Source organism: Pteronotus mesoamericanus, unplaced genomic scaffold (assembly GCF_021234165.1).
Source record: "Pteronotus mesoamericanus isolate MK-2021 breed Mesoamerican mustached bat unplaced genomic scaffold, CSHL_Meso_final contig_230, whole genome shotgun sequence".
In the NCBI taxonomy this organism is placed as follows: Eukaryota; Metazoa; Chordata; class Mammalia; order Chiroptera; family Mormoopidae; genus Pteronotus; species Pteronotus mesoamericanus.
Window position 1 is genome coordinate 905,013 of NW_026555096.1, and position 72,089 is coordinate 977,101.

At 44.1% G+C, this 72,089-nt stretch overlaps 1 protein-coding gene across 1 annotated transcript; it reads left to right on the forward strand.

Moving 5' to 3' along the window:
• The first annotated feature begins 14,727 nt into the window (after positions 1-14,727).
• DRGX (dorsal root ganglia homeobox) lies at positions 14,728-46,008 on the forward strand. The gene is made up of 6 exons (XM_054572334.1): positions 14,728-14,761; positions 18,998-19,095; positions 20,038-20,139; positions 23,089-23,267; positions 23,350-23,462; positions 45,743-46,008. The coding sequence occupies exons 1-6, from the start codon at positions 14,728-14,730 to the stop codon at positions 46,006-46,008; spliced, it is 792 nt and encodes a 263-aa protein (XP_054428309.1).
• The last annotated feature ends 26,081 nt before the right edge of the window (positions 46,009-72,089 follow it).

Sequence of the window (72,089 nt, forward strand, 5' to 3'; positions counted from 1 at the left end):
TACTCCATCAGTTCTCTCCCCACTGCCTCTGTCTCCAGCCTCTGTTCAAGCATGTCTCTAGGCAGCTTTGGGTCCCCTTTGGCCAGGGATCCACTATTTCTGCCAGCCTCATTGCACTCAGCACCCATGCTTGTGAGTGCAAGTCCTGGGCAGAGTGTGCTGAAGGCAGGGTTACTGATTCCTTTAAGTGAGATGGTAGCTGCATAGCGAGAGGTGAGTTATCACCAGGGCTCCGCTGGCTACCCTCTCAGTTCTCTTCACAAGCTTTCCTCACCAATCTTTCCTCAGGCTCCAGCCCAGTCTGCTCCCACCTCTGCCCAGAGATCAAGGAAGGTGGCTGCCACTGCAAATTTTTGCGTTGGTCCTTTAAATGTCTCTTTGCATCCCCAGCCACCTATCTCTGGCAGTGAGCACCACTATGCTTTTCGCAGTTGTCTTTTGTCTGTGTGCTTTTTTTTGGGTTCAGGTGTTGTAGTCTAGGGGTCCCTGTTTATGATTCAGACCCTGTTTTTCTCAGGGGGAGCTAACTGACTGCTTCAATATCCCTCTGGTGCTGGTGCCCGTGGGCACCCAGCCCACCCTGTCGAGCCTCCATCGCACTTCTCACCCGGATGGGATGAGTGAGAGTTGAATCCACTGTCTGTCCGCAGCTCCAAGGCTCCTCTCTCTCTATCGTTCCGTTGTTTTCCAAGTGATTTCTCCAAAATTTAGTTGCAATTCCAGTTTGGTGCTAGGAGGAGGTCAGTGTAACTTCCACTCACTTCTCCACCATATCTGATATTTCTTCAGTAATTACTTTAAATGGAAATGGACTAAGCGCTCCATTCAAAAGACATAGGGTGGCTGAACTGGTTAAAAAAAATAAGACCCTCAGATATCTTGCCTCCATGAAACTGACTTCAGATCAAAAAGCACACACACACTGAAAGTAAAAGAATGGAGAAAGGTATTTCATGAAAATCGAACCAGCCAAACAAAAAAGCTGGAATAGCAATATTTATATCAGAGAAAATAGACTTTAAAACAAAGGCTATAAAAAGAGACAAAGAAGGACTTAGCAATTCCACATCTGGGCACTTAACTGAAGAAAATGAAAACTAATTTGAGAAGACATACCCCTGTGTTCATTGCAGCATTATTTGCAATAGCCATAATATAGAAACAACCTAGGTGTCCATTGATAGATGAATTGATAAAGAGGAAGTGAAAAAATATATATAAACACATACACTTTTTCATGGCTGATTAATATTCCATATATATATATATATATATATATAAATGAAATATTGTCATTTGTGACAATAGGGATACATGTAGAGGGTATTATGCTAAGTGAATGAGTCATAGAAAGACAAATATTCTATTATTTCACTTATAGTTGGAATTTAAAAAACTAAACAGGACTTCCATTCAAGATGGTGGCATAGGTAAAGATGCTCACCTGCTTGCACAACCACATCAAAATTACAGCTAAACTACAGAACAACTATTATTCAGAGCTGCCACAAATACAGCTGAATGGAAGCACTACAACTACAAAATTAAAGAAGAAATCACATCAAGACTGGTAAAAGGGGTTGAGACATGAATAGTCTGGTTTCACACCCATGTGTAGCAGATAAAAATCTGGAGAGATATCTCAGGAGTGAGAGGTCCCAGCCCCAAAACAGGACCCCCAGCCCAGTGTCCCAGTGCTAGGAACATAAGTCCTCATAACTCCTGGCTATAAAAATCAGCAGGGATTGAGGTTGTGGAAGACAAACTGCTAGAGTCCCAAGTAGTTCCTCTTAAAAGGTTCATGCACAGACTTATTTGGACTCACTCTTTCTGAGCTCCAGCATGGAGGCAGTAGATTGAAAGGCACCAGAGACATATGGAGAGGTACTGAAGTATCTGGCATCAGGGTAAGAGGTGGAGGGCAGTCCTCTCCCAGACAGAAGTGCTGGCAGGGGCTGTTGTTCCTTTTTGGAACACTGTCCCCCACCCAATAGAGTGGCCAGGTAAGCACCGTATCTGAGACTCCATCAACCAGGTTCACAATGTATGCCTCACCCTGTTGATTCTCTGAGGCTCTGCTCTACCCATCTTTCAGATCCACTCAAGCTGTTTCCTGTGACTTTTCCATAGGATTGGCTTGTCTTGGCTCATGATTCAGATTTTTCTAAATTTTCTCAGACAAACAGCATCAGGCCTCAGTGTGTCCTGTGCCCAGCCCTAAGTGACCCCAGGCCCAGCATTAGCAGCAGTTGGCCTTGGTTCACAGCTTGGACTTGCTTGGGCGTCTCCAAGCCCAGCACAAGTAGCAGCTGACTGCAGATCACCTTTTAGCTTATACCAGTGGCCCCAAATAGAGCACAGGCAGTGACTGACCTTGGCCTGCACCCACTGCAAGGCCCCAGAGCCTGCGCACCCAGTGGACAGCTACAGACCATGTGGGAGCACTACCACTCAACTACCTCCAGAAGTGACACTTCAGGGGGTGGACTCTGCAGAAACTAAACCCTTCTGAAATAAGACCTGCTCTGTGGAGTGGGCCCCCGCAGAGCTGAGCCTCCACAGTGGTGGGAGGTTGGTGGTCAGTGGTCACTGCCAGTCCTTGTAGCTGATTAGTCTGGGTAAATCCCTCTCATTTACCTACCAACAGCAATCAAGCCTCAACTACAAGAGGAGGGTATATACAGCCCACATAGTGGCCACACTTTGAGTACCCAGATTGGGTGATAAGGGAGGCTGTGCCACTGGATCTTACAGGACACCTACTACATTAGTCTACTCTTCTAAGCAAAGGCTTTGTAATACCTCTACCTAATACATAGAAACAAACACAAAGCCGCTGCCTAAATGAGGAGACAAAGAAACATGGCCCAAATGAAAGACCAGAATAAAACTCCAGGAAAAGGACTAAACAAAACGGAGACAAGCAGAGTTCATAACACTGGTTATAAGGATGCGCAGTGACTTTAGAGAGAACTTCAACAGCATAAAAAAGGTCATGGAAACCATAAAAAAGAACCTGTCAGAAATGAAGGATACAATAACTGAAATGAAGAACAATTTACAGGGATGTAAATGTGGAAGAAGCTGAGAATCCAATCAGTGATTAAGAATATAAGGAAGCAAAAAACACCCAATCAGAACAGCAAGAAGAAAAAAGAATCCAAAAAGATGAGGATACTGTAGGGAGCCTCTGGGACAACATCAAGTGTACCAACATTCACATCATGGGGGTGGCCAGAAGGAAAAGAGAGAGCACAAGAAATTGGAAAATTATTTGAAAAAAAGTAATGACAGAAAACTTCTCTAATTTGGTGAATAAAATAAATATGTAAGTCCAGGAAGCACAAAGAGTCCTAAACAAGATGAACCCAAAGAAGCCCACATAAAGAAGCATCACAGTTAAAATATCAAAGGTTAAAAATAAAGAAAGACTGGTAAAAACAGCAAGAGAAAAGAAGTTAGTTACTTTCAGGAGAGCTCCCATGGGACTGTCAGTTGATTTCTCAAAAGAAACTTTGCAGGCTGGAAAGGACTGGCACAAAATATTCAAAGTGATAAAAAGCAAGGATCTACAACTGAGATTACTCTACCCAGCAAAGATATCACGTAGAGTCTGAGGACAGATAAAGAGCTCTCCAGACAAGAAAAAGCAAAAGGAGTTCATGATCACCGGACCAGTATTATATGAAATGTTAAAGGGTCTTCTTTAAGAAGAAGAGGAAGATCAAAAATATGAACTATAAATGGCAATAAATACATATCTATCAACAATTAAATCTAAAAAACAAAATAAACAAAGAATCAGAACAGAAACAGTATCATAAATAAAGAGAATACTTTGATGATTGCCAGATGGGAGTGGGTTGGGAGGATGGGCAAATAAGATGAAGGGATTAAGAAGTACAAATTGGTTGTTGTAGAATAGCCACGGGGATGTAAAGTACAGTACAGGAAAAGGAATAGCCAAAGATTTTATATGCATGAGCCATGGATATGGACGATGATGGGGGGATTGCCTGAAGAAGTTGGGAGTCTAGGTGGAAGGGGGCAAAGGTAGAAAAACTGGGACAACTGTAATAGCATAAACAAGAAACTATAAATTAAAAGTTAAACAAATGAGCAAACAAAACAGACTCATAGAGAACAAAGTGAGAGTTGACAGATGGTTGGGCAGTGCGGGATGGGCAAAAAGTTGGAGGGTATTAAGAGGTACAAACTTATAGCTATAACATAAATACCTTAAGTTGCAGGGATGTAGAGTACAGCATAGGTGATAGTACAGTAATTGCGTATGGTGGCAGAGGGTTGCTGGACTTCTTGTGGTGATCATTTTTGTAAGGTATATAAATACTGAATCACTATGTTACACACCTGAAACTAATATAATATTGCTTGTCATCTAAACTTAAACAGTTTTACATTCCAGAATGAAAACTAAAAAAAAATCTATTCAGAGATTGTAAACCCAGATGCCCTCAGATGTTAGGCTGAAATCATCACTGTGTAAAAGGGCAAGATTTTATGAAGGAGCATGGTATGGACCTTGGCCAGTTGTGTTCTGTACAATTGTTTTCACATTTTAAACATTATCAAACAAAGCCAATATAAATTCTAGTCAAACAAAAACTTACCAAAATAGACAGGAGGCAAACTCTGCAGCCTCCACTCCTGCCTCCTACATTCAATTGCTGTTTCCTGGTTAAAGGGGTGAAGGTGATGAGAAGTCAAAGCCAATGAGAATGCTCTTGGGAGAGCTATTGCAGAGATGAAAGGAGATAAGCATGCCTCGGACAGAGAAGAGTTGAGCATAGGCATCATCAGATAGAGGCCGAACTGGATTGGGGGTGGGGACAGAGAAGACCAATGTCAGAGAGAGGTAGACATGGTAGACTGAGGACAGAATGAAAGGACTGTCACCTGCTTCCCTCATACCCTGTAGCTGTATGAAAGGGAAATCAGATATGTTAACTACCACCACATCTATGGGGCATTTTACTATTTCATAAAGGACTTCTGAGAGGGAATCATTTCTCTTTTGCAGTTGAGAAAAATTATGTTTGAAAAGTTCAGTAGCAACACAGATTTTGACCACAAAATAGCATATCCATTCTATTATTTTAGGCTGCAGATTGGGGAATGAGAAGCACTAGAATGATGTGACTAAAGCAGGGAAAAACAGGTTATGAGAAGTGTTCTCATACTGTTGTAGTCTCTACTATAAGATTGACAGAGTGTCTGCCTTGCTCTGCAAACCATGTGTCACTTATGATCATCCTGGAGCTGATTGCTTGCAACTATTCAAAAGCCCTCAGCAGCATTTAGTAAGTGGTACAGGGGAGGGATGACGATTGATTGGCCCTTGAGTCATGTGCTTATTTATGGCCTGACTTGTCCCAGAGAGCATCGAAGGACATAAGACCTGCACTGCTGAGAGAGGCATTGATTGCCAAATGCTCTGCTTATGTCTGTGTCCTCTAGTACTTGAGCCTATAGATCTTGTCTTATTCATATATACATTCAGTAGATTTTTACTGCATGCCTACTAGGTAAGAGGCATTGGGCTAAGGGTTTAGAATATCATGAAGAGCCTGAGCTGACCTGTGTTCTACCTTCACAGCTTTACAGCCTACTTGGGAAGATAAAATTAATAAAAAAATCACACAAAAATATATTAAAAAGTTTTAAACACAGTGAAAGAAAAGACACCTCTTTTCTCTTGTCCCCAGTATAAGGCTGGCACAAATGTGGTTCTCAGTGAGTATCTGTCAAAAGAATTAGAGAGTGAAGGAGAAGAGGAATGTGCAGGCCATAGAATGGACACCTGGGTGAGGGGAAGCAGTTCTGGGGACCTACACCTCACCCCCATCAAAGGTGAGTTCTTGTCCATCCCTGATTTAGCTTCCTGTCTGCAACAATTGGGGTTCACTCTCTCTGGCTTGGACTCTATGTGTCAAGCTTTTGGGGAACTCTCGGGCAGCCTTGGGCAGCCTCGGGCAGCCTCTCCAAGGCTATAGCCTCTTGCTGGAGGCCTTGTTTTAGCAAGCTCCACTGTAATGGTTATAAAAAGGTTTCCTGACACGTCAACTTCCTAGATCCCAGGGGTTTTGTACACAAGTGCATCCTTGAATGCTACAGGCACTGGTGCTCCTCAGCTGCTTGTGGAATGAATGAAGAATCAAGCGGCTGAACAGTTAAATGGTGAATACCTTCAGTGTGTGTCAGTGTGTTGCACTGAGACTTGCCCCTCACCAGGCTTTCCTGTGGGGGCTGTGGGTTTGTTGGAGATGAGGCTGAGTGGGGGGAATTGCCTGATGAGCCTTGTTCAGACATCAGTCAATTTCATTCAATAAATATTTATGTTGGGATTTAAGTGTGCTCTGAGAGCCTGTTGTTAGGTGAGGCTGAGGTCAGCAGGAGGGAAGAGACACAGTCAGCGCCCTACCTTTGGAGTGCGCTGAGAAGTCCTGCTATGTACACGTGGTCTGTCCAGGCTAAGCAAGACCATGGTGAATGAAGTCACAGAGAAAACCAGACAGTAAGAGACAGAGCTGTGGAGTGTGTGGGCATAGGGAGGAACTAATCATGGACAGGGGTGGGCTGTTCTGAAGGGAAGAGGGAGAGTCCTACAAATCCATGATTGTAAGGGTATTCCAAAGAAGTCACAGTTGTGAAGCACCTACTGTGTCTGTGTGCACATGCATTGCAGAGAGTGAGAGAGAGTGTGCGCATAAGCTACAGATGGTTGGGTCAGATACGGAAAGACAGACATTGTCAACCCCACTTTATAGACAAGGAAAGAGGGGTTTAAGAAGAAAGTATATTTGACCCCAAGTCCATCTGATTGAAAACCCATACCTGGCTAAGTAGCTCAGTTGATGAGAGCATCATCCTGACACACCAAGGTTTCGAGTTCCATATTCAGTCAGGGCACATACAAGAAGCAACCAATGGTTCTGGATGGGTGGCTAAGTTGGTTGGAGTGTTGCCTCATACACCAGAAGGCTGCAGGTTTGACTCCCTGTCAGGGCACATAGCTACACATACTTACGTCGTGATTTTGATCCCCAGTTGGTGTATGTACGGGAGGCAAGTGATCGATGTTTCTCTCTCACATCGATGTCTCTCTCTTTCTCCCTTCCTCTCCATCTAAAATCAATAAAAGCATATCCTCAGGTGAGGATTAAAGAAATAGAAGCAAACCATGAATGCACAAATAAGTGAGACAACAAATTGATGTTTCTCTTTCTCTCTCAAATTAATAATAAAATTTTTAAAATTATAAAAAGAAAACCCACTCCCCTTCTACTATAGGTGTTTACATTATTCAAGTCTTTTAGAAACTGAAAGGCCTTCATGTGTCTACTAATTATTCATGTAGCAAACTTATTTCATTTCTTTAATAGTCATATCAATTAAATCTTGCACATTTATTGAGCACTTAGCATGGGCAATCAACGGTGTATTTTGTTTCAGAAGAAACAGTAAAGAGGGAGCAGTGAAGTGTATGGAGTTTGGGGCTGGGTATTTGGGTTCTAGTCCTGCTTCTGCGGTTTACTAACTGCAAGTCATCTCCCTACTCCTACTCTTATCATTCTGCAACTCTGTCACTTTGTTCTTATGGAAAACTGTTTCAAACCAAAGAGCTAACCTTGAAAGTTATTTTTTTTTTCCAGAGGGTTATTAGAGAATTTAGATTTGGAGACTGAGGTTTTTCTTCTATTGTTGGCTGGATCCTACTTGAGATTTCCTTGAATTGATTTTGTTTTCTTATTAGCAGTTCATTATTACATCTTTAATAATAGACACCTAGGCTTACCAACCAAATGTTTATAAAATGATTTTTCTCCAAGTCAGTGGCTCTACTAGATCCATTAGAGTAGTACTGGATGTTGGGATCTTAGAAATTAAATCTTGCAGATGCACTTGTAGGATGTGTCCCAGACTGAGGTATGGTCCAGGCTCTCATGCGCTCAAGATTCTCGCTGCAACTAGAACTAGAAAGCAGGAGGCTGAAGGCTGATGCTGAGCCCTGTCAAGACTCTTGGACTCTGGTGTGATGAGTTGAACATGGGGGACAGATAAGAAATTGTCCATGAGCTCTGGGGAGAGAGGGTGCTTCTCCAGCTGAAGTTGCATGAGGGTAGATGAGTATGAGGGCCCCTCACCCAGCTGGAGGTGGGCTATATTCTGAGAACTGCCCTTCCAGAAAGCACTCTAGGTAGTGGAGAGAAAGCCCAGTAAATCCAGTGCCTTCTGGTGGGGTACCACAGAGTACCACTTTTCCTTCATTCTGCTATTCTTTCTACTTTTCTAGACAGAATCTCTAGGGCCTGGGTCCTGTGGGCTAGAGTTCAAGTTTCTGCCCTCTGCACCTTATAAAGAATAGGCCCTAGATAAGTGTTTGTTGAGATGGACTGAGCTTAGACTCTGAAACTTCAGAGGCTGTGGACTTAGTCTCTTGTAATACATCCCTTTCCCATCCTAATATTGGACAAGGAGTTATTATCAGTCTGGAAGTTATGATAGACTCACATAGAATTTATGTCAGTGATAGGAAAGTCAGATGCCTTCAGGAACCAGGTGAGTCACACAAATGTAAGAGGTGACCGAGGTGACCTAGGTGACAGTAGTGTGGAATATTGGGGCTTGCGGTGAAGCCCAGTTGACATATCCAGTCTATAGGCAATCAATTTGAACTTCTAAAAAATTTCTGTTTGTCAAATAGAATACCTCTGATCCTGCATAAGGGCCCTTGGTTTATATTTTCTGGCTAAATAAGTATGTGCTGAGTAAAACTGGAAAACCATACAATGAAGCATGAAGAAGGGGAAATGTAAGAAAATAAGCACGGCAGACCACCAACAGGTAGAAGGAGCTACAGAGGAGCTATCCCAGGGTGCTACTGCTTTGGCCCCAGCTGGGCTTGTCCTGGAGATAGCCAGAAGAGAAACAGCTACCATCTGTATGTACAAGACAGCTCTGGGCAGCATCTTTCCAGAAATGTCACCCCTAGTGGACCATGATAGTGGCAAGGCAATAATGATGGTTATAACAGAACAGTCATAGCTGGTGTTTATGGAGTGGGTGCTATGTGCTGGGCATTGTTTTCAGCACTGTCTGATATTTTTTCTTCTTCTTTTTTCTTTAGTAGACATGATTTTTTTTAGAGCAGTTTTTAGTGCACAGTAAAATTGCGCAGAAAGTACAGGGAGTTCCCATGTCCCCTTGCCTCACAAGAGCACAGCCTTCTCCACTATCAACATCCTCCACCAGAGTGGTACATTTATTGTAGTCAATGAACCCACATTGACACATCATAATCACCTACAGCCCACAGTTACATTAGGGTTCATTCTTGGTGTCATATAGTCTCTAGCTTTTAACAAAATTATAATGACATATACCTATCACTGTAGTATTTCACTGCCTTAAACATCCTCTCGTATTGTTATTAATCCCCCCACCAGTGCTTGATGTAGACATTTTTATCCTCTTTTCCAGAGGAAGTCATGGAGGTCCTGAAAGACTAAGTGATCTGCTCAAGCTCATTCATCTCATGAGGATGGGAGCCTGCTTGAATGGGGCTAGGTATGCACAGATTCTGCAGACAATGGACCTGTCTCAGGTGCAATGCTTTATTATTTCGTGAGGATTAGGCAGCCTTGAGCTGAACTGCATGATTCCTTTGGAACCAACATGAGAAAACACTTAGTCCTGTGGCCACTTCCTATGAAGTTATTGGAGGCTGACTTGCATTTAAGTAGCTGCTTCTACTTTTTTACATGACAGTAAAACTAATGAATGATATGGAATTTCCAAGATAATAAAATGTGTGTTTATCTCTTCTGCATACATATATTTGCTGTTCATAATCCCCTGTTCATCTGGAATTTCAATTAACTATTAGTTAATTGACATATTATATCATATTTAGCTAACCCCCATTTTCTTGGCAATTTCCAAAACTACAAAATGACAAAAGAATGCGGTGTCCATACTGAGCAGGCATATGCGGTGCCTTCTGCCTCAGGAGAGCTGTGTGGCCACCGGGGATTGCACCAGAGAGGCCTTTAAAAAATTTAATAACAAAACAACATTACAAACCACCGGAACCCCTTCAATACATATAATTAGGAAATCAGTGTTTTTTTTTTCTCCCTGAAAATTGAAGTGTTTTATCTGCTTTATTCCATTGTTATGATTTTAGACCATATTTGCTGAAATTGTTTCTGCTAAAGAAAGTTTTTAAAGGGAGGTTGGAAAAAACTCTTCTGAGAACAACTTAAGTGTCATATTCAACATATATATATTCATGCATTTGGGCTCAAAAGATGTTGACAGTGGTGCCTCCAAGTGTTTCTTCAGTTTTCCTCAAACAGAACAAATGGTAAAAAGTGAATACCATGTCTGGTGCTTGAGACATCAACCTGGAGTATCATATACCAACATTTTCTAAGGACTTAAGATTCTTTTCAGGAATCAATGTAAAATAATTCATAATTCAACTACAAGACAATGTAGGGCTTCCAGGTATAGATGTTCCAACTTTCAGCGTTTTATTGCTGCTCTCAGTGTTTTTGAAATGACAGTTTGCTCTTCATAGAACAAGTTTAAAATTAGAAAAATCAAACACCCATTAGAGAAAGCAGATTTACGCTCCTATTAATTGATATAGAGAAGTAAAACTCCTTTCATCCAGGCAGGAGCCCAGTGCATTCCCTGCAGACATTCTCGGGGGCTAAAACCTGGGTGAGGTGCAGCCCACTGGCCTCAGCCACATCTGTCCGTCTTCAAGAGTAGAAGCTTGAGTTTTCAGTGTAAGGATGTGCTTCTCTGGGGGAGCATCTTCGGCAACACCTGCACACAAATCTTAGGGTGTGTGTGTTACTCTTTTCCTGCTTTTATTTTTTAAAAAGCAAACAACCTTGAAAGTTGAACTCCCCACTCTGTTCTGGCTTCTCTCTGCTCTGCCGGACAGGAGGTAAAGTAGCATGCCTGTTTAGTACCCAGGAAATTATTCTTACGGGGAAGGGAGACTCTAAGTGTTTAAACACGGAGAGAAGCACTGAGGACCAGGCACAGAATTGTCTCCTTCCTGAAGCTGGAAGCAACCCAGGTGGGGGAGGAAAAGGCCCCTGGGGTAAGAATCTGTTGAAATATGACCCGTGATTTTTAACCTGAAGCATTTGAGTTCTAATAGAAGCCCCCTTTAATGTCTTCTGTAGCTTTGATTTTGGAACTCGTCACATTCCTCATTAAAGCAATCACTGTTAAAACATAAAGCAACACAGGATTTATTTCTTCATTAAACTGATGATCCGTATATGAAGCCAATTAACATTATGAGTCTGGTGAACATCAAGTGTAAAGAGGTTAGAGAAAATTAAAAGCAGTCACCTTGGTCTTTAGATAAAGAAAGTACACTTTAAGGTTGTAAATCATCAGAGTGTCCAAGCAGGACAGATGGATGAATTTGGTTAATTGGAAAATACATTTTACCGCACAAGAATTAAGGAAAAATAATCTTTTTGTTACTAACACCTTTTCCCTGGCCGAGGTTGTACTAGATAATCAGAGTGGGGAAAGGGGTTTCGCGTCATCAAAGTTTGCTGTAGCCTCTCGTTACTAACATTGTTTAGTTGTTTTTTATTCGCTATTTTGTCAACAGCAACCCGCCCAGCCTTGCTGCTCCGGCAGACGCAACGTGGGTTGAGCCCAGGCAGAGGGGCCCGAGCTGGCTCCGAGCCCCGCGAGAAGTGGGTGTTCTCCGGAGCCTGGCTGGTTGGCCAGGGAGGCGGCCAAGCTGGCCTCGGGACGCGAGAGGGCCAGGACCAGGCGGCGAAAGGCCGCGGGACGCTTCCCGGGTGGAGCCGCGGGGCAAGAGCCGCGCGCGGAAATGCGGAATCGAGATTTCTGTCCCTGCTGGGAGCGCTGAGCGGGCGTCCAAAGTAACTTTGGCAGGTTTGGACCAGAGACGATACCAGTCGGTCCCCGAAAATCCCGGGATCCAGGGGGACGGGATCGGCCGCCGCTCAGCTCAGAGCCCCAGAAGGACTCTCAGACCCGTCTCGTGTCCCTCCACAACTCGGGAAAAACCGGTGCCGCTGTCTAGGGTTTGGTCCCGGCCGGGGAGCGCAGAAAGAGTGCTATCGGCAGACCCTGGACGAAACTGTGAAGTCCTAGGACATCTCTGGACCTTGTTGCTTTGGCAGATACCGGGGATGAGGATCTGAGGCTGGGGTTTGAACCTCGTTTTCTGCGGCCAACGCGGAGCCTGGCGTCTGAAGCCGAGGGTCCCCGCACAGAAACCCAGGTGCGCCTGGAGCATCTTGACTAAGCCGGCCCGGTTGCCTTCCTCGCCTTGCTTCTCAGGGACGGGGCTGCCGGCGCGCACAGGGCACCCAGGCGGAGAGCTGCCGCCTAGGGCAGGCAGGAGGGAAGTTGAGGGGGCTTTTGGAAGCCTCGGGCTCTTACAAGGGGCATCAAAGAGCGGTGGTCCTCTGAGGGACACTGGGAGAGAGACAGTGCGCGCGAGCTGAGTCTATTAGCTGGGGGCAGAGAGAGGGTCGGCTCCAGTCTTCTCTAGGTGAGCTGAAAGCAGCTCTCAGCAGCCCCGCTGGCCTCGCCTGCTACCGCATTCGCCTTCCGATCTGCAGGCGTGCTACCCCTCGGCCCCGAGCCCGCCGCCTGGATCTGCGGAGTCGGTGGTCCTGACGGAGTTGGCGCCGCGGACCCTCTCCACTCTGAACCGAGTCGGAGTTTCCAGCGGTTTCTTCTGTGTGGTGGGGACTACTCCCCGCTCCAGGTCGGGCAATGCCCAGGAGGGGCCGTTGAGGTGCATCCCGACTTGCCTAGGCAGGTGCCCCGTTTTCCTCCAGGAGGTTTTCGCAGGGATGTCCACGGGTGGGTCAGAGCCCGGCACACGCGCTTCGCCCAGGCGGGTGTCCACGTGTGGGCCCGCCAGGCCTTTTGTTTCCAACGCGCTGTGTCCTTAAGGTCAAAGCTGTATCTCAGGCGGTGCACAGACCCTACCCACCGCTTTGCCACGGCTCCCGAACGCAGCATTAGAATGTTTATAAAATATTCAATTTATGCAGTCTGTCCAAGAAGCCATCGTCCCAAAATAAAATGAGCAGTCTAGACAGAACACAGACACCAGAACTTATCAACAGTTGTCTGACTTGCATCTTCTGATGCATCTTGAGTGGGTCATAATACCAACTTTATTTTCAGTGGTGCATAAATTAATTACACGCATTTAATAACCAAAATATCATTATATTCCCCCTTTAATATCATAAAGGCTTTCCGCCAGGGAAGCACTTAATAGTGCAGGGGGCCGTAACGGGCTATTATCCTGGTGTAATGCTATTACAGAACCAATTATGCGCCATTAGACTTGCTTTTTTTGCAGTTTATGTGATTTGATCCAATCCCGCGCCCCTGACTTGAAAATTTCAGCCCGGTACTTTAGAGTTTAATTTTCACCCAGGCAGAGGGAAGGGCGGTCTCTCTCTGCTGAGTGTCTGCCTCGGATGCATTTTAAAAGTAATTGCGAAGGGTCCCATCGCATATCATTTGCATCGAAAAGCAACCATAAATTCAGGGACCCCTTGCTGAGAACAAAATCAAACTTTCCTTTTGTACGGTCGCTTGGAAAGGGAAACCGTGTGCAAAGAGTCTCCCCAAAACCCATCCGGCTGCGAAAATTAGCAGCTCTTTGTCAATTCGCAGCCCGGGAGCCGCCAGGCCTCCGACGAGGGCGCGCCCAAATCTAAACTCCAAGAGAAAGAAGGTTTACTTTAGGGGACTCTAGCGGGGTGGAGTGGAGCGTTAAGAAAATAATGCCCTTTCGGGGGGTGGTGGGAGTGACGGTTGTTACTATTCCTCTTTTAAAAGAAAAGAGGAAAATGATTCCTGGTGTTTGCTGAGAAAGGACTTTTTTTTTTTTTCTTTTTACACCACGTGGGCCATTTGTAAGGCCCAATAGACCTATCCAAGTTACTCGCTGTAGACAGCGCTGGAAATAATCAGATTAAGGCCAATTATGCGTGAGTTTATAAAGGCGAGTGCTGAGCGGCGGCGCGCGCTGTAGACAGCAAGACATCTGGCCACTTCCCGAGTCACTTTTCTGGTCTTGTGGGAACCAGCCGTGCCGAGCCCCGCCCGCCTCCAGCCGAGCCCGGCGAGCGGACCGGAGGCAGTCACGTTCCGGCCTTCCTCGCCCGCCCTTGCGCCGAGGTACGCCCGGTTCCCGACCCTCTCACCGGGACCCGCGCGCTAGGCCTGTGGGCTCGGCTGTGCCTTCTTGGCCTGGACTGCCTCTCGCCCAGATGGCCTGACGCGTTCGCCGGACCAAGCTGCAGTGATCTGGGTGCAGCGCTTGAGCGGGGGACCCCTGAGAGCCGGGAACTGAGTGGTACTCAGGGCCAGGGTGGGAGAACAGCTGTCGGGGAGGTGGACCTGAACTGAAGAGGAAACCCGCGGGGACCCGATTTGAAACGGCGCTGCCACCTTCCCTCCAGTTCCCACAGTGGGCTGAGGGCGTTGGGAGGGGGTTTTCCCGGGGGAAGCTCCCGGTGCGCTCCGGGGCCGGACTAGATTCCAGGCAGAGGGAGACTTTGATGATCGATGTTTGCTTTTCATCCAGGCCGAAGCCAGGCGAGCCTGTAGGTCCCGCGGTCACCATCCCGAGTTCGGGCCGTCCAGAAGATCCGGCCGTCAGGGATGTTTTATTTCCACTGTCCGCCACAGCTTGAGGGTGAGTAAGCGCCGCTCCCGGGCACCTCCGAAAAGCCTGCTCCTGCCAGAACGGACCCAAGCGGCAGTGGGGCTGGCAGGTTGTTGGGTGCGGGGGTGCAGCCGCCGGACGGCGGGTAGGGGTGCCCCTGGCTCCCTCCCCGTACCCGGCTCCAGCCTCCTGCCCCTTCGCCACCTGCCTCCCACCTCTCTCCCTGTCTGAGCTGGGGCGGCTTCGGGCTTTGCCGCAGGGACCAGCGGGGTCCTCCCAGCACAGATGCTGGTGTCACGCCTCTAATCGCTCCCCCCTCCTCAGCCACCCAGGGGGCCGCATCAATCTTTCACGGTGTTTTGCAAACATCCCAAAAAGCCAAGGTGAACCAGGGAGTTGGCTCGAATTGTCCTGGGTCAGACCATGAGCCGGAACGACCCCATTGCCGGCTGCTCTCACACCCGCACAGGGCAATATTTCTGGCGGGCGGGGGTGGGGGAGAAGGCGACATCTGTTCCCAGTCACCGTAGCCCTCTGAGAGCCGAGAGCCGGGTGGCCCAGCCCTCCACTCCACGGGCCCAAGTGCCCTGACCTGGCGTCATCTCTGTGACTCCCTGGGTTTCTGACCTCAAATGCCAACTACTCCTCACTCCTAGGGGCAGCCCCACGGCCAGGATTTGGGGTCTTTGAGAGTCTCCAGGCTTTAGAAGAAATTCCACTTCAGGATCCCTGGTGTAGCCTCTGCACTGGATTGTTAGGTGGGCGTAGGTGAGAAGGGGACAGCTTGGATCTCTGGTGCCCTCAGGGTGGAGAGGGGAGCAGAAATTCTCAGGAATGGATCCTCCACACAAGGGGAGATTAGTATGCATCAGGCAAAGGCAAAGCAGCATATTCTGACCCTTTAACAGCACTCTCCTCAGAGCAGTAGTCTCAGACATGGGACAGAAGGATGTCTGTAACTGTGGGAGTAATACCAGAACTTGTCTTTGACAATCTACTCCTTTGATTTACTTGTGGGTGGAAGAATTTTAGAGGCAAGGAAATCCAGGGAGGCATGGGACAGGACAAAGGTGGTGAGACACTGAGGGACCTAGGACATCAGAAGATGCTTGGCCCCCTTGCCCTAGGTTACCTTGAGCAGTGGCTGAGCCTTAGCTGGCCAACCGCACAAGGATTTCAGAAGTGTATGTTCTTCCCAAGAAAGCTTTTAAGAGTTTAGTAGGATTTCCCAGAGAGGACTAATGAGGATCAGTGTTTAAGACCTACCAGCTTGGTCAGCATTTCTAAGAAGGGAAGGCCAGACACTTGCCTGCATTTCACCACCTTTTGCCTTCAAGGACCCATCGTGATTGGCTTTATGAAAGGTCGGAGAGGTACACCCCCTGACATTGTACCCCAGTCCTGAAGGGAGGCCCTCCGAATGTGTGGTGGATGCATCTTCCTTTCACTTCTGAACTTTGGGTTTGGACTGATTGATACCCAGTGGCCCACTCTTCTAGTCAAAGTTGAGAAGGCTGAGATCTGGGGTATTTGGCAGGTGGTGGGCTGTGTGGATGACTTAAGGGGAAAAACCTGTTGGTAGCACGGATTGCAGGAACCACTTAGGGGGAGTTCTAGCCCAGCCTGTTACAAGTTCTAGCCCCAACACACTGAGTTGCTTACTGCTGTCAACCCAGCTCAGTGGGCTTATCTCTACTTCCATACCTGAGGCACATCCTACCTGGAGGCTGACTGATTGCTATAATCAGAAGAAAAGGACATGGGCCTTTAAAAACCTTTGAAAAAAATCTTTTTGCAGATGTGTTTCTAAGCCAGTTTTGCAGAAAGAGGTGTTCAGTGTTGCTGGAGAGGAGGTGATCTGCTGCAGATGGAAAGGTTGAGAACAGGTTTTTAGAATGTAAACCTATCAGCTTTTTAATTGTTATTTTTTTATTAATCTAGAGAGGCATAAAGGAGAAAGCACAGTATGGTTCATAATCTCACTTCTCAGATAATTTTTCTGATATTAAATTAAGAAGATTCCATTTATCTGCTTAGGAAATTAAAGTAGAACAGAAACCTATACACTGAAAAGTGGAATTCTCCTCCCCTTTTTTTCTAAAGGCACTCCCTATTGTTGGTTTCTTGTGATTCCTTCAAGGAAAACAAGTTTTTGACCTCCTTTATATCATTTTCTAGGTATGTGATATACTTTATTTGTACAGAGATTATACTGCCATGTCATTCAGGACTTTGCATAATACACATTTTGGGATTTTTTTCCATGTTGATGTATACAGATCTACTGACTTCTTTTAAATAGCTGTGTAATATTCCATCAGTTGCTGTGCAGAAAGTGTCTACTGATGGGAACTTTGGTTGTTTCAGTTTTTTTTTTTATTATTATCATGTTGCCAAGAACATTCTTCTTTCTTTACTTTGTCACCCTTTTTAAGTGTATTCATAGATTAAATGCCTGTAGATGCACTTAAATTATTGATGAAAATTGTCATTTACCTTCTAATAAGGCTACACCAGTAGATGCTGCTACAAATAGATAAATGGCATGCATGTTTGATTACACTCTTATCTGTACTAGGAATCATGATGCCCCTGATGTTTTTGGGGTTATTTTTTTGCCAAAAAACATGGCATAAATAGTAATTATTTGTTCTGTTTTGTTTAATTATCAACAAGGTTTAACATTTTCATAGCATTATTGACCATTCTACTTATTTTTAAGTAAAAAGTTTCTTCTCATATTTTTGTCTTTTCTATTAGGTTGTCAATCTTTGTTCTTATTAATTTAATGAAACATCAGCCTTTTTTAGGATTCAATTTGACACACAGTGTTTCACTTAAGGAATTATGTGTATACAAGGAGGTGAACCAATGTGGAGCAGCAGATGTAAATTAGAAGAGTGAGGCTGATTGTGACTGGAGCTCCTCAGAGATTTCATCCCATTGTCACCAGTCAAGTTCTTTTTATCAAAAGGAAAAAGTTTGGTATTCTGCAAAATAATGGAAATAAGGCTGCTGTGAGGTGCTCTTTTAAGCTTCCAATGATCTGGAGAAAAATATTTGCATCTAGGGTTTTGAAGAAGAATGCAGTTTGGACAAGAAGACGGAGGCTTCTGCAGAGAGTGGGGTATTGTGGCAGAGGATGTCGCACTGGAGAGAAGAGTATATTAAGTAGGCGGGGCTCCCTTTAGTAGATGGAATTTTTAAAAGCCTAAAATATCTTGCTTCTTTGAGACTGAGGTCCTTCTGAGGGACGTGGTCTGGGCACTGTGCCTTGCCAGCTTCTAATGCTGAAGAGTCAGTGATTCTGAGACCACAGCCCATGGCAGGTAGTGTTCACTGGCTAATGAGAACTTTCTCATTTATTTTCCTAAGAAGCCATTTTGGACTGTCAAGTAAATGGTAAACATTTGGAAAATGATCTGAATGCACATTTGGGGCCAATGTCTGTTCTGGCTTTATAGGAGCTTTGGAGGCTACCAGAAGGACAGTGAAAAGGATGCCTTTCTTTTCAGGGAAGAAGAAGCAGTGCATCCTTTATGAGCCTGGCAAGAGGGTAGGGTGCCTTTTGAGAATGGCCGTGTGTAAATCTGCTCAGAATTCAGGACAGCCACTATTGGGGCAGATCTCTTGTTTATTGACATCTATATAACAGATCCACTATGATGCTGATGAGCTGTGACCAACAATAATTAATATTTATTTATAAATTTCTTACCTCCTTGCATCCTGAAGTTCTAGGAGGGAAGTGCTGTGAAAAGCTATTGGTGTTCTTTTTTCTTCTCTGATCCCAGATTTAACCCTTGTTGTTTATGGAAACACAGGCAAGTAGACTAAGAGGTGAGCAAAAGGAAAACAACAGCTTCTATGAAATGATCTGAGGTAGGGAATGAGGTACATCGGACAGAGTGCAGCTGGGAGCGGGAGGTCAGAGGAAGGCTTTATCTCAAGCCAGTGACCCTTCCTGCCTGAGTCCAGAATTTCTCAAGAAGAGAACTTGGCTGTCTTGGGAAGTTAGGTTGCCACTCACCCTATAAAACAGGCATAGTTGAGCCTGGAGTCATAAATTACTGGGAGAGAGAAAGAGCACAAGAGAGTGGGAAAGAAGGAGGTTAATAAGAAGAGCAGAGGAAGACTCTTTGGGATGGTCTGGGCTCTATCTGGAGGGGATGGGTTGCTGCCTCCAAATGAGCCTGTGTAGTGGGGGGATGGTGTGTGGTGACTGGGGGGCCATCTGCTCAGGCTGATCCTGTTTGCTCCCAGCAGGCACTGCACCTTTTGGCAACCACCCTACCGGAGATTTTGATGATGGGTTCCTGCGCAGAAAACAGCGCCGGAACAGGACAACATTCACACTTCAGCAGGTAATGATGGTGTTCTCCTTCTGAAAGTTAGCTGTTTCTTGCCTCCAAAAAAAAAAAAAAAGATAAAAAGGAAGAGAGTTTTAGCTGCTCTTCTTCATCTTTTAAAATAAGGCCAACTGATCATGTTAATTAGATCTTTCTTTTTTCTTAAACAACTTTTGTGTCAAGGAATCTGTTTGGGGAAAGGGCAGAAGACTTTGACCTTATGATCCTAGATAGTAAGTGAAGAGGCAATAACGATTGCTCTCATTTGCTTATGGTTGATAGTTTGGGGAAAATTTTAACGTCAGTGATATCATTTGAACCTGTAAATAACCCTTTGGGGAAGGCAAGTAGGACATTCTTATTCCTGATAGGTAGATGGGAAGACTGGGGCCCAAGAAACTGGCAGATTTGTAGAAGATATTGTTGCCCATAAATGGAAGGACTATGATTGGAAACCTGGTACTGTGTTTCCTGGACCTGGGCCCCTTCTCTAAGATCTGTTCAACTTCTGGAGCAAACTGGCACATTCAGGAAGGTGACTCCAACATCTTACACAGTTTCTGTGTAGCTGACACAGAGAGGGCAGCTGCAAATTACTTCTCTTATCCTGGCCCTATGGTGAATGCTTGTGGATCACTTTAATTCATAAGGCCACTCTTCCATTCTGATTCTTATGAATATATTTAAATGTAAATGTATGTAAATATTTGCACCTCTCTTTGTATTTCTACTTCTTGGGGGAACTTTGAGGATGTTAGCAAGACTTAGCTCCTAAGTTATCAGCGGTTGAAATTTTAATTCTGTGGGATCTTTTCAAACAGCTCTTTTCTCTCTCTCCTTTCCCTATTTGATCTGTGAAACAACTTCCTCACCACTCTTAGCAAATTTGAAATATATGTCTGCTTCTTCTCACCTAGCCACAACCTCTCACTAGTAAATACTTCTTCCTTTTACCAGCTGGAAGCTCTGGAGGCAGTTTTTGCCCAGACGCACTACCCTGATGTATTCACCAGAGAAGAGCTGGCTATGAAAATAAACCTCACAGAAGCCAGAGTGCAGGTGAGCCTTCTGTTCAATTATTTAACTCCCTAATATTAAAACTGGCAAACTTTTTTTTTGACATCATGACTGCAGAGTGCACATTTGGCCAAAGAAAGCAAATGAAGACTATCTGTCATTTTCATGATGCACTTTAATAACATCAACATAATGTGGAATATTAGATTAGGTTGATTAATCGGTCATTCATAATTAACTAGTGATAATGTTCTACACTAATTTGTCCGCGTCTCTAAGGTACTAAATTACATCAATGCACATCCATTTCCTTGCTTTGGAAAAAAAATAAAAAAGAGCTGAGATGCTATTCTCAAAGCAGCTCTGACCACTCTGGTCTAAGGCCGGTCAATTGCAGAGAACTGTATTTTCAGATGGGAACAGGGTTAGGATCCGCTTTCCAGAAATTGCATTATGTCTAACTTTCCCCAGCATGAGGACAATTTTAGAGAAGTGAATCTGAAGAACATGTGCAATTTAAAAATCTTTAAACAGCAGCAGCGACAGGGCTGCTGCAGAGATGAGCATGGCCTGCAGTGACTGTCTCTGAACAGCATTTCTTTTTAGAAGCTACAGGATGATTACTTTTAAGTGCACAAACCCATTGAGCCCAGCAGATGTGTCCGAGCACAGGAGGCACAGATCCGCAGCGCTGCCTCTCCAAGCAAGCTATTCTTTGAGCACAATTATATATTCATTTTATATATGGGGTTTCCTCCATGCTGTTTCTGTTCTTTTTTATGTAGGGGCTTGGGGTTAAGACTATGCAAAGATCTAATTGTAGGAAATATAATAGTTTGCTTTCAGTTCCCTTGGGTCATGTTAGTATCTCTTAAAAACCAATGGCTGAAGAGAGATAATGGAATTCTGAGCAGTAAATTGGGGGTTGTAAACAAATTATTTCCCCTATAATCAGATTATGTGATCCTGATTATTAAATCTGAACATGAATCATTGGTCATATGTGGGCAAATTAAACTGATTATTATTTGGAAATGAAAATCTCCTTTGGCCAGGATGCAGTCTCTCCTTTCTTTTTCTAATGCCAGCTTGCCAATAGCTGCCTAAAGACTGAACTGCAAATTGAGATAAATGACACAATTATTGAGCATTCAGAAGTGGAAGATCATAACTTCTCCCTGAAAGGTGCAAGGGTGAGATAGGGGTGGTGACAATTAAAGCTGGGAATTGTCGTTAGGGCTGTTGTTGGCTATTATGCAAACAGACAATGGCTGCGAAGCAATTTTTTTAGTGAGCCTGCGTGTGGGGACACTGGCTTCAGGCTTTGGTGGTGGCAAGAAGGGAGATGTGTTTACATTTACACTGCTTGCTCATTCAAATATGATTAATGTTCTATAAAGCAGGGTCTTAATCGAAGCTGATGTTGTCAAACAATAACTAAATAGGGAAATAAACGACTCCATCATGCTCTTTCCTCAGAAGCAGGCGAACTGTCAGTGCAAAGTCATTAAAATATGATAATGAAAAATAGCTCAATTAAATGTTGTCATAGCTGTGACCTTCATTCAATTAAGACGCAAGAAAGTGTCTGCATTTTGCTTTGCATTTAACTGCCCTAAATTTAGAATATAGATAAAATCATTATTCAATGGTTCCTGATATGTGCAATTAAAAGCCAACTAGATTAAAAAGAGAATGAAAGCCTGATAAAGGAGAATGAAAATTTGGAGGTGCAGTGGCCATCAGAGGGCTCAGCTTTGGGACCCAGGTGCCTTCCTGGGCCAGTCTGCTGGCAGGAGGAGAGCACGTCCCCAGAATAGGAGGGAGGTCTAACCAAGCATTGTTTTGTAAGCCAGGAATTACCTCCTAGGAGAAGGGGGAAGAGGTTTTGCTGGATGGAGTAAAGAGAAGCAGGATTTCACTGACCTCTGGAAAAACCTCGGGCCTGGGCTGCCCAAGTGCCATGAGGCTGTCCTACTGCACATGCAGTTTTGCTTTTTACAGCTTAGAGAATTCTACACCAGCCTCTAAGAAGGTACTTAGATCTAGCAGGTGAATCATAAGCTACCCCCTAACCTGAGGATGGCAGAAATGAAAACATTAGCTATTGTTTACCTAGTGAGGGATTACTATGTGCCAGGTTCTTCATGCATCTCTGCATTAATCTTCCTCATAATGCCGGGGGTGGCCAATATTATTACCCCCGAACAGTTTGAATCATGACTCCTAGCTAACCCACTGGGTTTCAAATTGTGGATCTGCCACTTACCACCAAATGACCTTGGGCAAGTTAATTGACATCCTCTGCTTAGTTTTTTCATCTGTAAAGTGGAGGAGATAGTAGGAGTGCCTACCTTATAGGACCGCAGTGGACGTTAAAAAAGATTCACAGGTGTTCAGAATTCTAAACCAGAAATGACTCTAGAGTCAGGGTTTCTAATGAGGGTATTGGGCTGCTGGTCATGTACTTATCATGATGTGCAAGAGATGATTTCAGGGTTAATCACAAGTATTAGGCCAGACATACTCAGGTGCTCAGGAAAAATATGACAAAAGGGTGAATGAGTATTTTGATGAGAAAACTCCAGGCAGTGTTTTATAAATGCGTTGATGATACCCCCTGCCCCACAGGAAATATTTTCACATCAAATAATTGTACTCACATACATTGAGAAATTACACAAAACAACACTATTACCTTTACTATGGAAATGCATTTGGGTACTTTCTGTGATTTAACACTCATTAAAAAATGCCTGTCATGCCTTCTACACTGATTTCCAGACCTGTTCATGGGTCTGCAGCTGCAGTTCAGAGCACCACTTTGGCTGATCTTTTGGTGAGGGGAGGCTGTACCTCTGCCCGCCCACTGCTGCAAGGTGAGCCAGGAGGGCACGGAATGGAGTCCAGGCGTTTGCACCTGCATTCTGGTTCTCTCCTCATGTCTGATTTTCTGCCTCTGTTGTGTGTGTTTTTCCACTGGGGATTCAGGTTTGGTTCCAGAACCGAAGAGCCAAATGGAGGAAAACAGAGAGAGGGGCCTCTGACCAGGAGCCAGGAGCCAAGGAGTCCATGGCAGAGGTGACGTCACCACCTGTGAGAAATGTCAATTCTCCACCCCCTGGGGACCAGGCTCGGAACAAGAAGGAGGCTCTGGAGGCTCAGCAGAGGTGATGCTGGCTGGATTCCTGGGCTTGAAAGGCTGGTGGGCATACAGGGTTGGAAACTCATGTGATTTTCTTTCTCTGCCAGCTTGGGGCGAACAGTGGCTCCCACTGGACCTTTCTTTCCCTCCTGCTTGCCAGGGACCCTCCTGAATACGGCCACATATGCCCAGGCCCTGTCACATGTTGCCTCCCTGAAAGGTGAGTTTGGCTTTGCTGGCTGGGGATCCTGGAGGTTGTCTGACCAACCTGCTTTCTCTATTAGGCTCATCCTTGCACCTTGGGCTGGTGCAACTCCTTTTCTCCTTCTGCTGGCCACAGCCAGGGTCAGTTTCCACACATGCCATCTTGTTGCTTTTCCACATGGCCTGAGAACTAAGGTAAATGCACCTGACAGAGGCTTGTCTGAGAGGTGGTCATTTCAAAGTGATTACTCTGTGTTCATAGATTGCTCCTGGTCATAGGTAACACTTTTAGGAGCTCACTTGCAGTTCACAGGTGAGGCCTGTGAGGGGCAATTATCCCATCTTCAAAAGCCCCTTTCCATTTGTAGAGCTTGCTGTCTGCCCACCCCAGGAACACCTGATGTCAGAGGCTGGCACTCTTAGGATTTGTGGTTTTCCAAGATTTGCTCTTCTTAGTGGTTATTGTTGTCTGGAGGGTGGAGACCATTGGGAACACTTTGTCAGGACTAGAGAAAGAAACACTTGTGGACTGTCTCTTGAGGATTTCTGTGCACCCCTGCTGGACGAATGGGCCCACCCAATGTCGTCTCTTAGTTCCTGGCCTCAAACCTACTCCTCCTGTGATGGGTCACACTGGTGGCCAGGAGCAGGGCTGGATCCCAGAAGGGGTCTGGGGGAGTCAGTGTTAGTGTTCCCTTGGGGCCTTGACTGTCACAAGGGGGTCTGGGAGGTAGGGGTGCAGGTGCCACTGTAGGCTTTTTCCTGATAATAAGTGGTGGCTCAGGCCCCCAGGGTGTCCCCTGCTTGTCCTGTGTCAGAGTCTAGGGGATGATTGAGGGCATTCATTCATGATGATGGCTGATGGAATCTCCACAGGAGTTTCATGAAGGGTGAGAAAGGCATTCTGGGCACAGGAACAGTACATGCAAATAATGCACGGCAGAGGTGGAGGGTTTGGGGATGGAAAACCAGGCTTTTCTAGAGACTGGTGGGTATTTTGAGTACCCACGGGAGAGTGTCCAGAGATAGGTGGAGGTACCTGGCAGGGGCCAGAGCTTGAAGGGCCTGAATGTCATGCTTCTGGATTTGGACTTTTTGATGTAAGACATGGAGCTCCAAAGCCCAGAGCCACTTCTAGGCGGTCCAGCTAGCTGGGTATAAGTGGATGAGGCTTGGCGTCATCCAACTCTGGGCCTTGCACCCTCCTAGCACTTCCTTCAGCTACAGTGACTGTGCACTCAGGAGGCCACATACAGCCCCCCTAGAGTGTCCTTAGGACATATCTGCAGGACATAATAGGCTTAAAGGGAACTACAGAGGTGGAGTCAGCCAACTGGAAGGGGTTTCTGGAAGGAGATTACCAGCAGGACTTGGGTATCAGCCAAGGAGCTGGTTGGTCTAGCCAGAGGAGCAGTCCTGTGTCTGCCTGTCAAATCCTCTCTGCTTTAGTGAGGGTTAATTCTGTTCCTGAGAGGAGCTGTCTTTTTTTTTTTTTTTTTTTTTTTTTTTTTTTTTACAAATGTTCTTTGCTTTCCTACTCCAGACTCATGAATTGGAGGTGATTCCCATATCTCTTTCCTGTGGCAGCCTGTGGGGATCTTTGGCTAACCAAACTGAGATCTTGGTGGAGGCTGTGGTGGCTGAACAGCAATCTAGAGAGCCACACTGTCAGGCAGGTAGGGCAGGATAGCACCTGAGGGAGGCTGAAGGCAGTATTGACAGGGAGACAGCAGGGACTTGTGCCTCCCACACCCTGACCCAGGACAAAGGCAGGGACTAGAGGGAGGGGCTGGTAAAACTGTCAGCCCTCCTTTTTTCCCTCATTCCCATACCCCGGCCCTTCCCTAAGCCTTTCTCACTGACTCCAGGGGTCCTGCACAGTGCCTGTCTCACTGGAAACACACTTTCCTTTGAGGTTACCCTTGCCACAGTAGTGGGGGCTTGGGGTGCGCAGGAACCTGCAGAGGTGACAGAAATCATGGTGTGCTTACCAAACGGGGGAGCATCTTTGTGTACTGTGGTGGCATTGCTTGGGCATCCTGCATGTCCCTGTGAGAAGTTCCTCCTAACTGTAGTCAGAGGGTCAAGCATATTGGGGCAGATGACACATGCAGATGTTTCCAGAGCCAGCAGACTATGGGTGCAGTGAGCATGCATACCCATTTCCTTTGTTTCCTCAATACAAATGAACTCTCTCACTCATGTTTCTTGAAAAATATGGCCATCTTGGTCTATTTGTCATTTTCCCTCTTTTGAGAAAGACTTGGGGAAAAGGCATACTGCTCTATTGTCAGAAACAATTTTTTGAGGAACATGGTAAAAAGCATCCTGGGATCAAGACTGGGCAGCATTTACCATTCAAGGGTCCACTGTTACTCAAGCCAGCTGACTGTGGCCAGTGGGAACAGGGACACTGCATTGCCAGAACTATTGAATTTTGATGAAACTGGAAATATGGATTTTCATTTGAAATGGTCCCATCTTTCAAATGTTGCCTCCAAGTCTGTGGGACCAAACTGGAGCATTCTTGATCTGAATGGCCTGTGACCTGCCATTCTGCAAGAGCGGGTTTTCTTCTGCCCGTTCCCATTTCTGCTTTCTGTGTCCTATTCCCTGTGTACATTCCCTGTGTTCCTCCTTGGGCCTCCCCTCAGAGTATTTCTACTGCAGTGGCTCATCCGGATCCTCTCACCACCATGGCCCATTCCTGGTTTGCCTCTTTGAGCAGCTGGTAAGTTAAGTCATGTTGGAAAGGGAGGAAAATGAGCAGTTACTGAAAACCTCCTCTGTGATCTGCCAGTGGTCTTGTGCTGTAGTTCTATTTTCTTCTAAAAGCAGAATTATACAGAAAGGGCTCCATGGTTACACAGTTGCTCTGAGATAATGGCTGGCATCAGGTGGAGTATCTCTGCATTCTATAAGTGCCTGACCCCATGTGGTGGCACTTTCAGAAGGGAGGTACTCTGAGCTGGAAGTTTCTGGGGCTGCCTGTGAGTTCACTGGTCAGCGCAGCCCCACTTCAGACCAGGTGAGTCCAGCAGTCTCTGGAGAGGTGCTTGGGGAACCCAGCCTCTGCCTTGGACCTGGGGTGAGAAATGTGTACCTGCAAGTCAGGTTATAAACACCCCTGGGTTTAATACTCAGTGGTTTTGTGGCACATTTGTAAAGTGGTCTGGGGCCAGGATGGCTTTCTGGCTTTTGCAGCCCACATCTTGTCACTTCCCCAAGCAACAGAAATTAAGTACATAGCCCAATTTGGGCCCAATGGAGGACCAACCTCAAGTTTCTAGGATCTGGCTCAGTGCCAGCGATCTCTGGACTATAATCCAGCCTCCATCACTTTAACTGCACCCTCAGAGGTGGCTGGAAAGCCAGATGCTGGCAGAGCTGGTGGCTGAACCAAGCTCTCTTTCTCTGCAGCCTGAACATCCTAGGGGCTGCTGGCCAACTAGGGGACTGCTGTAGCTGGCTGGGAGGAGGCTCATGCAGATGGTTCTAGAAGACACCCTTCTGGGCTTCTAAGCTCATCATTCCTTTCACAAATGAGAAATTGAGGCTCAGGGAGGCAAGGTCACTTGCTAACACATCACTTATTCAGCTAGGTTTCCCCTTTGGGGTCTAGGCTATTCTCCATAGGATCCTGATGTGCCCCTTCCTCCCAACACCATTTATTCATTCATTCTTCTGAATGAGCACTGCTGATAGGGGCCTTGGATCCCCACCCTGCTTCTTTCCAGCAAGTATGGACAGCTCTGAGTCCACAGCTATGAGATTCACCCAGGACTACCAGGACTAATGTGAGCTGAGCACCATAACTCTTTCCAACCTGGAGATTCCAATCCATTCTTCCAGGCCTGCGGCAACTTGCAAATACTCAGAAGAAATAAATCAAAGTGATTTTCAGCTCCCAGACCCAAACCAGAGCTTGGTGTCTCCTTCCTTAGGATTTGTAGTCCTAGAGGGACCACATAGCCCTGGACTGAAGACAGTGAGTGTTCAAGGTTCTGGTTCAAGGTTCTGGCTTCACAGGAGACCTCACTCTAAGTGCTGCTCCCCAGTCTTCATCCCAGACCTGAGGGCCCAAGCAGAGCCTGCCGGCTGCACCAGCACTTGGCCAGATTATGAGGACAATGCAGTGCTGCCAGGGTGGGATCAGTTCCCCCAGGGGCATTAGGACCACCCCAGTTAGTGGTCCCAGAACTCAAGGCTTGGGCACGTTATATACAGTTACAACTTGAAGGGCTCTGAGTTGGGGTTCTGGTCTTTTGGTTCTAGGCATTGCTGTGACAGATGTGAAGTCTTTGCCTGGGAAGTACTGAGAGAGTCTCCAGGAGTGTTTGTGGGCTAACTTGGGGTTCACTGAGTTACAGTTTTCTGAGTTTTTAAAGTAGTGATCCTTGAAGTCCTTAGGTCATTTAATGTAGTTTTATGGGAAGTCAAATGCACTTGCTAGAAATTATTTGGTTTTGAATGGGCTCTGAAAATGAGAGTGCTTTTGGAATAATGGCTGTCAGTGTCTGAGCAGGTAGCCCCGTGGGGAGGAAAAGAACAGGCAGTGGCAGATCAGAGGTGCTGATACATGCTCCAGAGGCCCCAACCACTGGACTCCAGAGCACAGAGTTGCTTGTGCAGTGATGCCAAGCTCTGCTTCCCAGGTGAGTGGGGTGAGCAAGCTGGGCCCTGTCAGTTCGTGACTGCGGCCCAGAATATGCCAGTGGATCTAGGCTCTGCTTTAGAATCTTTATATCATGGAAGAAAGTAACCCAGAAAATGTGAAGGGGAACAGCCACTTTGCTGAGTTTTAGCACACAGACTGAGAAGTCAGCAACAGGAAACTCCAGATTGTCTTTTCTTAGAAAATTAGATAGAATAACTTTGATTCCTTGAAGATATGTGTTGTAAGCAGGGCCCTGATGTTTGGAAGCATCTGGAGAGCTGGAGAAAACCAAGATCAAACTGGAAGTTACCCTGTATTTGGATAGTCTACCTAGCTCAGAACTGCCACAGCACATGCCACAGATTCAACTTTGTGGTTCTGCCTCTAACAAGGGAGTGATGACAGAGACATGGAGCTTTGCTCTTGGCCACAGCACTGTTATTCTGTGCTGGGGGATGCATTCTGCCTCTGGGGCCTCCAGCTTGGTCAGGGTCTGAAAGGAGCACTGAGTCTGTTTATGTAACAGTCTCAGTGTTGGGGTGTGCAGGCCGCCTGTGCTCCGAGGGAAGTGTCTGGAGAGGTCAGCAGGGCTGCTCAGGCATAGAGAAGGGGTGGAGGTGGGGGCAGCATCCTTCTAGGGTGACTGGTGAAGCAGAGTGTGCCCACTGGGAGCTGTGGCAGACCAGCCTCTAGGCTCTTGCTGCACAGTCCCCCAGATGGGCATCAGGCTGCCCCATTAGGAAGTGGGGCAGCTGGCTACCTCAGGCCAGGAATCTGCCTACTGGGAACAGAGCAAGGTAATTGAAAACGAGGCACTTGTGGGGGTTTCCTCCTTTAATTATCCTTTAATTATCAAGCAGCCGACTAGCACAGTAGCTTCAAACAAGAACTCTGGGTGGCCTGCCTATGAGAATCCTCATTCTTCATTCACTAGCCATGTACATCTTGAAAAATACTGGAATTTTCTCTCTCTGCTTCCTTTTCTATAAAGTGGAGCTCTGCTCATCCTAGGACTGGATTCATAGAAGTGAATGAAGAGCACATGAGTTAGAACACCTGAGGCCCTCTGTGTGTAGTACATGAGAGGTACTCAAGAAACACTATTATTTATATTAACCAGATTCCTCCATTCTCATTTCCAAATTACTGGGACCCATTCACTCGTAAAGGACTCAATGAAATGCCTGCTTTTCCCAGACTTCTCTCATTTCTCTAAACTTTATTGCAACTGACATTCTCTTGTTCCTTATAGCTCCCACTGTTCCAATTTTTGGCAGTGATGAGGATTCCTCCCTGTTCCCTGTGGGATTTCCTTGTCAGGCACCCAGTCCTTCCCTGGGACTTTGCAGGCTGCCATGTGCTTTACACTCTGGCCTGGTCAGAGAGGACTCGTCCTGGCCAGGCATGCAGTTAATATGTTCCACGATTGGCTGTGTCATGGAAACTCTCAAATAAAAAGTGAGCAGGATCCTACCCCATGCAGAGAGAGTTTCCATAACAATAGTGGGTGTCCAGACAAAGAGCAACACAAAGAATTTTCCTGCACTATCTTAATGGCCAACCTTGTGTTCACAATTCATTAATACAGAGGAGGATTAATGACCAAGGGAGGTGCTTGGGTTTGTTCAGGGGAAGTGTTGGCCACAGGATGGGCGGCGTGTTGGGGGCAGAAGAGCCACAGTCAGCAGAAGCCTGTTTCCTGGTGAACTTAGCCCGGCTGCCTCTAACCTGTGATTCTGAGAGTTGGGTGTGAGGTGGAGACTAAATATACATTCCAGGGGAGAGCTTTCACGGCTCAGTCCACACTCAAACCCCGAGTCACAGCTCTCCTCAGGAGCTGGGCAGAAATATCATGGCTGACTTTTCTTAAACAGAGCAGGCAGGAGGAAGAGTGGGGCAACCTGCTAGGCAAGGAGGGTCTGTGGGGACACTCAGTCCCTGGTGTGGCCCCCTTGGGTTAGGCCTGAGGTAAGAGAACAGGAGTAGAACCAAGGGAATGAGGTCCAACCCCTTCTTATCCTCCTCTCTCCATCTCCCTCCTGGGGAAGTGAGATGGCTCCAGCGGTCCCAAATGAGGCCTGGGCTGTGAGGAGCCTTGAGGTAGACAGGCTGCAACTGGTATTCTGGCCGTACCTGTCCTCCATGGCTGAGCTGGGTCAATCCAGGACTTGGAGGCTGTGAGGACTGAGGCACAGGGTGTGTGATGCATCGCCCTTGGTGCTGGCATGCAATGGTGCTCAGTGGAGGCTAGCAATTGGAGAGGCAGTCTTGGGCCTGCATTATGTGTGTGAGAACAGGGGAGGAGAAGGGCAGGGTGTGTACTTATGAGACAGGGTCTTGCCATGTCCTTCCTGAGGACAAGGCCCTGTAGGTAGCCAAGAACATGCCCTCCCTGTTTCACATTCCCCTTGGCCCTTGGGCTTCCAGGCCAGGGCACACTGTCCACATTCTGAGACTGCAAGGGCTTTATTGGCCAATAAAAATTTACCACCAAGGTGAAACTCGGAGACAGTGACAACCTCTTCCTCCTCTGAGCCCTCTGAAAGCATTACACATGCCCCTGTTCCTCTTTCATCACTTTTCGCTTAGTGTTATGATTTTTAAAAAAACACAATTTTTAAAAACAAAAATTGCTTTATTTTGAAATATAATAATCATTAGAAACACTTCATAGAACATACATTAATGATTAATGAATGAATGGATGATTTTAAGCACCTATATAACCACCCTCAGGGACTTTGCCTGTACCCCCCAAATCCCTAAATTCTTGTGCCCCTTTCTGCTCCCATCACTTTCCTCCCCCTAAATGAAATCCTGTGCTGACTTTTATGGAAATATAGGTATAACTTTGGCAAGCTCCAAAGCAGGCTTTCTGAAGCACCATTGTCTAATCTTGATCTTTTCAAACTTTATATATGTGTATATATAATATGTATATAATATACATATAATTGGAATCATACAGTATGTATTTTTCATGTCTGTCCTATTCGGCTCAGCATATGTTTGCAAGATTGATCTCTATAATGAGGTTTAGTTGTAGATTCTTTTTGATAGTTTACTTACAAGATCAGATCATTTCTAAATCAAGACAGTTTGTCTCTCTCTTTCCAATCCATTTTTTAAATTCTTGTCTGACTATGCCAACCAGAAGCTCCAGTACAGTATTGAATGGAAATGGTGGTAACTGTCTATTTGCTTTATTCTATTTTTAATAAAAGCTTCATTGATAATAATTCACATAACATACAATTCATCCATTAAAGTGTACAACTCAATGATTTTAGTATATTTAATGAGGTGTGCAATGAGCACTATGGTCAACTTGAGAACATTTTCATTACCCCATATTTATTAGCAGTCACTGTCCATTTCCCCCAACTCCTCTGACCCAGGCAACCACTAATCTTTATGTCTCTATAGATTGTGGACATTTTGCAGTTGCTATTGTGGATATTTCATATGAATGGAATCATACAATATGTGGTCTTTGTGACCAATCCTTGCTTTAGTCTTAGTCTCATGGGAAAATTATCAGGGTTTCACAATTGTATTTGCTGTCTTTTTTTAAAGACATCTAGTATCAACTAAAAAATTTTCTTCTTGCCCTAGTTTATTAAGAGCTGTTGTTTAATTATTATTTATTATTATTTTAAAAGATCATGAATATGAATGGATGTTGAATTTCATCATATACTTTTCTGCTGCTATTGAGATGATCACATGATTTTTCTTTCTCAATATATTAATACAGTAAATTACATTGATTAGTTTTTTAATGTAAAACCAACTGTGCATTCCTGGAATAAACCCAAATTATATGTGACAAGTTATCTTTTTTATAGATAGTTGAACTTGGCTTCCTAATTTCTTTTAGGGTTTTTGCATCTATGGTTATAAGGAGATTGGCTTGTGATTTTTTTTCTAAAAAATCTCCATTCCCGCTTCAGTATTATTTTAATTTATCCTAAAATTTAGTATAATAAGAGCAGTAGCAGAGCTGCCCAGCTGTTCTGTTATCTCTCCCGATACGAGGACTGGCTGGGCTCAGCCAGGCAGTGCTCCTGCTGCTTTTCCTGGGTCTCCTGAGGTTGCAGTCAGGTGGCAGCTGGGGCTGGTCCATGTAAGAAGGGATCGCCTCTGTGTCTGGTGCCTAGGCAGGGATGCTGGGAGGCTGGGAGCTCTCTCTCCTCATGCAAGCCTACAGGAAGGGGTTGGAGAGTGGCTGGGCTCCAAGGGTGTAAGAAGAGAGATGCCAGGCCTTCTTAAAGCTTACTCTCAGAACAAGTGCTGCTTCACTGCATTCTAGTGATTAAAGCTGGTCACAGAGTCAGCCCAGACTCAAGTGAATGGGATTGCACCTGGGTGTGAATACTGGGAGGGTGGTTCACTGAAGGCCCTCTTTGGCGCAGATACCAAGTGTATTCTGGCTTCATGACTTGAACTGGGGTACTTGTGTTTGAACCAACCCTGCTTCCCAGTCTTGACTATAAGCATGTTCAGGGAACTGGCAATATCTGAGCCACCTCGAGATCCTTCCAAGTCACTCACTTCTGCCTCTAACACAGAGTTTGGTGCAGAGTAAAAGGTAGTGGCATTTGGGTAAAGAAGGAAAGAAGGTCATGCTGGTCTAGGCTTGTAACACAAGAATCACTTGGGAGACTCCAGTCTATGGCCATGGCCCTGTACCACTGGCCACTTGCTGGACCCCAGAAACTACTGGGACCTCCTATTCTCCACAGCACCTACTGAGAACCTCACTTTGTCTGACTCTGAGCCAGAGGCTGTCTGGTGATAAATTAGACCCATCCCTCCCCTAAGGGGTTTTCAGGCTGGGGATGAGCTTAGAGAGACAAGTAGGACAAAAAAATTCCATCTCATGTGACATAGTCATCTGTTGTCTTAGAGACCAATAAGGTCACACAAAGTCTGGGGAATAAGAAAGGCTTCCTGGAGGAGATGCTTGAATTGGGCTTGGAAGAGGAGCAGGACTTGTCCAGTGGGCATGAACACTGGCCAATGCAGAGAGGACAGCATGAGCAAAAGGACTGAGACTGGCAGGGCTGGTATGCTAAAGAAAGGCTGGTGGAACTGTGGTCCTGGGAGAGGATGATGGCGTGGCCTCATGGTGAGCACAGGCTCTGAAGCCAAAGCAGCCATGGCCCATAAATGCCTTCCTCTTGTTATAGGTTCAATTTAAGGTGGACCCTAGTCTCCATATCTGTGAAATGAGGATCAGTATGACTATCCCCAATACTGCTTGTGGTTGATAGGATGTGTACCTGTGCCTGGCACAGATAGGCACCCTATCCAGTAGGTGCTGGAGATTGTTATTGGGATTATGATAATGATCATGTTTAGGTTTACAAGAGAAGTGGTTGGGTCAGCCCAAACCCCCCTTCATGCTGAGCTGATGTCAGGAAGAGGTGTAAGGAATCTCCTTGATGAGTATGTTACCACTATTTTTCCAGGACTCAGTGAGGAAAACTGATGCCCAGAGAAAGGACTAGGACTGCCTAAAATCACACAGTACGTCTGTCAGAGGTAGGACAAGTCAGGGATCCAGGTGTCATGCCCTTTAGCCCCCATACCCTGTATTGATTCTGTTCCTTTTACAGGTACCTGCTGTCATTCTCTGGCTTTAAAAACTGCAACTCACTTTCCAGAAGCCATTTCCTATGGGTGCTGATGGGTTTGCCCTTCCTGCTAATCAATGGGGCCCTGGAGTGCAGGGAGCTGAGCAGAGATTTCTGGCCTGGGCCCAGAGGTAGCAGGAGGATCTGCCTGCCCATCTGAGTTCTGGCTGCTGCTGGCAGAAATAGGCAGTGGTAACTGGTATCGGACTACCCAAGACTCATGTTCCTGCTGCTTCTCTGAATGCACCAGGTCCTTAGATCTGGGTGCTGTCATTATCGTTTGCCACTTCAGAGACATCCAGGCTGAAATGGGGGCCTGGTGCTGGCTCCTGGACAAAATCACAGCAAAAGGAATGGTAGGTGAACCCACTCCCTCCAAGAAACATTTGCCGAGTGAATAAGCAGATGTCGGGACAGTGGCTGTACAGTGATACCTGGAATAAAGACAAGGGTGGGATTTACTATCAATTCAACCAGAATAACCTGCCAGATTAACCTGAGGTGCTTGACATTAAGCAGATTGGTAACTTTGTCAGCACTGCAATTTTCCTTACTATTGAGGGGTATAGAGGAAGCTTGGAACCTGGAAATGGCAACTTGGAGGAACTAAAATATGTCAATTTGGTCAGGAAAGATAGCTCCTCCCTCCTTTTCTCCCTTCCCCAAATTTTCAAATATTTATACCAAATGGGACATTTTAGTTTTGGGATCAGGAGCTTGGGGCGAGGATAGGCAAAGAGCACTTATGGCCAGTTTGGGAGGCAAGCTGGGCACAAAAATAAACTAATGGTAAAAAGGAAATAAGAAACATGAAACAGGGACAGGAGAAAGTAATTCAGGAGTTCCATGGTAGATGTCTGGACATGAATTTGACCTTGTGAGTTTGATTATTGATGAGCACAATTAGCCGCAGCATCTAAAAATCTATGGTTAAATATTGTAGGCATTGTACCAACATTCCCATTCAAATGCTCCTTGTGAGTCATAAAACATATTTTATGATTCACAAAAATGTTTATTTGTTTTACTATAAAGCAAAAACAATGAGCTACAGAACTTGTGTTAAACATTTCATAAACCCACACACCCGTTTCCTTGTTCAATTCTGTACCTTTCATCTGAACATTCAACCAGAAATCAGTGTGCAAGAGGTCTACCTGTAACCAAAGTTGTAGCTCATTTGCCTCTAGGATGAAAATGTGCCATCACAGAGATGAGACAGAATTAACCTAATTTTTTTTCTGTCCGTCTCTATAGTAGATCAATTAAACTTCCAAGGAGATCAAATATTTCAGACTGTATTTATTACATTAAGTATTTATGTTCAGGCCAAGCCTTTCAAGCATGATGTCATATAGGAATGTAGGCTGATTAGATCAATTCAGCAGACTTTGCTGTAACTTAATGGAAATCTGATTGTGTGTTTTAATTTAGTGTCCAGGAGGTATTACGTTCTCCAAACAACACAATTTTCAGGCTGCATTTAGTGGCCAGATGGGTCTCTTGCAGATTTTGATGATGGTATGTTGGTGGGATAGACAGAGAAGTTGTGGCCTTTCAAAGGCACCCTATGCAAACAGACTCACTGACTTTGAACCCTGCAGAATGGAAAATGGACCAAATGTTCCTGATGGGTTTTCCATGAAGCACCCATTAATAACTCTAGTGTAGACTGATGCTATTAGCAGTCATGGAGTCTCAGTAGAGCGCTGAGAACATCTTTATTCTTTAGCGACTTCAGCGGTCCTCTCTTCTATTCCCACCATCCAAAAGAGAGGAGAAGGGTAATCACGAGCCACAAAAAGGACATGCCTTTAAAGCAATGTTCAGAGAGAGTGGAAAAGACAATGAAATACAAAGAAAAATATAAACATCATTCATAACTTAGTACTCAGAATCAACCACTGTGGATATTTGGTAATGGTACATTTGTTCCCATTTATAGGTATATATCTCTAATAAATTTATGTATTTCATGACTTACTTGTAAATTTTAAAATTTTAAATTAAAAAGTTTAAATTTGTAAATATTTTCTATTTCTAAATAAATTTATAGATGTACATATACACCTATGATCCCATATGGCTACAGTACATGGCTATACATATACATATACACATATATACTATGTGTGTATACATATTATGTATACATGGATATATATGTACATACACATATATACTTATACCAAAGGGCATCATATTTACTTACTGTTACTTACCATGCTTTTTAAACTTAATATTTTATTATTATAATTTTCATGGCACTAAATATTGTCCTATAATATAATTTTATCATAGCCTCAATGTGTTCTTTTTGGGTGACTATAACTTGGCTATTGGGTTAAAGGACATGCTTGAGACAAACTAGAAAACAATGGAGCTGCCAGTGGCAGACATCTTGGTGTGTAAGAATGGGAAAAGAGTCAGAATTTTTTGTTGCTATGTGTCATTGTGGGATGAATTTCTTTGTAGCTAATTTAATTTTTAGCCCATTCATGATTATAGCTTTTTGATTGTTTAAAAAAAGAAAACAACCTCCTACAACCCCAAATCGAGAAACCTAGTAATTAAAACATGAGGTTTTTTAAAGTTTGTTTGGCTTATCCCTGAAAATTCCATTGACAGAATAAATTATTCTACTTTTTTGGCAGACAGGAAAGTCTTCACCAAGGAACCAGTACAACCATGGAAACATGGGGACTGTGTGTAATGCAGGGGGGAGGAGCAAAACTGGTGAGGACACATACAGCACAGTCACTGTCTGTGGCAGATCTCACTGCTTATCCTGGGTGGCTCCTTGGGGTAGTTTCAGAATAAGTTGAGTTCTTCAGCTGATCATCGAAACAAGTTGGTAATTGGAAGAAGCTATAAATTGTGACTTAGAACTGCCCTTTAATTTGTATGGGGTTAATGGAAGTAATAATTGTTTGAGGACTTAGTATCTGGCGCTTTAGAGAATTTCTCCCGAAGGCACCTCTCTTAGGTGAGAAAACCAAACTTGGAAAGGTGATTAGAAGCCCCATGACTATAGTGGTAGAGCCAGCAGCCAAAGTTCAAAACCTACTTCCTTCCACCTCAGTAGGCTGCACCAGATTTCAGACCCCAGAGATATCACTCTCATTTTATAGGATTTTGATAATAACAACATGGTTTTGAGGGGTCAAGATTTTCTAAAGTGTCTTTGTCACTTCCCTGGTGTAATTAAAAAGGAGTGCCGAACTTCTCTTTTGGCTGGCTCAGTGTCACCCCATCACTAATAGTTGCTGATGTGGTGTGGTTTTCAAGGCCTTTTCAAACATTGTCACTCATGATAGTTCCTGCCTTTGCCAGTGTTGACATCAGACCCTCAGTAGTCGAACTGCTTTGCCAGCGCTACACCAAATGGCCCCAGATTACTGTGCGTTCTGAATTTTTTGGCTGTCTTATAAATTTTTGTCTCTTTTCCCATTCTTACACACCAAGATGTCTGCCACTGGCAGCTCCATTGTTTTCTAGTTTGTCTCAAGCTTGTAAATAAAACAACTTATGTTAGAAGTGCACTTGGAAGAATCTTTAAGCACTTGGTGAGGGCCTTGAGTGTGCTCTTTATAGGCAAAATGCATGTGTTTTGAGGTCTGGTTTTCACTTGGTAACTGTTCATCTGCTGCCCTGAGTAGAGGATGAAACTTCTGGTTTTCAGTATTGTCTAGGTTGATGAAATTGTTTGGGCTGAAGACATATGGAGAAATACGATGATGCTACTTGTACTGTGAAATTATGGAGAAAAAAGAGTTAGTTTTATAAAGATCCTATTTTTGGAAAAAATTTTTTCTTTGTTAAAATTGGTTATAGGAGTTAGAGAGATACTGGTTATTGGACAATTTATATTTAATTTCAATCATTGAAATTCTGAAAACATATGTTAAAGTTGGAAGAAAAACTCAGCTTCATAGTTTACATTGCACTCTTAAAATGCTCATTTTGTGTTAAAAGGGATTTATTTAAACAGTTGTCCACTATAGTCCATACTGTGCACAAAGTTCTCTACAACATCATGTCAAGGGGGCTTCAGGGTATTATGACCACAAATCCATCACTCCCAGAGAAAGCCCACTGCGTATGAATAGCATGCTGATGGTAGAAAAGAAAACCCCTCTTGCTCTTTCATCCATTGCTTCTATTCCACCCTTTGTACCTAGTAAGATGGAAGCTGTTACCTCATATCTATTGTGCCTTGGAATCAACTCAAGTAAATTGTCCCAGCTATTTACTTTTCACACCCCCCTCCCTCCCTTCTCTCTCCCCTCCCCTCTCTCCTCTCCTCCTCTTACTCCGATGATCTGACCATGACAGAAGGGAAAAGAACTTTATCCTCCTTTTTTTCTACAGGTCCTTTCTCTGTTAAGGCAACCCACAACCAAATGATGTCACAGTGAGCTTACTGTGAAGTTCTATTGACTACATGCTCTATTTATGAGCCATGTCCCCCTCTGTGCAGTTGGATCCCTGAACACAGATCACAGACTTTACAATTTTCCTTGATAAGTATCATTGCATTAGATTTGTCTCCTTGTTTGCTTTTGATCTTGTCTTTTGTACAGATCGCCTCTCTCAGTCTTGCCCCTATCTACATTCTAGGTCTGCACCATCAAAGTAAGGGCAGGACAAAGAGAAGGTGACTCCCACACGTTCATTTTCAGCAATCTTCCATGTGATTGTTTAGATGTTTAGGAGTCCACCTATAAGCATCGGTCTCTGTAATGGACATTTGGGCTACTGTTCAGACTTAGGGTGTAGATGAGGAAAGAGGGTGACACCTGTGAGGGGCTGTATGCCAAAGAATTTTGTTGGCTTGGGTGCATCTCTCAGGGTCTGCTGCCCTGCCATAGAAACGCCCACGCAACAGGCCCTGTGCAGAGCCTTCGGACAAAACCTGGTCTCATGGATGTGTATAAAGCATGTGATACTCCCTTAGCCAAAAACATGGCAGCTGGGATGGGCTGAGGTTGTCAACCCATGGAGATGAGGAGGTGTGTTGCTGGGGAGAAGGACCTTAAGGGTCTTCACCAGCTGGAGGAGCCATAAAGGAGTCTTGACAGCCTTGGTTGTTCCACATTTTTCCTTTTTTTAAAGTATATTTTATTGATTATGCTATTACAGTTGTCCTTTTTTTTCTCCCCTTTATCACCCTCTGCCCTGCACCCTACCTCCCACAAGCATCCCCCCCTTAGTTCTTCTCCATGGGATGGATGGATATATATATATATATTCCCCTTTGGTTTCTCCATTTCCTATACTATTCTTAACCTCCCCCTGTCTATTTTGTACCTACCAATTATGCTTCTTATTCCCTATACCTTTTCCCCTCTTCTCCCTCATCCCCCTCCCCACTCATAACCCACCATGTGATCTTCATTTCTATGATTCTGTTCCTGTTCTAGTTGTTTACTTAATTGGTTTTTGTTTTTTTAGATTCAGTTGATGATAGTTGTGAGTTTGTTGTCATTTTACTGTTCATAGTTTTGATTTTTTTCTTTTTCTTAGACAAGTCCCTTTAATATTTCATATAATAAGGGCTTGGTAATGATGAATTCCTTTAACTTGACCTTGGCTGGGAAAGCATGTTATCTGCCCTTCCATTCTAAATGACAACTTTGCTGGATGGAGTAATCTTGGATGTAGGTCCTTGTCTGTCATGACTTTGGATACTTCTTTCCAGCCCCTTCTTACCTGCAATATTTCTTTTAAGAAATCAGCTGATAGTCTTATGGGAACTCCTTTGTAGGTAATTGGCTCCTTTTCTCTAGCTGCTTTTAAGATTCTCTCCTTATCTTTAATCTTGGGTAATGTAATTATGATGTGCCTTGGTGTGTGCTTCCTTGGGTCCAACTTCTTTGGGACTCTCTGAGCTTCCTGGATCTCCTGGAAGTCTATTTCCTTAGCCAGATTGGGGAAGTTCTCCCTCATTATTTTTTGAAATAAGCTTTCAATTTCTTGTTCTTCCTCTTCTTCTTCTGGCACCTCTATGATTCGGATGTTGGAATGTTTAAAGTTGTCCCAGAGATTCCTAAACCTCTCCTCATTTTTTGAATTCCTGTTTCTTCATTCTCTTCTGGTTGAATGTTTATTTCTTCCTTCTGTTCCAAATCATTTATTTGAGTCCTGGTTTTCTTCCCTTCACTGTTGGTTTCCTGTATATTTGCCTTACTTTACTTTGCATAAACTTCACTTTTCCCTCTATTTTGCCACCATACTCAATCATTTCTCTGAGCATCCTGATTACCAGTGTTTTGATCTATGAATCAGATAGGTTGGCTACCTCTTCATTGCTTAGTTCTGTATTTGGAATTTTGATCTGTTCTTTAATTTGGGCAATATTTCTTTGTCTCGGTGCACCTGTTATATTGTAAGGGGCAGGGCCTTAGGTATTCACCAGAGTGGGGCAACCTAGGTCGCTGCATTGTGGCTCTGTATGTTGAAAGGGGTGAGGTCAGAGAGGGAACTATGCCGCTTGCTTGGCTCTCAGCCAGCTTTCAGTCACTTCCCCTGCTTCCCACAAGCAAATTGGGCCCTTCTGGTGCTGATTCCTGGGTGGGTGGGTTTGTGTATGTTCTAGGACCTTGTGGATCTCTCCAATGAATGCTCCTGTGAAGCTTGGTGGTGTTTCTGCCAGTGTAAACCCCACAGGTTTTTACCTCCAGAGTTTTTGAGGCTTTCTTTTCATGAGCTGGAACCCTGGGTTGCACATCCTGTCTCGCTCCCCAGGTGTTCCTCCTGGTTTATCCACATGCAAATGTGGTACCGCTTGGTTCTCCAGCTGCTGCCTTGCCGCACATCCTCTCTGCTTTGGCTGCCTCTCTCCGCCTCTCCAACAAGTCTGAATGAATGTTGTTTCTTTAACTCCTTGGTTGTGAGGCTTCCGTACAGCTTAATTTTCTGGTAGTTCTGGTTATTTTTTGTTTTTCAATTTGTTGTTGTCCTTCTTTTGGCTGTGTGAGGAGTCAAAGTGTATCTACTTACGCCTCCATCCTGGCTGGAAGTCCTCATTTTTCTAATAATCTTGATGTGAACTCTTTTTTTTTTAAAAAAAAAAATTGGCTCAGCTTTATTTTTAAGAATTTATTTTATTTTAGTTTATTTTAGTTTTAATTGTGGTAAAATACATATAAGATAAAGTTTACCATCTTAACCAGTTCTAAGTGTACAGTACAAAAGTGTTAGATATATTCTTATTGCTGTGCAACCATCACCACATCCATTTCCAGAATTCTGTCATCTTTCCAAACTGAAACTCTGACCCCATTAAACATCAGCTCCCATTGCCCCTGTTCCCCCACTCCTTGGCAACCATCATTCTACTTCTGTTTCTGTGAAGTCATCTACTCTAGGAACCACCTACAATTGAAATCATACACAGTTTGTCTTTTTCAGACTGGCTGAGTTAATTTAGCAAAATGTTCTTGAGGTTCATCCATATTGTAGCATGTGATAAGATTTCCTTTTTTTTTAAGGCCTAGTAATTCTCCATCGTATATATAGCTCTTACAGTTTTTAACCACGGTCTCCCAGTCATTGTGTTCCTCTGGTCCTCAGTTTCCTATCTGTCTAGTGTGAGAGCTGGTGCATGAACTCTTTTCTCTCCCGCAGTCTCAGTTCTGTGCGTTAATTTATTTCTCTAACCTCTGAATCTGGGTTTTGCAGGTCAGTAGTGCATTTACTGGTGGCTTTTGTGGTATGTGACCTAGCAGGTGTAGGCTGTGGATCCAAGGGAAGGAATCTCTGTCTTATTGAATTGACACTTCTTTATCCTGCAAGTGACACATTCGTCATTGAGTCACTGACCATTGAACTCCCCCTTGATGCTTACTTACACTGGAACAAGGCTTTTCTGGGTGGAAGAGTCAGCCACAGACAAGTTGAGCTGGCCCATCTTGGGCTGGCCTGATGAGGGACAGATGCCCAGGGCTGAGCCAGAAGACAGTGGCTCTTTCCAGGTCCCTGACATCCCATAGCCCCAGTCAAGTTCTCCTATGACTCTCAGTACTTACACAGCTCAGGCTCCCAGCCCCTTGCTGACCCACCTCATATGTGCTATAGGGTCTAATTCCAGTCTTCCTTGTTTTTAAGATTAATTTAAAATTGAAGTTATGATTCTGTGTTAAAAGAAGTTCACATTCTTTGTAGAAAAATGAGAAAAATTATAAACAGACACAGTGAAGATAATCTTCAGTATTACTACTGCCAAGCTGGTTCACCTTCTTCATATTTTGGTGTCACCACAGGTATGCTCCCCTACAGGAGGAAGACTTGGAGGGAAGGCAGCCTCCCCTGTGGGGTGGCTTCCTAGGCTCCTGGCACAGGCACTGTTCCTAGCAAAGACTGAAATTCCTGCTGGGTCATGCCTGGTATCAGCGTGTGGCTGTGGCTGTGTGAGAGCCACTAGGAGAAGTGGAATAGTCAGGACTGGGGATCTACCCAGTACAAATCTTTGTTTCCTGCTCTTGTAGGAAATGTTATCAAGCTTGAGGCCTGTCAGGGGTGCGGGGTTATGGACTGGGCTCTGAGAATTTGCTTTGCAAACTTGGCATTTGTGATTTGTCTTAAACTCATTTCCTGTATCGGCCCATTGGTCAAAACTGAGGCAGGAAGTGACAGCTGCCTTTCAACCTTCTGTTACACTGCTGGAGAATGGAAAGGCCACCAGGAGGCTATGGTTCCACCTCTGCAATAAACTGTGCAGACTTGGGCAGTTACACCTGGAACCTCAGTTGCCTTGCCTGAAGAGTGGCACTGAGTGATGCCTACCCCTTAGGGCAGCCAAAATGGTGATGAGATGCAGCAGTGGGAACTGGTGAAGATGAGCCTCCTTTTGCCTGAGCAGCCTTGGGAAGGAAGAGAAAGATGCCCACATGTGCTCAAGGAAGGAGGGAGGGAATGACCTAGCTGTTCCCATAACTGATGCTGCTGAGGCTGCCTCCTGAAGGCTGATCCCACAAGTAGGCCCTGGGCCCAGGCAGTCCTCCCTGCCTCCCTCCCTCCTTACAAAAATATTTCCCAAGGGCCCAGCCTGTTGTGGACACTGTGCTAGGTGTTGGAGACAGAGTAGTGAATAAGACAGAAAGGTATTTGCCCCCTTGGGAGCCTACAGTTGGGGTATGTGTAGGGGGAGACAGACAACAAATAAGTCAACAAACTATGAACAGCCCATTTACCCTTCGTACTAGTTCTGGGAAGATGTGAGCAGAGGTCTCTGAAGGAACCTCACCAGGGAGCCCTGAGGAGGTGATCCTCAAATGGAGCCATGAAAAGATAGGCGTGAGAAGAGCTTCCAAGGTGGAGGGAGGGTCTCTTCACTCACAGGCAGCACCTACAGAAGGACCCAAGGTGGGGAGGAAAGTGTCCTCTTTTGAGACAGAAGGAGGGACAGAGTGGTTAAAGATCAGGCCATCTGCGTAACGTGTGGTCCATCTCTGCCACTTATTATTAAGTTCATTCTCCCCTCGGAGCCCACTTCTGAGAACTGTTCTGAAGCTCTAGTTCACACAGCTCCCCAGGAGGGCGCCACTGTGCCTGAGCTGTGGGCCTCTACACGGAGGCCTGGCTGGCGGCATCCCAGAGGGAGGAACAGAGAGCAGTGGCACTCATCACACAAGGGTTTGAAGGCCACAGGGAGTGATTTGGATGCATTCATCAAATATGGGTTTTGGCTCAAAACACTGTATTTCCAATGCTGCTTTTTCCAAAGTCAGCGAGTACTTTCATAAAGAGCCAAGGGGCTAGTGGAGCATGAGTGGAGGGCCTGCCTTTGCCTCTCCCAGGTCTCAGGCCTCAGAAATAAGCACTGAATTCTAATTGTCCTTGTCAGGGCCATGGGAGACCATCTCCATTCTCTTAGTGGGATCTGGCTCTGCAGCCAGCCTAGGCTGGCTGGCAGGTGGAGGCTGCTTCAATTCCCTTCTCTTGCAGGGACCACACATGGGGGCCTACCATTTGAACTATCCAAGGGGCTTATAAAATCTTTCAAATTATGTCTTGTTGGTAGCGGAAGACCCACCCTGACTGGGTGCAAGTCTGTGTGACCCCAGCCTCCTCACCTGCTTGTGGTGGGCCCTTGGAGCCTACAGGTATCTCTCAAGGACAGGAGTGGTACTGGCGCTGTTGAGCACTGCTCAATTCTCCTCTCAGAACTCAGATACCAGATAGAACCACAGGATTACATGACCTGACTCTCCATATTCTGCCCCCTGTTGCCAAAAAACTCCCCAAAGACAAAACTTTTTCTGTATTTGTCCTCATCTCAGAAATGGCACCTCTATTCATTTAAATACTTGGCCCCAAACTAAGCATCATTTGTGTCTCCTTGCTTTCCATTACCCTCCTTGCTGTCCATGAGCAATCTGTACAGGTTCAGACCTTCAGAAAAATCCCAGAATCTGGCCACCTCTCACTACCTCCCCTTTAGCCTGCCTGGGGCCAAGCCACTGTCAGGTGGGACTGCATTATCATAGTAGCCTCCCCTACCCCCCAGTTGCAGATAAACTCAAGACTCTCTTTATTAAAACCCATTGAGGCTTCCTCTCACTATGTCCTGCATGGTCCATAGGGAAGTCTGGCCTTGGTGGCTCCTGACCACCCGTCTGCCATCCTCTCTTGCTGCAGCCTCTGGCTTTAGTCCATCTGAACACCCTGCTGCTTCCTGAACTGGTGACTTCTGTCTCTACATCTATGCTATTGTACTGCTCTTCTCCCTAGCTGTCCTGTTATTCTGGACAGTCACATGGCTGTCTCTGACTGTCACACTTAGGTCTGCTGAGCCCTGTGCTTTGTTTATGCATCCATAGCCCTTACCACATCCTGCTTTTTCCTCTCCATTGGAACTGTGCTCCATGAGGCTGGGGTATAGCTCCCTTATTTCTGCTTATTAGTCACTAGGGCCAAGAACTGTGTCAGCAGCTCATGTGACAGTTGCTGAATAAGTGCATGACTAAGGAGGACCAATGAAGAGGATGGCTTCTCAAACTCAGCATGGCAAAGGGCTGTCCTGGCCCTGTTCCTCCAGTGGGCCCTGAAGGTCTGGCTGACAGGTTAGGCCAGGCTATTATTCTGAAGCCCTTCTCCACACATGAGGGCTGTTCTAAGTGCTTGCCAAACCAGCTCATTCAGAGCTTTTCAACTCTCAATCCATAGCACTCTTCGGTTCTCACTTAATTTTTCTGGAAATTCTTGGGTCATAAGAAATACCCAAGGTTCCTGTTCATAAAAAAGTTAGGCCCAAGCAACTCAATAAGCATTTTTATCTCAATAACTTAGTAGCTATTAGAAGAATGTTTATACATTAAAAGAAAAAATAATAAAGAGTTACCATGGCTTTTAATGGATGTGAGCCTGATGGACTCTGTGTGGTTTCTGTGATTCATATTGTAGGCTACCACCTTAATTTTATGTTCCATGTGGATTTTTGCAAGGTTCTTGCAAAACAGAGCAAAATTCAGCTTCACAAAATATATGACGTCCTTGAAAGGCGTACAGCATGAGCTCATGTTAAAGCTGTGAACTGCCTCTTAGCTAGCAGCTTATATGGCATCTGACATATGTGGCTAAGTTTCCCTTGGCTTCAAATATTTAAAATCTCACTGCAGTCCCCTTGTGAGTTCTTAGGGTGCTTTGCCACATAGTTCGGGCATTGTGGGGTTATATCATTAGATCCTCATAATGATCCTGTGAGGTAGGTATCATTTCATTTTACAGAAGAAAGAGTTAATGCTCAGAAAAAACAAAGATACTGGCCTAAGGCCACACAGGGAACTAGGACTGGCCAGGTCTCCCTGAGGCTCTGATAATCCCTTGGAATGTCCACTGGATCTCTTGAGTTGTGCATCTTTGGGGTCCTGAGCATTTGTTACCTCTCCCTTTAGTGTCTAGAACCTAACAGTATCAATTAGCCCTTTGCTCCCACTCCAAGTCATGAGAGACAGAATATGGATAGTGACAACAACCTATTGTTTTTCCTCCTTGCAGGGGGCCCACTGTGCTCTTGCTGTGTCCCAGATCCCATGGGGCTGTCTTTCCTTCCTCCCTACGGCTGTCAGAGTAACCGCACAGCCAGCGTGGCCGCCCTACGCATGAAGGCTCGGGAGCACTCAGAGGCTGTTCTGCAATCAGCCAACCTCCTGCCGTCGGCCAGCAGCAGCCCCAGCCCCATGGCCAAGCCGGTGCCCCCTGATGGCAGCCAGGACAAGACCCCTTCTGGCAAGGAACAGAGTGAGGGTGAGAAGAGTGTATGAGGGTCCCCAGGGCCAAGCCCAGCACCCTCCCCAACCCCTGTTTCTCCCAGCCTCAGCCCCATGGAAAACTCAAAAGAGCAAGGAGAAGCCTGCTGCCTCAGAGCCTCCTCTTGGACTCAGGAAGGGAGTGAGACCCACTGTTCCCTTGCTGTCTGGAGAGTGTCTCTGACATCCTGCCAGCGGGCCTGTGTTGTCTTGCCTTCTTTGGTGATAGGTCCTGATGTGATGGTATTGGTGACAGCATAGCTGACTCTGTGGTGAGACCTGTGGGGTTTCCTTTTATGCCCAGAAGTCTTGGAGGGAAATAGAGTTGCTCACCCTGTCACCTTCTGTCTGTTTCCTGGGTTGCCTTTGAAGATCTTGTCAACCCAAAGAACTATGACATGAGATGCCCAGGGCTATGAATTGGGCTTGCCCTTGCTATGAGTCTCATGCTATGAATTGGGATTGCCCTTGTTCCATTAAGAATCAGAAAACGGATATAATCCCATCCAACTCTTATTCCTCTCCACCAACTCTAGCAGCCATGCCCTCCTTTCTCTTGTTGAAATATATTGGTTGTGAGTTTGGTTAGGTTAGAAGGTGAGAAGATGTAGGGTGAGGAGAGGCTGACAGGTCACAGCCTATTTTGGGGGTATGTGGTGGCTCTACCCTTAGCAGTTCTCATTGGGAACCTCTGGCCAGACACGCTGTCAGCTCCATGAATGGCGACCACCATCATGACACTGCAGGCATGGAATGAGCGTGGCCCTCCCAGTTGAAGCGCCCACTTACAAGCCCTGCCTCTCCAGACTAGACCTCTAGGTCAATGGAAAGCAGCGCTCTCGTCCATGGAATGCGGAGGGCCCCCGGAGGAGGAAAGAACCTCCCAGGAACACCTCTAAAATAAGTATGCATCTGGATGGACTACCTTTCCTCAGGTTCCACATGGAGGGAACTCTCCAGTGTTTTTCTTAAAATTTATTATTATTATTATTATTTACTGAAGAAACAGTAGAAAATGAAATGAGAATGGTATATATGCAGAAATGGAGCATGGGAAGAGGGCTTCCTCATGGTATGAAGAGAGTTTAATTCCAAAGGACCAAATTGCATAGTGATTTCAGTTTTGGTCTGGCATGTCTATTTTGTCATTTTCTCTCATGTGGGTAGCAAACTTGAAGAGATCGAAGGGAAATGTGCAATAGCATGAGCTCTGTCCTTCTCCGCCAGGACATCTGGTTCCTGAAAGATGGCAGTCTTTGATGGCTTACTGAGGACATTTTCATGCAAACTCTTACAGCTTTTGTGATTATTTTCCTTTCAGTTATCATAATCAAAAGGCTCTACCTTACATTTCCCTGCTCCCTTTTCATCTTCCCCTCTAAAGCCCCCAAATAATACTCCTGAGTGTGTTGTGCCTCGTCTCTGATTACTGCAAAGCATTTGATGAAATACACTGTCTTCTTTAAAAAAAAAAAAATCAAACCCTTCTTCCTGCTGTATTTTGCTTGTTGAGTACCAAGATGAAACGATTTGCCAAAAACCGGCAAAGTTGCTTCAGTTTCCCTGTAATTATGAATGTTGGGTTGAACGATGTAAGCTCAAGCTCTTATGTACACTAACTCTTCAATCTAATTGTTTGATTAAACTCGTATTTCCTCCAGAAAGGTACATAAATAAGTGAACTGTTGAGCAAATTAAGAATACTTAACAGCATTGCATCTGAAAAGTAGTTATGCTGATTAAATTTTGTGTCCTTGAGGACTTTCAGGAAATTACTTTTGATCGTCAATAACACAATTAAGTAAACTACACACACATTAGCATGAATAATTGATAAGAAATTATGTATTACCACGAAGTACTGATTTAATAATTCATGATGCGACACTCTAGTGACTGTGCAAAACTGGATAACATCGAAAAGTCTGCCTAATGTTACTGAAAGGAAGGAAAAAAAGATGAGCACCAAACCTCTGCAGAGATATCGAGTACTTAGTTTTGTTGTACAAAGGCAAAAAGTAATTATGCATGCTGTAGTTTCTGTTTGTTTAAATACCCGAATAAATTTAGAAGAGTTACAAAGAAAGACATAAAGAGCTCAGGTCCTGTCTCTGCTCCTCCTGGCCCTGGGCTGAAGGCTTGCGTGGGGCATGCTCCCTGACCTGGGTCAGCATGCAAATGGAATTCTCTCTGAAGCTTCCAGGCAGAGGCCTTGGAGGCATTGGCTCAGGAACCTTGTATGCTGGGACAAGACGGGGTTACTGTGTAGGCCAGAGCCACTCCCTGGAGCTGGTGCTTGCAGGACTCAGCCCTCCTGTCCTAGGACAGATGGACTGATGGATGGGCACGGCCTTGCTGAATCACCTTCTGGACTCTCCTTGGTGAAGTTCCCTTTCTGGTAGTGAGAAGGCCATTGATGGAGCTCCTTTAGGCTGTCCCATATGCAAAAGTTGATAATTGACTATAAAAAGGCAGCCGGGCTTCAGTCTGGGAAGAAGGTGTAGGCTCCAAGGGTTGATTGATTATTATTACTCATTGATTAGTTGAGGGCCTCTGAAGAGCTTTCCTTAATGCTCTCTATGTTAAGGGAAATGAGTCTGAACCCATGACTGAGCAGCAGCCTGGCCATGTTGGGGATGATAGCCTCCTGGGGTGGGGAGCAACAGTGCGGGTGGCAAGAAGTCAGAGTCTCCCTTCTCCATTCCTCAGTTGGTGCTTTATTTAGGAATATCTAGTGCCTGGTCTCTCAAGTGGGTAGAAGGATCACCCTTAATAAGTAATCCCCATTTATTAAGACTTTGCCACTATCTGCCCTGGCTGGTGCAGCTCGTGATGCTTTGGTTTACAGGCTGGATTGAGTGCCAGTCTGCAAACCAAAGGGTTGCTGGTTCAATTCCCAGCCAGGGCACATTCCTGGGTTGTGGGCCAGGTCCCCATTTAGGGGTGTACGAGAGGCATCCACACATTAATGTTTCTCTCCCTCTCTTTCTCCCTCCTTTCCCCTCTCTCTACAAATAAATAAATAAAATCTTTAAAAAAAAAAGAGAAGACTGCTATTATCTCATTGCCTGGAAATTTTAGCAAGGATAGCTCATTTAATCCTAACAGTCAAGCCACAAGGTAAATATTACTGTTCCCAATTGACAGATAGAAAACTGAGGCGCAGTAATTTTGGACAACTCCTCCAAAGTTACGTGGCTGGTAACCTCTGATAGAAAGAGGGAGAGCTTGGTCTTATGGCATGTCACACAGGGAGTGCTAAGCAAATGAATGAGTGAGATTAACTGGGCTCAGTCTTCAAGGCCCATGAGGGCAATGGAAGCATAACGAAGACCACTTATCCCTGTGGGCTCTGTCCTGGGTGGGTCTGTGGGAGTGGAGGACATGCTACCCCAGTGTCTTCCTCTCCTGGGTCTGGGCTGGCAGAGGCAGAGGTCAGTCTGACCCCATTTAATCTGCCCCTAGGCCAGCACACCTGGGCCTTTATATTCATATCAGCCTGTCTACGAGCAGGCCCAACAGGGATTCCCAAGGTTGACAGTACCCAGATCCCCCAAGCCCTTCAAATGGCTTTTCCAGCAAGAGGGGCTCCAAGAAGGAGCCAACCACAAAAACTCTCTTCTCAATTTTACGGCTTCACCAAGAGAAGTGAAACTTTTATGAATTCAGAAGTGGCTAAGAGCATGTTCTACCTGTTCAAAATCTCAGCTTTTATTGGCTGTGTGACTCTGGGTGAGTCATTTAACCTCTCTGTGCTTTGGGTTTCCCTTATAAAATGGGAACAATAATGGTACCAGCCTCATAGATATCTTCTGGATAATGTGAATCAATTGCTAACTGGTACCTGGCACAGAGGAAGCGTGGTAGAAACCCTAGCTCTTATTCCACCTAGCCTCACACATATCAAGAACTTGAAGACCTTTTTCAGGTGAAAAATTAGCATCTTCTCAAGAAGGAAAGAGGGTGGGTTGGTCTTCACAGCCTGAGGACACACCAAGCTCTCCTGAAAACTTATGCTCTCCCATAGCCCACATAATTTGCTCAGGGCGTGGGTGTGGCCGTCACCAATCCCTCTGCAGTCTGGTTCATGGCTAAGAGCCTGGCATTTCTCTAGGTGGGTCTTGGAACCTGAAAGCTTGGATGGAAGTCTGTGCTGTCAGAAGGCAGGGGTAGGGGGTGGGGCTGGGGGGAGAGGAACACAATGTCTTAGTAAAGGCTCTTTTAGTTGCAAGTAATGGGAACCACTAAGCCAGTTTCAGTCAAAAAATGACTTGGTGAGAAAGGTACAAGACTTTTACATAGAGCTCAGGATGTCTAGAACTCTAGTCCTGGGACTTCAGTGGGATAGGCACCAAGGGCCAGTGGCTCTTGGGCCCCTCCCTTCTTTCACTTCTCTCTGGTTATCTAGTATGTTTTGCCCTCTGCTGCTTTGCTCCTCTGCTCTATCACTCATAGAGTGCCTCACTCAGGTTCCCCCTGGTAGAGGTTTACTGGTTTCGGAGCCCCTGCCAGACCTCTGGGAGGAGATATCTGCTTGGTCCTGCATAGGCTGGATGTCCACCGCTGGTCCTATCAGGTGTGACCAATTGTGCCTGCCATGGCCCTGCCTGGGGAAGGAACAATGTTCTTAGACACAGAACATGTGATTTGGGCAGACACTTGAAGTATGTCTACCCCTGTGAGGCTACACTAGAAGCGGAGAAGGGCACAGATGTGGACAATTGCTGAAGCAATTAAATCCAAGGATGATATTTATGTTCCTTAGAGACAGAGGCTGTAAGGGACTTAAAATATTTATTTAAAAAAAATTTAATACAGCTCCATTTCTGGGCTCTACTGGACACAGTTAGCCAGGCCTCAGAGAATCCAACATTTGGTGGTTTTCTCTCCAGTACTTGGTCAAGCACCTTGGCTGTGTACAAACACATGGGGATGTTCTCTGACCCCACACCCATAGATCCTGGGGCTGTAGAATTCCCCAGGTAGCCCCTTGAACTGTCCTCAGTTGCCTGTCCGTGTCTAGAACCATTCCCAAATGACAGAAAAGCTCTCAATTCTGAATTTTGACCCCTAGGGCTCTAACACCACAGACTGCTGTCTGAAGGGACAGTGCTGGGCTGGCAGGCCTTATGGGTCTGCAGCTTCAAGTCATAGAGCAGCTTCCACATCCTTTCTCCCAGCATGTTCTTCTGGCCAATCCAGGCCCATATACTCCCTCAGCCCTATGGAACAAAGCAGTGTGGTGAGTTTGGATAAAACAGGATCTATCCATAATCCACAAGGAAGGGCATTTTACAGAAGGGCACTACCTACTGCCTAGACGTGGACTTTTAATTTACTTCTTTGTGAGCCACCTCAAGGCAAAGCGAGGCATCTTTAGGGAGAGCAGCATTGGCTGGGTATCGTAGAAACACCTAGGGTCTTCTCTTTGCATTCTGTTGGGTGGGTCTGAGAAGATTGTCTGCCACCTGCTCTCAGGCCTCTGAGCTGCAATGATGGCCCCAACTGGGCTCATCTGCTTCTTTTCCAAGCCTGGCCATGTGCAAGAGATGGACCATTGCTCCTTAGTATTCTTCTTTGGGACTTGGGCACTGCCCACTCCCACCTGCTCCTGTGTCCCCCAACTCTGCTGGGTATATCCTGGTTCCAGTGCCAGGGCAGGAACCAGGGCACATTGTCTGACAGTGCTGAGCTGTGGCTGCAGAGCCCTGGCCTGGAACAGCTGAATGCCCCAGGTGTCACAGCCACTTGTATCATCAGATGCTTGTGCTGCTGGTGGTGAAAGGAGTTTTGCCAGCTGTCACATGGCTGGGAAGACCTGCCTAGGTACTTGGGTGGGAAGGCACACCTCCAGCTTGACAAAGGGTCCAGAGAGTGTGGTAGGGGTAGCATGCAATCAATGACTCAAGATGGTGGCCCACCAGGTCAAGGGCTGCCTTGGCTCTGCCAATGGGGCAGGTGCCCTTGGGGGCAAGGCTGCACCCTCTGGCAGCCTCATGCTATTACTCTGCAGAGAGATGCAGCCCTTGCCTACTCCTGGCCCCAGAGTCCCTGCTTTGAGGCTGTTTCAGTTTCCTGCATGTGGTAACATCTCAACAGAATCATGGCAGTGTGGGGTGGGTGGGGCACCCAGGTCTGGGAATCAGAGGCCTTAAGTTAACCCCTTCTCTGACACTATTAGCTGTGTGGTCTTGGGCAAGCAACCTAACCTCTCTGTGCCCCGTTTCTTCATCTGTGTAGTGAACACAATAACCATAATTTTAACTTCACAGAGATGTTGTGAGGATCAAGGGAAATGATGCATGTGAAGGCAGTTTGTGGACCACTCTCAGGAGAACAAGGTCATTGGCAGCGCATTGAAATCATGCTGTCTGATTTCATCCTGCTGCAGCAACTGGGCCAGCAAAATGCAGCCTAAGGGCAAAGGGAAGGCAATGGCCAGGAAGAGGATCTCATGGCCCCTCCCTGGGGCTTTGCAGGCCTCAGGCCCCTCCCCCTCCCAAGGTCTGGATGGGGCAGCTAGAGGGTCTAAGTGATTGTGTAATGGCCACATCTGTCAGAGTGCTGGCCAAATGGTTTTTCCAGGAGTTGGTGAGCTAATGGCCCTGCAGCCGTGAGAGAGCTTTACTTCTCCTAAGTAAAGCACTTTATCTACTCAGGAACATAAGAGCAGCGTGGCCCCAGGCCGCAGGGACTCAGAGAACAGCTGCTCTGCCCACAGCCTTGAATTAGCGCCCTGTCCCCAGTGGCTTGCCGCCCACCTGCTGCCAGAGGCCAGTCTGCAGGTGGGAGCCCTGGTGGCCCATAGTGAGTTTTGGAGCCCCGCTGCAGATGTCACCAAATCTGGCCTTGTGTCCAGGACCCTCCACCACCCACTGGTTTTGGGATGTTGGCAAGTGTCCCCCTTCTCCAAGCATCCGTTTCATTACCTGTAAAACGAAAGCAGGAGGCTAAGATGGGATGAGCTGATGCGGAACCTCGTGCCCTGCACCAAGAAGTTACTGCTGCAGGGGACCCTGGAGCTTGCCCAGGTGGCAGTGATGATGACGAAGAGTCCCAGACTAACAGGGCAGGAGAGCCCTGTGCGCTGAGGGAGAAGCCTGTAGGTGGAAGGGATGAAAGAATGTGAAGAGCTTGGGTGCTGAGTGTGCTGTGCAGACAGGCCTTCTTGTCACCCTGGGAGTACCTGGGAAGGCATGAAAGCCCTGTGTACAGAGGTCGAAGTTCTGTCTCCAAAAAGCTACAAATATAACAAATTCTTCAAATATTGGAAACATTTAAAAATTCTCCTTATTTGGAAATAATTTTAGATTTACATGCAAGTTGCAAAAATAGTAGAGTTCCTGTGTACCTGTCACCGAGTTTCCCTCAAAAATAGCATTGACATAACCCTAGTACAATGATCCAAACTAGGAAATTGACAATTTGTACAATACTATTAACTAATCTACAACATTATTTGGATTTCACCAGTTTTTACATGTGCTAATTTTTTGCAGGGGATTGGATGTTGAAACCTCATCACATGTATATTTTTGTGTAACCATACTACAGTCAGGATACAGAATTGCTTTAGCACCCAGAGATTCTCCCTCAACTCTAACCCCTGACCTATTGGTCTGTTCACCATCTCTATGCTTTCCTTTTCCCATTTTAAGACTATTACATACATAGCGTCATACAGTGGCTACATGTTTTTTTAAAAAAACAGTGTTAAATGTGATGTACTATTCACAATGATTGAGAACGTTTAGTATAGAGAGAAAACATTAACTATCCACAACATAACTTCTAAGAGGCTCTGTCAGATAACATATGGTGACATTTGTGAGACAGAAGAAGTTTAGTTTTATTTATTTTTTTATTCTGATTAAATACATATAAGAGAATTTACTGTCTTTATTATGCAGTCACTAGAGTCACTAGAAGTTTTTCATTTTGCACAACTGAAACTCTGCATCCACTAAACAACACCTCCCCATTTTCTCTCTGTCCCAGCACCCAGCAGCCACCATTCCACTTTCTGTATCTATGACTTTGACTACTCTAGGAACTTCATGTCAGTGGAATCATGAAATATTTGTCCTCTTCTGACTGGCTTATTGCACTCAGCATAATGTCTTCATGTTTCTTCCATGTCATAGCATGTGTCAGAATTTCTTTCTGGACTAAAGCTGAATAATATTTTGTTGTATGAACAGACCACATTTTTGTTTATCCATTCATCATTTGATGGACACTTCGGTTCCTTCCACATTTTAGCTATTGTGAATAATGCTGCTATGAACATAGGTGTTCAAATATCTAAGACCTTAATTTCAATTCTTTTGGGTACATACCCAGAAGTGGGATTGCTGAGTATGTACCATATGGTAATTCTAGTTTTATTTTTTTGAGGAGAAACCATGTCATTTTCCACAGTGGCTGCACCACTTTACATTCCCACCAATAGTGCACAAGCATTCCAAGTGTTCCAATTTCTCCACATCTCCTCCAACACTTGTTATTTTGTTTAATTGATAAAGGCCATCCTAACGGGTGTGAGCTGGTTTTGACTTGTATTTCCCTAATGATTAATTATGACGATCATCTTTTCATGTGCTCGTTGGTGAAAATTGCTTTAATGTGAAAAAATCTTGCTGATGGAGATTCTGGAAAGAATTGTGTAGGAGAATGTGAAGTTGATGTTGATGCTGTCTTACTAACTTTTTGGAATAATTTGTCAAGAGGACATGGAATACTAGCCTGCTTCTCTTGGCCAAGGAATCCATGACAAGCTCTAAGTATACCACATATACACAGGAATTTTCTCTACATTTGGATCATTATACTGCAACCTACAAGCACATGGTAAGACATAAGTGGAAAGGGGGTAAGTTATATCTTCTCCCTATTGTTGACTTTCCCTATTTCAGCTTCTCTCTCTGGAGATGCCCATTGTGACTGAGTTCAACATCTGCCTGTAGATGTGCATATGTACATGTCCCTTTCCCATGTAAATAATTGTGTATCATACACACTGCTTGGCCTTTGCTTTTTTTTCTTTAAGTACATATTTTGGGAAGAGTTTTATATTAATATGTATGCTTCTGGAATGTTGTTCTGAAGCTAATTCTCAATCTACATGTCTATATTCCCCCCTTTTAATGCACTTAGCCTGTCGTAGCTTATCTCCAAATTTCCTCCCAGTGTTTGGCCAGTGCTCTTCTACGGGCTTATTCCTTATGCACATGGACACTCAGTGCCCATACTGGTACAGTCAGCATCAGAGTGAAAGCAGAAGTGTGTTGGTAGCAGCATGTCTAATGATTTTTGATCTTTTTCTGTTTAATTCCAGTTAGTAACTTGATTTCCCATTTACAGTTTTTCTTAAATATAATAAGGGCCAGTTGTCTTGTATAACACAAACACTACTATATTGATACATATGTTGACAATTTAGCTTCAAATGTCCACCCACCAGCTGATGTTCCAAAGTCATAACTTTAGCACAAGAGAGTTGATTTAGAGGTTGCAGTATAACGTATGGAAATTCTGCTCGTGGGAAAGTTGCTGTATTCATGTCAAGAGTCAATGTTATCCCAACCGAGAAGAACAAAGCTGGGAAGGGCTGGGGTGCAGGGGGAGGAGTGGAGAACACAGGTCAAGGACAGACAGGAGGGACCTTGTGAGCCAGTGTGAGCTTTACCCTGTAGATGATGCTGAAAAGTATTGGATTATGAAGGGATGTTGGATTGCCTTTGTCTTTTATTATAATAGTGATGATTATTTATGGATACCAACTATGTGCCAGGCATTCTACCAGATGCTTCTCACTTATTATTTCTTTATTTTTTAATTATTCAATTTTTTTACTTATTATTTCTGATGCTAACATAAATTTGTAAGATTGGTATTTTTTTTTTATCACTTTACATCTGAAAAATATAAGGCTTAGTGGGTTTAAGTGACTTATCCAAAGTCATCAGCCAGGAATTGGTGGAGCCAGAATTTTCACTTGGGCTCATGTGATGTAGATGCCTTGGCCTTTTGTCTTCTGCTACTATATTTCCTTTCTTGCTGCCACTGTCTCAAAGTGGAGGCCTGTTCTGCAGTGAGCACCAAACTGCTATGAGAACTCTCTCCTTGTTAGAGGGAGAAGAGCATCCTGCTCTCTGTGTTGGTTGGCAGATTGGTGATGCACTTTCCTCATGGCTTCCAAGCAGAAGCAGGAAGGCCTTTGGGCCTTCCCACTCCAAGGCAGATGGCTTGATTCCCTATCTACTGAGCAAGCATCCCACTTCCCATCCTTCCAAGGCCACTCCAGGGGTCATGCATCTCCCTGTGAACAGACTGAGCTGGAGCAGAGCTTTCGGGAGTGTTGGCTATATTGCACACTGACATCAGCCTGTGGAGGCAGCTGGACACCGCTGCGCAGCCATCACATATGCCTGGGCAGCTCATCCATCCCATGGTCACTGTGGACTTCCTCCTCTTTTGTCCACCATCACTCCTGCCTTGTCTATACCAGTTCCCAGCTCTTGGATGATTCCAGCAATGTCTGTCAGTCAGAGTCTAGCAGATGCCTCCCATGAATGGTGAAGAGAGCTTAAGACAGAGGCTACTTTTGAGCATACAGGTGGGGTAAATGGAGGTCAGTAAGAGGTGATAAAGCACCCAGGGCTTGGTTGCTACAGAAAGCCATCCCCACAGCTGGATCTGATGGTAGGGCACTGAAAACAGTGGGCCTGTGCCTAGGAGAGGCTGCTGGACAGGAGCCCTGGTTCTGGGAGAGGAACCCAGCCACTACCAGACTGCAGTCTCCCAGTGAGAGAGCCAGAAGAACAAACATTCATGCCCATTTTCCTCCTGCTTTGGACTCCCTGCCAGTTCTCCATTTCCCTCATGGAAGCCAGAGGGCAAGGAAGCCCAAAGGTACACAGTGGGCTGGAGAACATGGAAAGGGATGTTGCAGTCGTCTGGAAGCCAGGCACCATGCCATCCCTCTGGTGCCTTTGGAACATGTGTCTGATTCTGTCTCCTGGCCTGTCTTGGCTGGTCCTCCTGCCATTCCAACCTGCTGAGGAAAACTTCCACTTTAGTCAGCCTTCCCCAGCCTCCTTGGAGGTTCATAGGTAGGTGGCAAAATGTGGATGAATTTGGAAGAAAGCGTGAGACTTTGGGGGAAGTTCTAAGAAGATTTACAAGGGTCTTTGGGGGCACGTCTCTCCTATCTTTGGGACACACTGAGGCTGTCCATCACTCAGGTTCTGTTAATTTCCAGAGCTCTGGCTCTGCTCTGGCTTTCCTTCATTGCTTAAGTGGTCATCAATTACTCATGAATATAAATGGCTACTTTCTTGCTTTTATTAATATCTGTGTCCCTTTCTCTAGATGTCTGTTCAGAGCTGGCTCCCCAAGTGCTGGTCCTGGACCAAAGGCCTGTGTTCCTTCTGATCTCCTTCCTCCAAGGAACCAGGAAGAGTGACAGCTGCTCTGGGATGAACCCTATGTGGAGCCAGTAAGATGAGGGCTTAAGAACAGAGGAGGGAGAACTTGACAGAAATCTTGTGAGATACCTTGAACCAGATACCAGCCAAACCACACCAGATTTCTGACTCATGGATCTGTGAGACAGTAAATGATTATTTTACACTTCTAAGTTTTGGGATAATTTATTCAACAATAGTAGGGAAGACTCATTGAAACATGGAAAAGAGGAGGTGGACAGGGTGTTAGTTGGCAGCAGGAATCATGGGAGCCCTGCCTGCCTCTCCAGGAGTGGGAGACAGGGAGAGGGCACCTCCCCATAGTAGGGCATTATCTGACAGCCTCACCAGTTTCTGAGCTATCAGCTATAGTTCAATGCCAAGGTTAAGGGAGGGTAGAAGACTATTGGGGTGGAGGAGGCCAGGGTCCTTTTTTATAACTGAACTCAGTGTCTATTTTATTAATAATACATGCCTGGTGGTGATGTCTGTGAACAAATGTTCGTCTCCCAAGCCTAATTGTTCTGTCGGGCATCCCTCCTGCAGATTTATCATTCTGTCTCTGTTCTTTATTTAGTAGTTTTATTGCCAGTGATTAGTAATGGCATCAGTTGGAGTCCCTCTTTATGGGGAAGATTCATCTCTTCTTACTAGTGGGATGAATCTGAAATGAACAGGCTCCTGGGGACAGGAGACTATTTCCCAGCTGGCTCCCTCACCTGGCAGCCCAGATCCCCTGGTGCCTCCACCACCTCAGTAGCTACCCCTCCTGGCTGGAGGGGTAGCTACTGATGCCCCTGCAAGCTTGACTCTGCCTTGTTGTCACTGGGAAGCAGAGAGTGTGAACAGCTTTATGATTTTCTCCCTCTTATCTTTATTTAGGGGAACTTAGAACTTAATACTCTTGAGTTTTCCTCCCTGCTCCCCCCCCAGCATTATTTCCATCACATTCTTAGGAGACTTTTTAACCTGAGAGATGCCCCTGTGGCAGACCTGAGAGTATGGGTCATTTGCTGCCAATACACAGTCTAAGATTCTCCTCTGCCCAGCCCACAGTGGCTGCCTGACCAACCTATGTCCCAGGGATGGAGCTTTCTAACTTTGGGTGAACCTAACCTTCTGTTGCAGCATCCTTTGTCAAGCCTCTGGACATTGTCCAAAACCAATAAAACCCAAGGCCAAGTGCAAAGTGTGAAGATGACATCCTGAGTATGACATGCCCAGGCACAGTGCATCTTTCCTGATGCACTGTTCCCTGTCTCATTCCTAAGAGCTAAAAGGGTTGTAAAGTGAGCCCATCTTGTTCTTATGGAGCAGATCTATGGTGAGCTGCAGCAGTAAGGCAGGTTGGCAATGAAGGTTCTGTGGGGAGGAGCAAGTTTTCTGTGGATGGATGGATGGAGTTATGCCTTCTTGTGGGGGGAATGGAGGAGCTAAGCAGGAGTGCTCCATGCTGGCTCCCGAGCTGGCCTCAAGTTGCACTTTCAGATCCATCCCCAACCCCTTCCACACTGGTGCAGGCTGCACATGGCTGGGCTCTCTTCCTTGAGAATATATGGTGTTGGGGAAGCAGCTTGGGCTTTGCAGTTGAAAAACCTGGGGTTCAGATTCCAGCTCCACTCTGCATGCACCAAACAGTTTGGACCTCAGGTTTTTCTTTAGCACAATGAAGATAATAACAGCTTATCTGAAAGGGGCTCACCAGCTCCCTAAAAAGTGAGCCCAGCCTTTGGAGGTAAAGAAGTCTGGGTGGCCAGAGCTTAAGGTCTTATCTCCTGCCCCTAAGGTTTCCTTTGTTGCTCTGTTACTGATCAATCACCTCTTCCATTCTGGCTCCAAGGGATGCTTCTCTTTTAACTCAAGCACAGGCACTCTATCTTTCCCTATTCTCTATAGAACAATGAAACACAGCAAAGACCAGCTGGAATATTTTCTTGTTTTGGTGTCTATTGCTCAAAATTAGCAGCTTAAGACATCATTAGTATTTTATCTCATGGGTTCAGTGGGGCAGGAATTCAGGAATAGCTTGGCTGATGGCTCTGGCTCTGGATCTTTCAGGTGGTTGCTGTGGGAGAGTTAGTGGCTGGAGCTGGCTAGGCAAGGGCTGGGGTGGCTTGGACTTGGCTGGGCATCCCTATCTTCATGTGGTTCCAGGGCCTCTCCAAGTGGCCCTGAGATAGTTGGGCTTCCTCACAACATGATGGCTTCACACTTCTTACTTGGCAGCCCTGGGCTCCAAAATTTCCAGAGACAGCTGAGTGGAAGCTGTATCACCTTTTGTGACTCAGTCTCTGAGGTCACATAGGGTCACTTACACCATAGTCTATCAGTGGGGGAAATCAAAAAAGTCCACTGAGGGCAAGGGACAGGGACATAGACCCCATCTCTTAATGGGGGAATGGCCAGCTTTCAGGAGAGCCTGTGGCATGGGAGGCACTTTTGCAACATTTTGAGGCAAATACAATCTGGCACATTCACTCTACAGGTAAATGGACAGCAAAGAGACCTGGGACCTGGGACCATCAGAACACATGTTATCATACCTTCTTCAGCTTGGAGGCCACCATGATTGTTCCCCTTCCCTCTGACCACCACCTCAGGCAGCAGCTTGGTAATCCCCACTGGGGCAGCCAATGTCTTCAGGAGGTCAAGGATCAACGAGGTCTGAGAGCCAGGTTGGCTTTGTATCCTTGTTTCAGGCCTTTCTTTCAAGATTCACTTCCTGTCTGAGGACCTGCCTCTTTTCCTACGATTCACACCAAGAAAGTCCCTCTGTCTATGAGGACCTGCTCTGACCAAAAGTGTGTGGACTGACCCTGTGGCTTCCACTGGCCAGAAAGTGCTGGTCCAGCAGGGTAAACAACTTCATTCTGGGGCTCTACAGAGGGTGCTGAAACTCTTAACTTACCATTCCACAGCATAAGCAGGGAAAAAAGCTATTCCTCTGTTATTCTGACAGTTTCCCTAATGAGGTCCACAGCCTTCCCCCTTCCACTTGGCTCTGACCATGACCTTTCCACTTTGCCCAGAGCCTGCGTGGGTGGGGCTTCAGCTGGCCTGTCAAGCTGCATTCTAGTAACTTCCTTTCTTCCTTTTCCTCCCCTTTCCTCCTCCTTCTTTCCTCCCTCCTCCCTTAATTCCTTCATTTCTTCCTTCCTTCCCTCCCTTTTCAGCACATACTCATTGAGCATCTACTATGTTCTAGGTGCTGTTTATAAATCAGAAGACACCATAAAGGTCCATACTCTGTGGATTATGTTATCACAGAGGTGAAAGAGGACTAAACAGACATGATTTAGTCTTAAATTACATGCTACATTAGCAGGTGATAAGCACTGTGGAAAGAATCATAAAGGGGAGTAAGAGAAGGGAGCTTGGTGTGGGGTGGGCAGTAGGCAGGCTTTGGTAGAAAGGAGGATAGTTAGAGTAGACCTGGACCAGAAGGTACAATCAGAGTGAAGACTTGAAGGAAGGGAATGAAGGAGCCAGGTGGATGTTTGGGGGAGAACATTCTTAGCAAATAAAGTAGCCATTGCAGCCATTGCAAAGGTCCTGAGGCCACAGCATTAGAGGTATAGCAGGAGGCCAGTATGGCTGGGAAGGATGTAGGAGTGACTAGAAATAGTCACAGAGTGACAGAGAAAGCTGGGGAGCCTTTGTGGGTGGGATAGGGGAACCTGAATCCCACTGGTAACTAGCTTTTTTCACACCAGACACTGGGAAGTCCAGGGCCTGCCCTGGAGCTTTGGGCAGAGTATTAGTCTCCAGTTCTCAAAGGGGACTTGTCACAGAGAGTTCAAGGAAGGTCTCTGTCTAGGCCTGAGCTTGAACTTGAGCTCTGAACATGGTTCCAGGAGCAGGGCTCTAGCAGAGCCACGGATAGAGCAGGGTCCCTGGTTCTGCTTCAGGAACAAGGCTGCTCTAGGAGGCCATGGCCACTCTTACCATGCTTGTTTCCCAGATTCTGGTCTTGGAGTTGGCACAGGGAAGGAGGGAGTAACTTTTTCCAATTAAGAGGCATTCGCTTTGTCATCTGAATCCAATTCCCCTTTAGGCTCTCAGTTTAGGAATCATCCCTTATTAAACTTGGGCCTTCCTGTGCATGCCAAGGCTCAAACTGCAGCAGTGGCAGAATGTAGAGCCATCCCCCAGGTGCTGTGCAGCCCTGCCTCCTGCAGATTTTCCTCTCACAGCTGTTTCAGGCCTGCTTGGTGGGAAGAAGCCAGTGAACAATGAGCTCCTTAGCATTCAGTAATGGGAAGTGCAGGTACCCCTGACCCAGCTTGGAGAGCCCATCCAGGCTCACGGGGGTCATCTGCAGCCAGGCCATCCCCTGACTATGGGGCCTCTGCTAAGCAGTGAGGGACTGTGAACAAAGAAACTAGGTCAATGAGCTCTTAGTGTGTGCTGAACAATGGGCTAGTGCTTTATGTGTACTAACTCACCTCATCTTCATCATCATCCTATGAGGCTGGGATTAGAATGATCCCCCTTTTACAGATGATGATACTGAGGCTCAGAGTGGTCTGCTCAATCACTGAGTAAGAGGTCCAGTGCAGATGTAAACTGAGGCAGCCTGATTCCTGGCCTGGGACTTAGCTCCTCATAGGTGGGGTCCTCTTCTCAGTAATGCCTGTGAGGTATCTGTGTGGGGTAGGGGTAGAATGTTTTACCACCATAGTATGCTTTAGTTACAAGTCTTCAGGGTTTCCCTTGGACAGAGGGTGAAGAAGTGGCCTCTACATTCTCTCAGACCCCCTAACTAAAGAAACCAAATGAATGCATCCCCAACAGAAACCTTGACTCAATTTCGTAAGACACATGAAGTTAAGCCACTCCAGCATTCCTGACCTACAATATTGTGAGAAAGTAAAGGCTTGTATTTTTAAACCACTAAGTCTTGTGGTATTTTGTTACATATCAATACATAGTAATACAGTGTTTATACTAATTTGTATTCTTACAAGCAATGTATAAGAATTTCTGTTGCTCTGTATCCTTGTCAACACTTAGGATTGTAAGGATTGATAATTTTGCCAGTCTGAATGGGTAGGTAATACTATTTTACTGTGACTTTAATTTGCTTACTTAGTGAATTAAAGTCAGGACACATTTATGATTATTATGTCTTCTCAATTAATTTGTCCTTTTGTCATTAGGAAATATCCCTATTTATTCTTTGCTCTAAAATCTACTCTGATTGATATTTATATAGCTACTCCAGTTTTCTTTCTTTTAAAAATTTTTTATCCCTTTACTACTTGATTTCATTACTGTAAACATTAAAACTATAAGTCATCAGTGCTTCTATGTATAGTTTAAGTTTACTCATGCTTCTTGCCATATGATATTCAATTGTAGGAATATTCCATATTCCTATTCCTTTATTGATTTATAATTTTGTTTTGCTTTAATTTTGCAATTACAACCAACTTTTGAAAGCATTTTTGTACTACGAGAATACAAAATTTTAAGCATGAGATTATTTCTATGGATATTAATTAATTAATTAATTTTTTTTGGTAATAAAATGTTCATATGAGACACGTAACCAATACAGGACATGTGGAGTGTAGGTACGCTGGGCGAAGTCTCTGTGGTGAATAGCCTGGCACCATATTAGTCACTTCTAATATGCATGAAGAGTCTGGAGTCACTCAATGAATAAAGTGGTTTAATCAGATATTTGCCTAATAATTAGATTTTTTTGTATAGCTGCTAACATCTCAAGTTTACTAGAAAATATCAATTGCTTCCCAAATTAGTTGTGTCAATTGAAAGCTCTACAAAGTGTGTCAAAATCTCACTTTTACCCCCATGTTCTCTAACCAAGGTATTTTCAGTTGCACACCTGTATTATCTATCATCTATCTATCTACCTATTTATCTATCTTATCTATCTATCTATCTATCTATCTATCTATCTATCTATCTATCTACCTACCTATATACATACCTACCTAGATATCTAGGTATCTAAAGTGATGAACATGAACTATTATTTCATTATAGTCAATAAGGCTCTTCAACAATGTATAGCATATGAACAGCAAAGTGCATGACTCAGAAAGGTAAACTCAATGAATTACCTCAAGTAGACACATCTTTTTAATCACTATACAATCATGGAAAATGAAATTACAGTTCTACCATACAAATCCCTTCTTCAGTTTCCCTCTCAATACGCCCCACTCCTTCCACTATCCTAGCTTGTAATTCCATAAGCTGATTTTGAATGTTATAGAGGTAGAATCATACATTTCCTTTTAACTTTGGCTTTTTTCACTCAGTGTGGTCAGTAAAATTCTTCCATTGCATTGATTGTGCTGTAGTTTGTAGAATATTACAGCTTTGAAGGTTTCCAGTGAATGAAAATTTCACAACATTTATCCATATTACTAATAAATGTCATTTGCATTCTTATCAATTTGGAGTTTCCCAAAGGATGCTGCTATGAATATTCTTTTCCCGTCTGCCTAGTCAACATTTGTGCACAGTTCTGTTAGGTTTATACCTAGGAATGGAATAACTCTATTTTAGGTGAGCATGTGATCAACTCTAGTAGATAATACCAAATGGCTGTTTAAAGTGGCTGTACAACTTTCCACTCCTACCAGCAGCGCATAAAAGTTCCCTTTGCTAATGTTTAGCATTTGCCATTTTGAAATTTTAGCTGTCTTTTTTTTTTTGGTCAGTGTTTTGAAGATTAATTAACTTAGAGCAAAAATTTCCCCTTTTATTGTCCAATTCTATGAGTTTTAACAATGTAACTGTGTAGCCCCTGCCGCAATCAAGATACAGAACATTTTCATTATTCACCCAAATTCTCCTGTGCTCATTATAATCAAACTCTATTTAAACTCCAATTTATAGTAACCACTGATCTTGTCTCTGTTCCCATACTTTTCCTTTTCTAGTATGTTATATAAATGGAATCATACAATATTCCATTTTGTAGGTAGTTTATTGCAACTGGCTTTTTTTCATCTTGGTAGCACATTTTAAAGTCATGAATATTGTTCATTATTTTTCATCATTGAGTAAGTATTCCATTGTGTGGCTGTACCAAGTTTGTTTATCTGCTCATCAGTTAAAAGACATTTTGTTGTTTGGGGGTGAATAAACCTGCTATAAACATTAAACTACAGGTTTTGTGTGAATGTAGGTCTTCATAGCTGTTGGGTAAAACACCCAGAGGAGGGATTACTCAGTCATATGGTAAGTGTGTGCTTAACATTATAAGAAACTATCAAATGGTTTTCCAAGGTAGTCTTACCATTTGCATTGAACAGCAATGATTTCACAAGCATTCCAGTTGTCCTGCATACTCTCCAGTGCTTTGTTTGCTTTTTTATTTTTGTCATTCCAAATGTGCCTTAATTTGCATTTTAATGGCTAATTAACTTTATTATTTGCTTATTTTCCATTCATACAACTTATTCAGTAAAGTATCTGTTTAAATCCTTTGTCCATGAATATGATGTTCTTTAAGAAATTGCTGTTTTTTCCAAATGGTATTTCACTAATTCATCTGCGGCATCTTTCTCTTCCTTGTCCACAAACTCTTGTACTTCTTTACCTATTCCCTTTTCCATTAGAAGTGAGAGCTGCACAGTCTTCTCTGTGGTTTGAAAATACTGTTTTGCAAGTTCTTCTACCCTTATAGTTGTTCCTTTGAATGATTAGTTCAAACAAGTTGAAAACAAATTTCTGGAAGTTATTTTCTTCTCCTATGTTTTTCCTTTTGCTCTTGATGTCTCAAAGAATGGGTAACATTTTAAATTAGCAATTTGATCCACAAATTTCTGGCAAAAGCGAAGAACACTGAAACGTTCAAAACCTCCACTACAGTCCGCTCGCAGTCATATACGATGAGGTCTGTCTGGAAAAAGTCCAATCATTGTTAATATAATGAGAACGGTTTGCATGACATCGATGTTACTTGGCAATCAAGGACAGTGGACTGGAATGTGCATGTGTGAACAATGATGACTTCACTGTATAAGTCAGTGGGGATGATATATGGTACTGAGTGAGCATGTGTACTGTGTGGTCCTCACATTCAAAATGACTGAGTGAGTAGAGGAATGAATCTGCATCAAATTTTACATTAAGCTTGAAAATTGCTCCACAGAAACTATTTGATGATGCAGAAGGCCACAGCTATGGGCAACTTGTGATTGGCAGCTTCATCATGACAATGCACCTGCTCATGTGTCACATCTTGAGCAGAATTTTTTAGTGAAACATCAAATCACCAGGTGACTAAGCCCCAATACAGCCCAGATTTGGCATCCTGCAACTTCTGGGCTTTTCCCAAAACTAAAATCACCTTAGAAAGGGAAAAGATTTCAGACCATTGAAGAGATTCAGGAAAATATGACAGGGAAGCTGATGGAGACTGGGAGAACCATGTGAGACCCCAAGGTGCCTGCTTTGAAAGGGACTGAGGCATCATTGTCCTATGTACAATATTCCTTGTGTCGTGTATCTTTTTCAATAAATGTCTCTATTTTTCATATTACATGGCTGGATACCTTCTGGACAGACCTCGTTAGAGACTTATCTGTCTGTCAAGAATTTCTCAGACGTTCCTGTTTAGCATTTTCAACCATTTCTTAAATCTTCTCCAAGCAGAAGTTTTATATGGCCTGGGTTACTTTGGATTATCTGGGATAAAAATATCTGGATGATCAGCCAGAAGAACATCCTCCACAAAAACTGCCACATTGTGTGTAGAGGAATTTTTTGCATATTCCTTCCTTTAACACACAGCAAACTAACATGTTTCTTTTCAGCTTCTACTGGCTCTAGAAGGTAAAATCGAGGAAAAGGTATGTCGTTTCAGAGAAAGCAGAACAAAAAAAAATACTAATGAAGAAGATGAAGTTTGAGAGAACATAACTAGGGCCAGATCTCAGTCGGATGACTCGGCTTTCAGCTTTAGTGCTGATGACCAACCACCTGAGTACAGATTTGGCAGAACAGATGGCTGATGACTCTGATGATAGCATCACAGCAGAAGTTAACAAAGAAAGAGGCTGATGAAAGAGGAGGAAGAAGACAGAATTCAGTGTCAAGAGGATGGTTTCAGAGAGGAAGAGAAAGCACTGGTCTGGAGACTTCTACTTGAAGCAGAAGTTCAAAGGTTACTATGTCAACATCTAGAAACATGTCTATTATAGGTGCCTTTAAATCTATAAGACAGCAGCCCTCATGAAATGTTGCTACTAAGCATTGTTCAGAGGTGACTGAGGTGGATGAGTCACATGTGTAAGAAGACATTTTTCCTACCACGTCAAAAACAGATCAAAGGTAGATGAACAAATCATCATTTTCATGCAAATGAATGTCCCAGAGACAAATAGCTATTTTGAATCGGATGAGGATGACAATGGTGATCCTTTCATGTGCATTAGTTCTTTAAGACGAGACAGAGGATAATTATTTAACGGCATTTTGAAGTTGTCAAGATTCACAGGACAATTAAGTGGGCTAATGTGTATTTGGGAAACTCTTGAGATCTCTTTTCAAAGTTATCAGAAAATTGCCATTTTTACTTTCTCCATACTCTCCTTCTTTCTCTATAGCATTCCTGAGTTCTTTTGCAGTATCTAGAATGAATGACTCATTTTCAAAAGCAGTATAATAGTGCAGGATATCCACTGTTCTAGATAAAAATAACAATCATATTAAAATTAGATGGCCATTTGGCCAACCCCATGTAAAAGGTATGCTCACTAATGTTTCAGTTATAAGAACTCACTTTTTTCTAACCAGCAAGCCCCCTTTCTAACAGTGTGGTTTACCACTAGGCTTTGTAATGAGGACCTGAGGCACGGGGACTCTCCTCCTGAATCCTCCAAAAAAGACTAAATTAGATTGTTCTGCGTTTGGGTTCCAAGAAGGTAGCAAAATATGTTCTTCTGTGTGAGTTCATCTGTCATGGCCTGTGCTTCTATAAAATGCCAATATTCGTTCAAGGCATGCAATACCTCCTTTTTAAAAACTCCCTTTGAAAATATCACTCTATTTGGGAGGAAGAAGGAATCATAGATTTCTAAATGCATGTTTTCTATAAGTAGTTTAAATATATTCTGGGCTAACATATAAGTTTGGTTTAGTAATTCTAAGTCAATGCTAGATAAATTTGAGGTATTTACATAAAAGAAAGGACTATAACATTGAATTCTAAAGTTTCAAAAAATAATCCCACAAGGAATTATTGGCAACTCTCTGTTAACTAGAATATTTGATTAGCAAGACCACCATACTTCTCATCCATAGAGATAGTACCATTTACGTTGTTATTGTACATTGATTATTTCATTTGGGTTTTTTGAACACAATGTAAGGTTTGATGTAAAACCAGTATTACATGTAGGTTTTAGTGAGTGAATTAAACATTGTTTGCAAACATGATCAAATTAGGGGAACAGGACAAACCGAAATTGTTAAAGGTATTAGATACCAACAATCGTGATGTATTAACATAAAAATCACTTTTCCTTTTGGATAATCATGACTTTCTGATAATGATTACCCTCATGCGAGTTGTATACTGTCAGTAACAATATGACTTGAGCACTGCTCCCTGAGGGGAAAAAAATCAAAATGTGGCAGGCTAAGAGTTTATAGTTGAAGATTTTAAAAATATTGTTGTTAACTGAAGAATCTGAAAGAGACTTACTTAACAGAGGAATTAATGTATAAGAATTTCAGTTTTTGAATATCATTTCCTGAAGATAGCTCCATTACTTGAGAAACTTCCAAGTGCAAGGACATATAATACAGCTTTGTTTTCTCTCATTTTTTAAATCTGGTTGTTAACACTAACTCATGATGTTCTATAAAATTTAGACTATTACTTTCCTGACATACTAAGTCTGTCCAGAAAATATCCAGCTATGCAATATGAAAAATGGAAATATTTACTGAAGAAGATACAAAATAGAAAAAACATTGTACATAGGACAATGATGCCTTAGTCCCCTTCAAAATAGGCACTTTGGGACCTCACAGTTTTCCTAGCATCATTAGTAACTGCAGCACAACAATCCTTCTGCTCTGGTAGCAGAGTCTGTGGAACGAATTTTGCCAAGACACTGTGTCAACATCTCAGACACAGTAGTTTTTGGAATCCCCAGGTCACCTTCTAGTTCTCACTTGGTCAGTCACCAATCTTTGTTGATTGCAGCCCATAAGTTCAACACTGTCAGGTATTCTGCTTGTGGTAGGCCTTTCAGAACATGTATCATTTTCAACAGATTCTTGACCAATACAAAGTGTTTGTGCAACATTTTTATTTGTGCTGCACTCATTGCGTAGTCCTTGAAAGCTTCTGAATCATCCTAATAGTTCCTGTGGAGGACTGTTCAAACTTAATGCAAAATTTGATGCAGATTCGTTGCTCTACTTGCTCAGTCATTTTGAATGTGATGGCTACACAGTACACATACTCACTCAATGGTGTCTATCCCTCTCATTGACCAGTACAGTGAAGTCATCATTGCTCACACATGCACATTCCAGTTCACTCTCCTTGGCTGCCAGGTCACATCAATGTCATGCAAACCTTTCTTGTTATATTAACAATGGCTGGACTTTTAGTACATATTAAATATCTTGATATTGTTCTAAAAGATGCTGATACTAGCCCTGGCTAGGTGGTTCAGTAGGTTGGAGCATCATCCTGTACACCAAAAAGTTGCAGTTTTGATCCCTGGTCTGGGCACATTCCTAGGCTGTGGGTTTCATCTCTGGTCAGGGACTGTTCTGGAGGCAACTGATTGATGTTTCGCACATTGATGTTTTTCTCTCTCTCTCCCTTCCTCTTTCTCTAAAATTAATAAACATATCTTCAGGTGAGAATTTAAAAAGTTGCTAATGCTCTGTTAATTTTTTAAAAGCAGTTTCTGTCTTATTTTGTATTGTTTGTATTGCTATATTTTTAGTTCACTATTAAAATCAAATGATATAATTTGGGTTATTTTTCATATTGAATATATCTTAAATTTCTTTCTTCCTTATGCTCATGTTTTCCTCTACATTCTGGTATATATAGAGTATATTTAGAATACCTTTTTTTAAATGTTCTTGTCTGCTCATCTATATATTTACATTATTTTTATTTTATTTTTTCCATTACCATTTGTCCCCCTTTTACTTCCCCTGAATCACCACACTGTTGTCCATGTTCATGAGCTTTTTTTCCTTTTTGTTTGATCCCTCCACCCTCTAACCCTTCCCCATAGCTGTCATCCTGCTCTTTATCTATGAGTCTATCTCTATTTTGCTTGTTAGTTCAGTTTGCTTATTAGATTCTACATGTGAATGAAATCATATAGTATTTGTCTTTCTCTGACTGGCTTATTTCACTTAGTATAATGTTCTCCACATTCATCCATACTGACCCAAAGGATAAAATATTCTTCTTTTTTTTACAGCATTGTGTAAATGTCCCATAGTTGTTTTATCCACTCATTTACTGATGGACACATGGGCTGCTTCCAGATCTAGGAGATTGTAAATAACAATGCAATGAACATAGGAGTGTTGTGTTCTTCTGAATTAGTGTTTTGGGCTTCTACAGAAAAATTCCCAAAAGTGGAATCACTGGGTCATAAGGCAGTTCCATTTTTAATTTTTTGAGGTATCTTCATACTGCTTTCAACAGTGTCTGCACCAATATGCCTTTCCACTAACTAACAAGTGCAAAAAGGTTCCTCTTTCTCCACATCCTTGCCAGCGCTTGTTCTTTGTTGGTTTATTGATAATAGCCATTCTGAGCAGTGTGAGGTGATATCTTATTGTGGTTTTAATTTGCATTTCTCTGATGATTAGTGATGTTCAACATCTTTTCATATGTCTATTGGCCATTTGTATGCCCTCTGTGGAGGAGTGTCTATTCAGGTCCTTTGTTCATTTTTAAATTGGAATGTTTGTTTTTCTTATAGATGAGTTTTATAAGTTCTTTTAAATTTTTAGATATTAACCCCTTATTAGATATATCAGTGAATATGTTCTCCCATTCAGTAGATTGTCTTTTTATTTTGCTGATTGTTTCCTTTGCCGGGCAGAAACTTTTTAGTTTGATGAAATCCCATTTGTTAATTTTTTGTTTTGTTTCCCTTGGCTAAAGAGAGAGCGCCAATAAAATATTTCTATGAGCAATGGCCAAGATTTTACTGCCTATGTTTTCTTCTAGTATTTTGTTTCAGGTCTAACAAACCTTTAATCCATTTTGAATTTATTCTTGTGTGTGGTGTAAGAAGGTGTTCTAGTTTCATTTTCCTATATGTATCAGTCCATTTTTCCCAACATTATTGAATAAACTATCTTTAGCCCATTGTATGCATTTGCTTCCTCTGTCAAATTCTAATTGACTATAAAGGTGTGGGGTTTATTTTGGGGTTCTCTATGTTGTCCCATTGATCCATGTGTCTGTTTTTATGCCAGTACCATGCTGTTTTGATTACTATGGCCTTATAGCGTAATTTGATATTAGGTAGTGTGATTCTTCCAACTTTGTTCTTCTTTCTCAAGATTGCTGTTGCTAGTTGGAGCCTCTTGTGGTTCCATACATATTTTTGAAACTTTTGTTCCAGCTCTGTGAAGTATGTTGTTGGAATCTGGATAGGAATTGCATTGAATCTATAGATCATGTTGAATCTATAGATTGCTTTTGGTCATATGGGCATTTTAATGATGTTAATTCTTCTCCTTCATGAACATGGTATGTGCTTCCACTTATTTGTATCTTCCTTAATTTTTTTTTTCGGTGTCTTATACTTTTCTGCGTACAGGTTTTTTACATCCTTGGTTAGATTTATTCCTACGTATTTTATTCTTTTTGAAGCAATTATGGGTGAAATTGTTTACTTAATCTCCCTTTCTGATAGTTCCTTACTGGTGTATAAAAATTCAACTGATTTCTGGATCCTGCTACTTTACTGAATTCATTGAACAGCTGTAGTAGTTTCTTGGTGGAATCTTTAGGGTTATTTATGTACAGCATCATGTCATCTGTAAATATAGGCAGTTTTAGTTCTTCCTTTCCAATTTGGATGCCTTATATTTATTCTTGTTTGACTTCTATGCCTAGGGCTTCCAGTACTATCTTGAATAGGAGAGGTGAAAGCGAACATCGTCTTGTTCCCTATCTTAAGGACAATGCTTGTAGTTTTTGCCCATTGAGTGTGATGATGGCAGTGGGTTTGCCATATTTGGCCTTTATTATGTTTCAGTATGTCCCCTTTATGCCCTCTTTGCTGAGTCTTTATCATAAATGGGTGCTGGATTTTATCAAATGAGTTTTCTGCATCTATTGATATGCTCATGTGGTTTTTATCCTTCATTTTGTTTATGTGGTGTGTCACATTTATTGATTTGTGAATGTTGTAGCAACATCGAATTCCTGGAATAAATCCCACTTAATCATGGTGCATGATCTTTCTGATGTACTGCTGTGTTTGGTTTGCTAATATTTTATTGAATATTTAAGCATTTATGTTCATCAGCGGTATTAGCCCATAATTTTCCTTTTCTTGTAGTATCTTTATCTGATTTTGGATTTAGGATAATGTTGACCTCATAAAATGAGTTTGGAAGTCTTCCTTCCTCTTGAAA

Coding starts and splice junctions, on each gene's coding strand:
- DRGX (XM_054572334.1), top strand. CDS start 14,728: ATGTTTTATTTCCACTGTCCGCCACAGCTTGAGG. Junction 14,762..18,997: donor CTGTCCGCCACAGCTTGAGG/GTGAGTAAGCGC, acceptor TGCTCCCAGCAG/GCACTGCACCTTTTGGCAAC. Junction 20,140..23,088: donor TCACAGAAGCCAGAGTGCAG/GTGAGCCTTCTG, acceptor CTGGGGATTCAG/GTTTGGTTCCAGAACCGAAG.